At 48.4% G+C, this 72089-nt stretch overlaps 1 long non-coding RNA gene across 1 annotated transcript; it reads right to left on the reverse strand.

Moving 5' to 3' along the window:
- Window positions 1-19799: 19799 nt before the first annotated feature.
- Window positions 19800-45589, reverse strand: LOC137208561 (uncharacterized). Its single transcript, XR_010935663.1, has 3 exons — window positions 44950-45589; window positions 24697-24972; window positions 19800-20426 (listed from the first exon to the last, which is right to left on the reverse strand). It is a non-coding gene; the product is annotated as an uncharacterized lncRNA (long non-coding RNA).
- Between the last annotated feature and the right edge of the window lie 26500 nt (window positions 45590-72089).

The following is a 72089-nucleotide window of genomic DNA, read 5'->3' on the forward strand; positions in this document are numbered from 1 at the left end:
CTTTTAGTTGTTGCGTTACTTCGGGGAACATTGCAGGGGTAACAAATAAACCCTCAGGTTCCAGGGCCTTAACGCTGACATTTACATCCTGTTCAGGGAAGTGGGCAACTCCCCTCGGGTGCTGTTTTGAGAAGCTGGGCTTCTTCCAGCTATGGCTCTCCCATCCCCAGGACCTTGGAGACCTCTGCACGGAGGTAGAAGGTGAGGGAGGGGGTACATCTCACATTAGCCTGAAATCGCTTCCACTTATACTTCGTTGAGCTAGAGGCCTGGGAAAGGTAATCCCGGTGAGGTTTCTGTAGTAGGGATGGGAGAGCAGGGGAGCTTCTGGACACTTAGTTTCTCTATCACAATGACGGGGTAAACTTTCAACGCCTCAGTTTCCTCATCTGTAAAACAGAGACTATCTCCAAGAGCTCTTGTGAAGATCAGAGCTAATGTCTGTGATGGGACTAGTGTAGCACCTGACACAAGTCTTGGCCATGATTACAGCTAGTGGGAGTGGGGCCCTGTCTCATGGCGGGAGCAAGGGTGATCCAGTCTAGTCCCTGCCCGGATACTGAGAATGCTTTGTCCACGCCTGGGCTTCTGCCGAAGGTTTCATAATGATTATTACGCAATGTGCCTTCTGTATGATAATTATTATGTAAATGCAAGTATATGTCATCATGATTATTACGTAATATGGATTATGTATTGTGCTTATTATGTAAACACAAATGAACATCTCACTCTAACATATGTCTCGTGGACTAATATTCCTGGGGCACTGACACCAGCTTTAAAATATTTTCCCATTGTCTGCCACCATTTGAAAGGCTTTTGTCATCAGAGCAATAGGTCATTGCAAAAATTGCCAACACACAGACAGCTCTAACGTGGAGCTTCAAAGCCTCCTCTCCATCCTGAGTGTCCCTTCCCCCCTCCCAGCCCAATTTGGATAAGAAACCATCTTTAATGGTTTGGGTAAATCCTTTCAGAAATACTGTAGGTTTATTTACAAGCATGTAGAAATCCTTTCTTCTAACCCAAAAGCCAAATCATGCTGCAACTCTGCCCGAACTCATTCCCATTAACAGCCACGTGGTACTCCATCGTGGCCACAGTTTATTTAACCAGAGACGAGAGATTTAGCGGTAAGTAAAAAGACGTCAGACTCTTCTATTGTCTGTGTCAGCTGGCTAACTCCCCAAGTTTCCTCCCCATTAATTTGCAGTCCCCCCTACCCTTCTCCCCACCTCGCCCCTTTTTTCCAAAATCATAATCTCATATGGGTGTATCCAGAGTCGTCGTGCTTCCTACTGGGCAACCTTCACTGTCCCAGGAAATGGACAAGCTGGTTCCAGAGCTCCTGCTTATTTTGTCAGAGCTGAGGCCGTCGGGGAACAAGGTGTCAAAAGCCTGGAGGAACCCCTTCCCTGCACCTGTAGCCTCAGGCTCTTTCAAAATAGCAAAGCAGAACCTCCTACACTGTTGGTGGGAATGTAAATTGGTGCAGCCATTATGGAAAACAGTATGGAGGTTCCTCCAAAAACTGAAAATAGAGTTGCCACATGATCCAGCAATCCCACTCCTGTGCATATACCCAGAGAAAAACATGGTCCAAAAGGATACATGCACCCCAGTGTTCACTGCAGCACTACTTATAATAGCCAAGACATGGAAGCAACCTAAATGTCCATCGACAGATGAATGGATAAAGAAGATGTGGTATATATATATACACACACACACACACACATACATACATACAGTGGAATACTACTCAGCCATGAAAAAGAATGAAATAATGTCATTTGCAGCAACATGGATGGACCTAGAGATGATCATATTAAGCGAAGTACACCAGAGAAGGACAAATATCCTATGATATCACTTATATGTGGAATCTAAAAAAATGATACAAATGAACTTATTTACAAAACAGAAATAGACTCACAGATATAGAAAACAAAATTATGGTCGCCAAAGGGGATAGCGGGGGCCAGTGGCGGGGGTAGATAAATTGGGAGTTTGGGATCAACATATACACAACTACTATACATAAAATAGGTAAACAACGAAGACCTGCTGCATAGCACAGGGAGCTCCACTCAATATCTCGTAATAACCTATACTGGAAAAGATTCTGAAAAGAATGTATATATATAACTGAATCACTTTGCTGCACACTTGAAACTAACACAACAATTGTAAATTACTTCAATGTATACGTCAATGAAAAAAATAAAATTCTCATTGGAATAATTTGAAAAAAAAAAAAAGTAAAACAGTCTTTGTTTTACCTCCAGGGCACTGGGGACACTTGCTTCAAGTTCAGGGATTTGGGCCCAGAGATGGTAGATCAGGAAAGGAATTTCTGTCTATTGCTCAGTCCGTTTGAATGAAGACTTCCTAAGGTAGTGAGAAAACCAAGTAGTTCTTGCAACTTTGCTGAGGTCCCAGACGGGCAGTAAGGCCACGGGGAACTCCGAGATCTTGGTGGTTCTGCATTCTGTAAGGCTGTGAAAATGATTCTGTGCGCCATATGACTGGCCCAAGCCATGGGAACCCATCTGGCTTCAGCCCTAGAATAGTATTTTCCAAGTTTTAGCCATCTGTGGACCACCTTCTGATTTCCTTTTTTGCATCTTTGCATACCACCTTTACCAATTTATTTAGTATTTATGTATTTGAAGAATTGCACTTATAAATTTACAGTCGATTTTAGATCTACCTTAATCGTAAGGAACATCTCAGAGTTACAGATTGGTTAAGTTATATTTTTTCTAACACACATCACAATAAATACAACTCTTAAAAAATTATTCATCTGTGTACCACCTAAAATCATTGCCTATGCTGCCCCTTAGCAAATGCTGCCCTAGTAACTACCACATCTCTTCAAGGGAGACGTATCCCTTTGAACCATGTAAGAGATGGCCCTTTATAGATCTTTAGAACATGTAGGATTTATGTTGTAAGACAAAAACCTCTGTGTATTCTCCTGCACCAGCACAGGATGATATTTTTGGCCACAGTGATCCTCATGGAATGCTTTTCTCTTTTTTCTGGAAAGAAAATAAATGCCTCCATTCTCAATGACCACTGAGGATAAGTAGTCAAGAGTGAGGAAACACTAAAGGACCCTTGCTGTAGCAGATGTAGGGATCTTTTTGTTGCTTCACATGCACTGGGCCAGGCTCGCATTAGAGCTATTTTTAGACTTTTGGGTTGACTTGCTGAATTTGGCCTCCTTTTCAACAGATCATATTAATGATCTGCAGATGGGTCCATAATTGATTCCTTTCCATCACCATTATTTCACACGCAGGCAAATGTACTCAATGTCTCCTTGGTGAATAGTTACGTAGTTTCTAAAACCTCTGCTAGGTCTGGGAACAGGTTTTCTCTTTGGCTTGGACATCAGAGGATAGACTATTCTAGAAGGATTTACTGAAGTGCTTGGATGCACATTCAGCGTCCTTGGCAGTTACACTGAGAATTCGGAGATCTTGGTGGCCATGCATTCAGTTACGTGGAGGTGCTGATAGGTATTATCTTGGTGTTTGGAGTAAAGAGCTGCATTACTGGATGACATTTGGAAACGTTACCTCCACATATTAACATCTACTCACAAGCTCCATTATTCCAGGAGTAGCCAACCCTTTCCCCTCTCTTGGCCACATCTTGAAGGATAGCCATATGTCTGGGACGTCAAAGGCATTTTAATTTTACGTTCCACAGACTCTCCCTTAAGAGGCTCTCGTTTTCCCTTTGGCCCCCGTGTGAAACCTGGGACCAGTTTCCTCAGTGTGACAAGCACTAGTGGGAGTGGGGACTTAATATAAAACAACGGGAACATGAGTTTGCATACACAGCAATGCAAGGCACTGTCCATCCAGACCTCAGGGATCCACAGATGTTGCTGACATCCTTATAAAGAATTGCGGCCATCCTTACATGGCAGAGGAAGTGACCAAGTCAGCTGGGCATTACTCACTTACCTGATGCAGAGGATCAAGTGGAATGATGAAAAGAGAAGACAGAACTTTAGCCATGTTCATACTGCAAACAAACATCTGCCCATTTCCTGGTGAGTTACTCACTTACTCAAGTTGAGTAGATCTAAATCTTGCCAGTTAGACAGCTGGGATTTATCCATGTTCTCTCCAGCGTGCTGCATTATCCAGGGAGCCAACTTTTCCCTCTGCAGCAAGAGTCTCACTGTCACCCAGGATGCGTGTGGCCACATCCTTTCCACATCAGATGCTTTGTACCAGGACACAAGGCAATATATGTGTTTATCCAGATCAAAGTGTAATTTGAAAGCTGAAGTTTCTGCATAAAATACTGTAACTTCATTTTCAGGTCAGACCAGTTTTACTATTATTATCTGCCCTTTGGGTTATTTGAGCTTCTATTCATCAATAAGATTACAGAAAGTTAGCTTTTTAAAAAAAAATTAAGGTAGGGCTTCCCTGGTGGCACAGTGGTTGGGAGTCCGCCTGCCGATGCAGGGGACACGGGTTCGTGCCCCGGTCTGGGAGGATCCCACATGCCGCGGAGCGGCTGGGCCCGTGAGCCATGGCCGCTGAGCCTGCGCGTCCGGAGCCTGTGCTCCGCAACGGGAGAGGCCACAGCAGTGAGAGGCCCGTGTACCGCAAAAAAAAAAAAAAAAAAAAATGAAGGTATAATTGACATACAACATTATATTCGTTTCAGATATAATACATAACTTATTTGTTATGTATTTCATTCAAATATATAATGATTTGATACTAATATATATTGTGAAATGATCACCACGATAAGTCTAGTTAACGTCCGTCACCAGACATAGTTACAGATTTTTTTTCTTGGGATGAGAACTTTCGAGATCTACCCTCTCAGCAACTTCCGAATATTCAATATAGTGTTAGTAACTGTAGTTGCCACACTGTACATTACATCCCCAAGACTTACTTATTTTACAGCTGGGAGTTTGTATCTTTTCATTCCCTTCACCCAAGACTTACCTTTATGATTTCCATGTATGGAGTTCAACAACAATATCAAACTCAGGGAATTTTGACTTTTGGAGTTAAGAACTCATGTTCCCAAATACGTTCTGGGATATCCCTTCAGAAAGGACCGAACCTCAGCTGCCTTACAATTCACTTGATCTCTTACCACATCTCCAAACTGACAGATTGGACAAAGCCCGTTAGTAATGAATCTCGCTGGCTTTGAGTTGAATAGATACATGGGAAATGGTGTCTGAGGTTGTTCTGGTCTGGGGGACAGGTCATCCTTGCTGGGGGACAGTTCACTGCTCCTTGGGGATGGTGCAGATGACATGCACGGAAGAGCCAGCCACTCTCCCTGCTTCTTTCTTGTGGCTTCCAAGCCCACTTCTAATGGTCTTGACTATTATAGAACCTTTTACCTAAGGAAATGCAGGGTCCACACCAAGAAACAAACAGTGATTTTCATTCATCCTGAATTAAACTATTGGGGTGCCCAACACTTAAGTATCAAGTGACTTTTGGACAGATGGCTATCAGAAAACCCTGTTTGCTCATCTTAATTCACTCCAGGCACCACTATCTCTAAAGTCCTACAACAAGACTAGGAAGTCACTCAGGTTCTCATCAGCTCTAGATGATGACATTTAATAGGCTAATATTTTGTGGTTTAGTCTCGTTAGGGGATTTCCAATCTCTGCCGATAAAGGAATGTTTTCTTCTTCTGGCACATGATTTTGAGAGTTTACTGGCTTGAGAATGATAGTTAACCTGGGTTGGCACTAGTTAGGAGGAAAGAGGTGACGTGACAGTGGGGATGGAGTTTCATGACTGATTTATAAATGTTGAATGATACGCTCAATTCCTGTCAGTTATCCTTAAAAGGTTTTTTAAAGCTCACAATTGGCTTCCGTTTATTTGAAATGGAAAGGGCATCCCTCTTTCTTCCACACCCATCCTTCCTTCCATCAGCTGTTGGAATTGAGTTTCTTAACTAACAAGGTGACTTGATGGTCCCCCCTCCCATGACATCAAATTTTGATTAAAGAATGTCTCATGCTGACCAAAGGTCTCCACCCCTAGTTGAACCTCACTGTCTCGGCAGGCCATTTCCTTTGTCATATGGGGGATAAAGGAGCTTAAGAATGGAGGAGGGAAATGCCCAAGGCCTCAGGGTTTGTGGATGCTTCCCTGGAAGGGGCTTTGCAGATGAGGGTCAGCATTGGTGTGTCTGAATAACTAACACCATCCACCCATGTGAGCTCTTATTTTTTAAATATATCTAGATGGTTATAGTTAGCAAAAAGCACATTTATTTATTTGAAAGCATACCTAAATTCATTATATTCTTTGGTCATTATGTATTTTCTTAATCAAGAAATATTGAACATACAACCACTATTCTGCCATATTTGGGGGGTTTAGAAAGGGTCCCCAGATTAGAGAATACAGACATGCTAAGAAAGAGACCAGCCGAGGCCAATAAGGTGATGACCCTTTAAACATCAGGCCCGATGGAGCAGAGGCCTGCATCCCGGGTGGGGCTGCAGAGCAAAAGGACAGAAATAAGGATGAGCTTATATCTAATGACACCTGCAAACAGCCCACTCATCGAGGTCAGGGGCTTGGCATCATGTTTATGAAATTCCCACTTAATTTTTTGATTTTTTTTATTAAACCATTTTAAAATTGAAGTACAGTTAATTTACAATGTTGTGTTAGTTTCACATGTGCAGCAAAGTGATTCCATTATACATATATATACATATTCTTTTTCAGATTCTTTTCCATTATAGGTCATTAAAAGATACTGAATATAGTTCCCTGGGCTATACAGTAGGTCCTTGTTTATCTGTTTTATATACAGTAGTGTGTATCTGTTAATCCCAAACTCCTAATTTATCTCCGCATACCCCAACAGTATTTCCTTTGGTATTTGTAGATTTTTAAAATGAGTTTTTACCTAAATTCATTGTCATGTTGCGTACACCCAGTCTGAGTGTGGATGTTAGCCCAATAGAAATGGAGGCACTGACTTATTTAGTGCCCCTGGCTTTCTGGCGGGAAAAGAGTGATATTACCTAGTGCGATGGCAGGAAGGGACCCCCCCCCCAATGGCCCTTCTCTGGACCAGGGAGGAGGCCCTGTTGGGGTCTGGGCACCCCTACATGTTTCCCAGGGGGGTGAGGCCCTCACAGCACCCTCTCGCCTGTCACCTGGGACCCTCCCTCTCTGGCATGTAGTTTCATGTTCCATTTTCTCTGCTTTGTGCATCCAGGGCCGTGTCTGCCTGGATCCAGCACGGGACATATTTGTTGAATGAATAAATCAGTGCGTGGATGAATGCATGAATGGCTGGGTGTGACTTCGACTTTACAATTTAGAGATTGAAAACATTTGAAGGGGATTTCAAAAGTCCAGATCACTATTTATGAAATATGCCTTTCATTTCTTTCTTTCTTTTTCTTTTTTTTTTTTTTGCCCGCATGGATTTCTAGAAGGTCAGAGTGTTAAATGAAAAATCCTGTTTTTCCCCTTGATAATAGAGACAACACACGCTCATTGTAAAAAAATTAATTGCATAAAAGAAAAGGGAAAAGCTGACCGTCCTTCATAATCACACTGCCTAGGGCACGCGTTTCTACACTTTGTTAGGTGTGTCCCGTGCGGTCTCCACGGAGCCCTCAGACCTTCTCCGCCCTTCTCCGCCCTGCTGTGTGCCCAGGAGGCTGGCCCATCATGGCAGAACCCAGGCTCCTTTGCACTCCCCACCCTGGCATCCTGTTATATTCAGCCAGTAGGAGGCAGAGAACTCAGGACGCCGCTCCTTTCCTACGATTTCCCAGGGGTCTTCCGTCCTTGCTGATCTCACATTCTACTTCCGGCCCCTCCGGCGAGGGGCCCGGGACATGCCGTCCCCCTCCTCGTTCCTCCGGCACTTGGGGCCATAAGGACTTCCCAGCAGGGCTAGTCTGGGTGTCACCGTCCCGGCGGCTCACTTAAATCTGCCCACAGCTCTTGACGAGGTCCCTGCACTGAAGCTCACGGGATGCATCGTGCTTCCTGCCGGGACCCAGACTGAAACAATACGCACCTGTAGTTACGGAAATGGTACCGTACTATCCATTCTACCAGCTTTTTTGAAGTTAATACTCGCTTCGAGGAATCTTTTAATGCCGGTAGATATAATTACACTTCCTCGTGACTCTACTTGATAAGGTTTTCCATAGGGTTTAATGGAAACCCACAAAGATTTATTGCGCGCCTACCCTGTGCAAGATATAGTCCCTGCCTTTGAAGGGCGTACAGTGCTATGTGGGCTTTAAGACACATGTGGAAATAACTGGGCAGGAGATAAGAGGTGTCATAAAGGCGATAAGTAAGAGCTTTAAAAGTTCCAAGGAGACAGATTGTAGGGCATTAGAAAGACTTCCTGGAGGAAAGAGCATCTAGGATATGCCGGGGGTAAAGCCTTAAACCAAGGGGAGCTGGGAGCCTGGCAGACATCTCGGGCAGAGAGGATGGCAAGAGCCAGTGCCTTAAGCTGAGAACTTATGGGAGTTTCTTGAGCAGTGAAGAGTCTGGTAGAGCTGAGCAGAATGGAATGTTCTCGCAGGGCATTTTACTCATCTCCCCTTTAAAGCAGTTGCCTGGAATAATACCATTTTTCTGTCTCCCCTCTGGAATTCCTTGAGGCCAGGGATGGTTCCTTCACATCCTTTTATAAACATCACACGTAGCATAGGGGAGGGATTCCAATGAAAGTTTGTTGAGTGGATTTGAACGGACACCCTCTGATGGGAATGGAAATTCGCTGTCAGATCGTGGTGGGTCTTGAGGGCCAGGCTGAGTGGTTTGTGGGAAATTCTCTGGACCTGACTCCTTCTGTTCGTGTGCTCTCTCTCCTTTAGGTTTAAATGGAATCACAGATATAAAAATGCTTTGTGGACAGGACACGAGCTTCTGAGATGATGGGTCCCATTTTCTCATCTTCATTCTCCTAACCGTGGGTCAGGGTAGGAAGCCCAGCCCCTCCTCATGGCAATGAGTTGGGAAAAAAATCTCAGATGCTTCTGGCTTCCTGGCTCATGTTAACTGGGGAAACGGACGGCAACTGGTTCTGCAGAACCAGGTCGGTCTTTGAAACAGAGAGCAAAACAAGAGCTGAGTTTGGCTCTTCTCCCAATATTAAACGTTCAGAGAGTCGCTCTTTTCCTGCCACCCCGCGCCCTTCTCCTCTGGCCAGCCAGAGAGCCGCACCTTCTGCCCCAGAGCACTTCCTTTCTCACTCATCCTTCACATCCTGCCTGTTTTCTTCTGCTTGGTGGCTGAGGGCGTCGACTGCGGGGTAAGGGAATAGGACAGAGTTTGGGATACTTGTACAGCGCTTGTGTACTTCGTAACAACGTGTAGCTGATGGTGTTTTAGCAGCAACGCCACCAGTTAACAACACAGAGGCGAAATGGACACAGCTGGGCATGAACGTGAACTCCACCATGCACCGACCGTGGGTGACTTTGCTACTAGGCAGTTTAGAACATCTACCCTCATAGAGTTGTGCAAATGAGGGAGAGACAGGGCAAGTGGAAGCATATACCTTGGTACAGGGGCCATATTTTATCCTTTTTCTCCCTCCACGCAAGTACTCTATTTGTTTATTCCAAACTTCCGAAGGAAATACATGTATATTTCTTTGTGAGTGATTATCTATTCACATCACATGCAGTGCAAATTCTGGCAGAAGTGTGTAGCGCTTTTCATCCCCCATCCTAAAAAAAAGAAAAGAAAAAATAATTTTTTTAATCAAAAAGAAAGATGAACCTCTGGCTTCCATGTCTGAAGCCAGTTGTCCTGTTAGCTCATGAATCACGAAATGCACGATGTATACACAAATGACCCCCTGCCTGAAGTATACAGGACGCTTTTCAGAGAGGAGACGTGCTTCGAGGGAAACCCATTTGCACTGATGGGACCTCAGGGTGTCCTGTTACATTGGTCTTATAGGCATCCAGGCAAACCTGTTGACTGGTGAAAATACAGATTCTAAATACTGTTTACTCGGGGGTAATCTGTCATTCCTTTCCCAGCTCCAATAACCATAAACTCTTACAAAGTGCTTGATAAACACTCATTAGAGTATTACAAAAGTCCTTTGAGCACCACGTAATTATCTCCATTTGGCAGTTGAGTAAACTGAGTCACAAAAGTTGAAAGAGCTACTCAAAGCTGTGCCAGGAGCAAAGGCAGGGCTGGGCCAGAGCTCAGACTGCCTGGTTCCGGTCTGCTGAGCGGTTTCCCGGGATGTGCTGGGATGGCGCACGCCCAGGCTCCTGACCACCCAAGGTCCTGCAGTGCCGCTGGCTCCTGCCCCTCCCCGTTGGCAACTCTTTACTCAAGCCCATTGCCTGGGATCGGCTGAGGTCCCCTGAGCTCCCGAGACACCACTGTCCATGGGGCAAAAGGTTCCACTTTGAAAAGGCAGTCAGAACACGCACCCAACACCACCCAGACCCTTTCCTCCCCAGCAGCCTCTTCTCACCTGTGCTCTAATCCTGCTTCCCAGGACGCACAGACGGAGGGGCTTATAGAACAGTAAGATGTTGGTTTTCTGCTCTTCCATGTATTGATCGGCTGAAAGGGGCCAGCATTAGCTGGGTCTAGTGAACATTCACCGGTTTTTAGCTGCCTTGCGCTGGAACCCACTTTCTGATATTTGGGCTCCACCATCGACCCGGGAAACAGAAAACGCTGGCTACTTGCTCTCCTAGACCTCTGGCAGCAGGGTACCGGCACATGAACCAAGCCTGCCTGGGACCCTGAGTGGGAACTGGGGACAGCACAGGGGCTTCGTAGACTTCACTGGGGTGGGTGGGATGCGTGGAGGTCCAAGCCTCCAGAATCTGTCACCGGTGGTGCTGAGATGCCAACGGGACCTCCAGGGTCCTGAGGAGTCCCCTTTGTCACCAGATTGCCGCCATGTCTGACCTTGACCACCAGCTGACTCGCTGGTGTACTCTGCCTCCTGCTCATTTCTGGAAACTTCTGGATAGATTTGTGAGTTACCAGTGATCCTTCAATGAATTCCTTTCCTGATGAAGTTAACTAGAGTCGAGAGTTTTGTCTGTTTGTCTCTTAATGTGTACAAGACGGGGCGTGAGCGAGGTTTCCCTTTTTCTTTCTCCCTCATCGTATTATTGAAAGATGAATTCCAGGATCTGGGCTTTGACTACTGATAAAGCAGAGGCAGTAAGTATGCCGTGATATAGATGAGCTTAAAGGTCAGGAGTTCATTCTCCGACAGCCCCGATCCCACGTGAACACAGTCAGTTGGCACACTGCCATCATGTCCCACTGTGACCACTCTTCCCTTCATCCCCGTAAGCGGCATCGTCACTGGCGTTACTGTCCCAGGCCCTATTAATCATCACAGTCATGACCAAGACAGCATCCGCCTGTACTCACCTCCCGTCTCCCCTAGTCTCCTCTCAACAGGTTGTTCCCCATCCAAGGTCCCATCCAAGCTTGGATGTAGAGTTGGGGCAGCAGTGAGTGGAGAGGGAAGGTCACGACTGCCCCAGAGCCCTGCATGCTTTTGTCTTTCACACTATTTGGGGATGGTGGTGCTGTCCAGGGCATCTGGAAGTCTTGGAAAGCAGTGTTTTTACCTGTGGCAGTGCCAGTGGGCAAAATGCCTCCTATAAACACTTAGAGGAAGATAATATAACAAACCTAATATTTGTTGAGTGTTTATTATGCAAAACTTCCTAATATCCCTTTGAGGAAGGTGTTATTATTATCCCTAAATTAAATACGAGGCAGCTGAAGCGCAGAGAGGTTAAATGACTCTCCCAGGGTCACCCTGTTCCAGGTGGTGACGACCGTCTGGTGCTCGTTGCCAAGAGCTACGGTACCTTGTGTAGGTGCCTGGCTGCCAAAGCTAACTAACTCATCTCAACTCCATGGAAAGATTATAAAAAAATATAGCTTTCCAGGGTCCACACCCAGAGAGTTTAATTCAGTAAATCTTGGGAGGATGAGGGTGGAGGCTTGGAGACTGAGTTGCAAACAAGCATCCCAAATGATTCTGAGGGAGTCTGTCCATGGACAGGTATTTGGGAGCCATCGGCGGATACAAGTGCACAGACAGCCTCTCCCCTTTCGGTGCGCTTGGCAGAGAACGTCTCCTGACCACTGTGCTCTTTCCCGACTTGGCCCCGGAATCCTCCTCCGTGCAGGTCGTGACCATCAGCCATTTGGAGGTGGCATCAGGACAAAACCAATTTGTCCTCCGCAGCCCAGAGTATCCAGGAAGGGAACTGGAGAAGTCTTATGCCAGGCCACTAACGCAACAAAGGAGGAGAATGACGGGGTGTTTCTGTGCCTCGGGTTCCTTTCTACTGTGTCAGGGGGTGATGGTTCGAGAATTTTTATTTTTTAGCCCGAAGAGGGTGGATTCTTATCTCTAAATTGCTCTACTAGTTAAGGTAAAGCAAGCTATTTTAACATTTTATGACATTTTATAACATAACTGTCATTGAAACTGTTCCAAGTTCAATTTTTTTTTTTATTTTTTTTAGCCATCCATGTGATACCAGTTTCTGCCCCATGAACTGGAATAGCTTGCACATGTTAGGATGACTCTAAACACCAAATCAGTTGTGTTCGGTCCGTGGCAGGACATGGGGAAGGGGTTCTGTTCCACCCAGGCCTTCAGAATCCAGGCTGGTGGAGCCTCAGCCATCCTCAAGATGTGGCTTCCAAGATCAGTCACTTAGGTATTCACATCCAGGAGACTGACGGTAAAAGACAAAAGACAATGGAGAAATGCCCACTGGTCAGAAGTCACATTGGCCACAACCCAGTCACGTGGCTTTACTTAACTGCAAGGGAGGCTGGGAAATCCAGTCCAGCTTGCCCAGGAGGAACGGGATGCCGGGTTAGGTGAGCAGCTAGCCAGAGTTCCCCTGTGAGCCAGGAGGGGCTGTGGGCACCCCAGGAGGGAGCAATGGGGCACCACGGCATCCAGAGTGGGTGCAGCTTGGGCCAGTGGTATCTCATTTTGTAACTCCTGAGTCGTTCCCCTATTGGGCAATTAAAATACATTCAAGGGGACAATTTTCAAATTTTAAATAGTAAAATAACAAGAACAATGAGTACTGTAGAATTTTCTCCATCATCATCTTAACAATCTCATGTCTTTTTTTTTTTTTTGAGTTCTTTGTATTTATGATTTTAGAAATGCCTGTCTGGCTCATCTCACAGTTTTGTCCGTTAGTGTTCGTCCCCCAGCCTGCTTCCTTGATCTCTAAGGGATTGGACTTGTTCTTTTTTTTTTTTTTGGTTGCACCGCACAGCTTGCAGGACCTTCGTTCCCTGACCAGGGATTGAACCCAGGCCCTTGGCAGTAAAAGCGTGGCGTCCCGACCACTGAACTGCCAGGGATTTCCCCTTGATCTCTAAGGCAAATCTTACTGAATCTGTCTCTGGCCTTCTCCATATTCTGAGGTGAAGACTGGAGGGATGAATTAAAGTTTCTGGCCTCTGAGTAAAAATGGTGGCCTGGGTCCTTTGTCTCAGAAGTGAGCATCCCTGGTCATTAAAGGGAAGGCTGTGGGATCAGACCTCAGCACCTCACCCTCCAGCGGGGGTCCTTCCAGATGCATTCACCTCCTTACACCTCGTTGTCCCAATTTACACAGGAAGATAATAATACAAACCTCGCGGGACTGTGGTGAGAAGTAGGGGAGGCGGCACCCGATGTACAGGAAGCGTGAAAACTGATCTGTGCTGTTATTGTTATGTTTAACTCCAGAGGCCGTGAGCCACCCTCTGGATCTGTGTTGTGTGGGTAGAATTTACATCGATGGCTCAGAATCATTGACACTCAGAAAAAAGGTGTGGTCCGGGGTGCCCTCCCACCAGCCCACCACAGAACGCGCCCTTGAAACAAACCCTGCACGTTCTCCAGCCCTCGCCCAGCCGTGACTCAGTTTCCCCACCAATTAAAGGGGGCAACAAAGACAGTTCTAAGCTTTTGGGTAAGACACGTTGAGAACCTTGGAATAAAGATGGCAGTTAATATGAGTTCAAAGCATCACGTGATGATTTTATTGGCCCTTTTATTCCTGAGACCTTTCTGTTTGCTTGGCTTACAAACCCAAGCCAGAGCCATAAAATCACTTTTATGTGAGCGCCTTTCACACACATTGTGTACCAACTGCACCTTTCAGATAACGTGGAAGGTGCTCAGGAGGACGGGGTGGAGCCTTTCAGAACAAGGACACCAGCTGGATGGGAGCCATTACGACACACCGTCACCCAGGCTGTCGGTGGTCGAGCTTTTTAGCCGCCCACATGGCCAGCTTCCGCCCCATGGAGTGGATTAGCTGACACGTGTTTGATCTGTCAGTTAGGATGGCCCAAACACCAAAGCAATTGTGTTTCTCGACCCATTGTCCTTTCCTGTGGGGTCAGAGTCCATATCTCATCACTGCTCTTTCTAGAGTCCCGTGACCTGAAACCACAGGATTAAAAGATCTCAAGTTGGAAAAGACCCTAGAGGTTGGTCGGCGGGTGTAACTGTTCACCCAAGGTGGGAGTCCCTGTCATGGCATCCCAGGCAAGTGGCGGCACAGTCTTTGCTCGCAAACATGGGACCCACTCTCCCTGTGTTGGGAGACTTCCCATCTATGGTTGGATGGATCTGGTTGTAAAACGCCCTTCCTTAAGGCAAACAGACACGTTGGCTGTTCTCAGGTGAGTCCAGGATGGACTGGTTTCCCAGCTGGCCATGGAAGACACAGGAAAGGCTGAGAAAGATTTTAAGCCCCTGGGCAGGAACAAAAGCAGTGCAGGGTCCAAGGGGCAGTTCCAGCCAGGTTCTTCCTGTGCTCAGTTCCTGTACAATGCCTAGGGTTAATTTATAGGGATGGAATCTTCAGGGGCAGTGTCTTTGTTGCTGTTCTGATTCTGAGCCTCCCACTTTTAGTTTAGATAAGGAACGGCAGGCCCCCATGTTATGCAAGAACAAGGGAAGCCCCTTCAGCATCTGTCCACACTAGCAGGAGTCTAAAGTGAATGATCTCGTTCTCAAATCCACTGCGTCCATCACTTCTTCGGTTGCCATTCAACAAAAGCCCATTGTGTAAACAGCCCTGCTGGATTGAAGGGAATTTAGATCCTTCTGCTTGAGAAACTTACGAACTCCTTAGGGAGATGGGAAATTTTACCTGGACAGGATCCCTGTATACCTCACCCCCAGGAAGTCCCATCTCAGGATATTAGAGGAGAACAGTGGTTGTAGAGGTCTCTATTCTTCTTCTCTCCTTTAGTCTTTGGGTGTCATACACACATACACACACAAACCAGAACAACTTCCTTTTGCCTGGCAGCTCCCTCACCCCGCAGACAAAGAGAGTGAGGGGAGGTGTGAGCAGACGTTGGGGTGCAAGACAGGCAGCCTGACACTGAGGGGGGTCCAGCCAGGGAGAGTGGGTTCTGAGGTGAGATAGTGGCAAACCACCTGGGTCTGGCTTTGTAGGGAGCCCATGATAAACGCTCTGTAAGTTGCTATGGAACAAATGAATAAGTGAATGAGTGTGAATGTATCCGGAACCCGCCCAATGTCTATACATGGTCCCAAAGTCCAGTAATAACTCAACTCCATTCTCATCCTTCAGTGCAGAATGCTTTTGTCTAGGATGGTTCAGTGAAGGGGACTTTTAAAACCACACTATTTTAGAGACAACTCTTGCCATCTGTCAGCCCTGGGTGTAACATCAGACCCTTTTCCCGAAAGAGATTTTAGAGAGCAGAAGATTCTAGAACCAAGGTCTTGTGGGATTCTCTCTCTTATAATCTCTCAACAAAGATAGGCAGAGGAATTTATTATTATCCGTTTAAATCGATCCGTGTCCAAGAAAATCCAGCAGTGAGTGTGCTAATGTTTGGGTAGTTCCTTTTAACATGAGCCCAAAGCACTTGGGGAAAATGTTCTATTCATAGTGTCCAAGTGAGGCAAGTGGACGTCAAGAATTATTGTTCCATTTAACAGATGGAAAACCTGAGGCCCTCATTCACAGAGCAAGTCGAGAACACAGCTCAGCAGAGAAGCCATCTCTCTCTGCCCGGTACAAGTAGCTGAGTTACCATACGAGTGTCTGCTGTCACATGCTCTTGGGACATGCCTTCCTGAAGTCAGCTTTCCCTGGTCTGTGCCCCTCCAGGAGCCAGATGGAGGGGGTGGGTCCAAAGACACCTATACCATCGCCCATGTCTTTCTAAATGTCTGGGAGGGGAGGAGGGGCGGGTGTCCCTCCACTGGGCATTTGCTCCAACACTGCCCGGAACCTCTTGAGCATCCACGTTTATCACACACTCTTCATCTTTGCTGTCATCCTTGGGGCCACCAACTCATACCTCACCTTACCCAGTGAGTCCTGCACCCAGCTCACTCTTCCCACCCGGTCTCCTGGCTGACAGCAATTCCGCTCTGGCTCTGCATGAGACTTAGCCTTTAAAAAAATACACATGCTTGTGTGCTGCACGCAGACATGTTTTTGGTGGTGATGGTGGGGTAGCTGGGACTTGTCTGTGCAAGGCAAGGGTTTTGCCCCCTGCGTCCTCCTGTTTCCTGGCCCAGGCCTGCTGTGAAAGCACTCATGGGCACCAGGACCTGGTGCCACAACCTGGCTGCAAGAAACAGGCTAACGCTGCTTTTCTCCAGGGCAGCAAACAGACAGCCTCTCCTCCAGGAGAGGCCTCTCGGTGTGGGCCTCCTGGACGCCCTGGCTTTCTCTGATTGCGGGGTGCCTGGGCTCCTTTTCTTCTCCCCAAAGAGGCCCAAAGAAGAAGTCATACAGAGGACAAGCTAGGCTGTGAGAGGGGGGAGGAAAATAGCCAATAAAACCGGCTTTATTTATAATGTTCCCGTGTTTATTATTTTGTTATCCCTACTCTGTTTCCTCCGAGCAATGTAACAAGGAAAAGGATTTAAAAAAAAAAAAAATCCCCCTGCTGTAAGTATGCATGAACTTATGGCCTCACTCTGCTGCCTCGCCTCCTCTTTCCACACCAGGATCGCCTGTGAATTCCTCTCCCAAACTGAGTGTTTTCCATCCTAACTTTTATGGCATTTCCCTCAATTAATGGTTAACGTAGTCCTTTTCTCCCCCTGCCTGCACTATCAAAGAGTGCTTGGAATAACTATTAACTCTCTGGTTAACAGAAAGAAACATGTTAATCATCTACAAGCCCTTGGGTAGGAATATTATTCTTTGTAACCTTCTCCCAACGGCAGGAGAGCCCCTTGTTCGCCAGCAGCTGACCTTCAACCACACCTGGGTCTGGAAGCTTGCAAAACCCCGACGGGAATCGTGTTACAAGGGCTTATGAGTAAAGCCAAGTCATAAAGCCCTGAGCGGGGAATGACGCTGATGGTCCGCCGTCCAGGGAGGGCGCCTTTCAATCCAGCTACCCTCCTTCCAGGACCCTATGAAGAGACCACGCTGCACCTCTTTAAAAAAAATTGTTTTGCTCGTGAGGGCTAATCAGTTCCTTGTTGTACGTTCTTTGTTGCTGGGAGACTCGGCGTGGGTGTACAGGCTGTTCTTCCTTAGAGCCATAGTTCAGAAGTGCTTCTGACCCAAACACACACGTGTTGTAATCCTGCCCTCCCTTGCGTGGTGCTGGGGGGCAACTGGGAAGCGTAGATCCCCAAGCCAGACCCAGATGCTGGGAGGGTGGACCTCCTTCTGAAGTTAGGTAGGCGGTGCCTTTGCGGGGGGGGGTGGGGCGGGGAGAGGGGCAGGAAGGGGAACCGAGGGACGCTCTGGGCGCCCCCTCCTCAGCCCTAAGAGAAGGGCGGGAGCAGATGAGACCAGCTTAACAAGTGGAGCGTGATGTGTGCCCGAGGGGTAGAGAGCCATCTTGGAGAAAGCGCCCCCTTCATTCATTACAACGCCGGCATCTGTTGCAGAGAGGGGAGGCCAGGGGGAAAGGAAGGCTGCTCTCCACATCCTTGCTGAGTTAGGCTTGCTTTTCTCCTTGCGACACCCCGCCCCCTCTCCTTAAATAAGACCTGGGAGCAGGGGAGAGACCGTTCTGCCCAGAGAGGACGCAGGCACCGGCCGACTTCTTAAAAAAGACGGGGTCTTGGCCAGCGCGCGCTGTGGGCCACATGGTCCTGTGCGCTCCTGGTTACTGTCAGCGCTGCGCTCCCGGCCCCGCCGCCCAGGCCTCCTCCCCGGCCGGCCTCGAGGCTGCCCCCTGCGCCTGCCCCCGCGCTCGGATCCAAACATTTCCACATTAGGCGGCTTTGCCGCCGGCTTCCCCGCCTCCAGCAGTGACCTCCGCGCCGGGCTCCTCGCCAAGCCCCCCATCACAGGTGCACTCGCTGTTTTCTGGGTCACCCTTGTGATCGGGTGTCCAGGCACTTGGCAGAATTTAGCGAACGTTCCTCGGTGCTTTGTATCATCTTGACGCTGTTTGCACAGACACCCTTGGGGACGCGTGAGAGGAGCCGGTGCCTCTCATTCACGCGCTGGTTATAGCGCCCAGCGAGGCGTGCTGACCCCTCCAATGGGCTGGATGACCTGACCTCCCTGTGCATCCCTAGCCCTCTCCCTCTCAGCTGCTCTGACTTCTCTTTTGGACTCAATCGGAGCAGAGCAGAAGCGATGCATCCTTCTACACACACCCACAGCGAGAGAGCTGCGCAGCCATATATGGTAGCCACCGGCGTGTGTAGCTCTGGAGCGGTGGAAACAGGGCTGCTCCTAACTGAGATGTGCTGTGATTTTAAGTCACACACCGGATCTCGAGGACTTATGTGACAAGAGAACGTAACGTATCACACATGTCGACGTGATCAGATTTTGGAAAAAGTGGGTTAAATAAAATATGTTTTTAAAGTGAATTGTACCTGTTTCTTGTCACCTCTGTTAATGTGGTTACTAAAAAATGCCACACATAAGACCCGCATTATACTGGGGTTGGACTGCACTGCTCTCGACCATCCCGCTGTGGATGGTTCCTTCCGTGCTTAACTAATAGCCTGTATTTCCCTGACAGCTGGGTGGCTGCAGGCTCTGTACCTACTGCACCCTTCCTGTCTCCTCCTTCCTGCCTTCCTGCAGAACTTGTAGCCATAGTCCTGGATCCAGGCCTAGAGGCTCCTACCCAGGTGGCCTCTCGCTGGGGCGGCCGCCGGCTGCACGGCCATCCCTGCCTCTGTATTCTCAGTCTGCTCGGCTGTCACTAGGCCCTGCTCTCCTCCAGGGCAGCCTCTGTGCCCAGGGTCCCTGGCAAACCTCACGTGAACACACGTGTGGGTGTAACCCAGAGGTTGGTGAGCGGCCCTAAGGGGCGGAGTAGTCAAGAATCCGGCTGTATTTATTTTTCCATTCTGAGGAGGCAAAAACTGATTAGCCTAAGTCACAACACTTTGGTTGCAGTTCTTAGCGCTTGAAGGAAAGTGCCAACCAAGGCTGGCCTTCAGACCCGCTTGGAGCTCATTGTTTAGAAATTCTTATCTTATTAAGAATGCGAGCATTTTAAATCAAGTAAAAGTCAGGTATCACGATTTCATTTATTCTATGTGAAATGTTCATGGGAAGTCAAAATGTTATGAGGTGGAAATGTCACCTTCAGAGACTGCCCTGTCTAATATGGTACATGGGAAACTTGAAACGTGCCATATATGCAGCAGACCATGGACTTTGAAGACTTCATGTGGGAAAAAAAAGGTCTCACCAATAATGTTTATATTTAGCTGAAATTTTTTATATCTAATGATAAAATAATATTTTTGGTCAATTGAGTTATTACAGTGACTCTTACCTGTTTCTTTTTTTAAACGTGGCTACTGGAAATTAAAAATGACACCTGTGGCTCCCATGATATTTCTGTGGGACAGTGCAGCTTGAAGGGAATGATACTTTGTTTACTTTGAGACACTTACAGATGTAAGTGAGCATCTCGGCCAGGTTCATCACAGCTTAGGGGCCTGAGAACTTTGACTCTGAGACTTCCATCCATGCCACAAAACAGGCATCCAGTGTTTGTTTGAATTTTGTTTCCTCCAGCCAGATGTTGCCTGGAAGGACCCACCCTGATTTATCCTCTGCCGAAATGCCCCCCCCCCGCCCCCAGCCCTCTGGGAAACTCCCAGGTTCCGCAGAGACTTGCCAGGTAATAATGACAGGTGTGAAAAGACCCCCCTACTTTATGCACTTAGTCATAATTATTTACCTTTACCAGGCACCAGAGGTGTGATGGGAGATTAGTTGAACAGAGAGAAGCCTCGGCGAACGGATCACCTTGAAGTTGACCTGTCAGCCAGATTTCACAGCACCTGCTGTACCAGCCTCAGGGTACAGGAAAGACAGCTGCAAATTGTGTCTCCAGGCCACAGTCCAAATCCTTGCTGCTCTCTTCCAGGTTCTGAAAGACAGATTAGAGGCATCTGTAGAGCAGGGGAATTTTTTTTTTCCCGGGAAAGTTTTCCACCTGAATTAGCTTTCATGACACCTTCAAGCCGTCTCTAAGATTCTGGTCTTTTAACACCCTCCCCCAACCCCGTACATTCACACATATATATATGTAAACATTAAAATCCACATCAGAATGTGGATTTTTTTTTTTTTGAGTCCCCTGGAGTCATGGTCCATGAGTCATCTGCTCCCCTTCCCAGGCCCTCTGGAGCAGGGACCCCTAGATTGAAGGCAGTGGGAAAAATCCTGGTAAATCAGGTGTTTCTGCCCATTTGCATAAACTGGGCACCTTGCCTGCCCACCCCACATACTGCTGGGAAGGAGAGAAGACACATTTATTAAAGGGGAGGGAAAATTAGGGCCTTTTCATTAAGATTTTTGAGGTTGGATCAGCTGGCCGGGTGCATGACCAATTTTCTTGGCCCCTTGGAAGCAGCAAAGTGTTTGAAGAATAATGGAGCCCATAGTCCTATAAGTAAAAACCCATTTATCTTGGGAATTTTAAAAAAGTGCTGGCAATGGAAATTTTTCGATGAGATGCACTTCTTCTCGCCTGAGTGTCTTGAATGCCTGCTGGATTTGTCTCCCTGCTAAGATACTCGCACTTGCAAATCTGTGCTTTTCAAGGTGAGGAGATGAAAATAAAAAAGATTGTGAGATGTATTTTGGGGAGGGCCAAAAACAGGATGCAAATTGGAACCACAGCTTGTGGGACAAGGATGCTGGGTTCGGGGAGGATGTTTGCTTATTTGGTTTGAGAGCAAGCGTCCCATCCCGCCCACTGCTAGGAGCTCTGTACTTTGTTCACATCCCATGGAAACCAAGGTTCTCTTTGGGACTCAGCGGGACTGGGTTATTTTTCTCAGCTTAAATTGTTTTTGTATGGTTACCCTCAGTACTCCTTTCTGTTTTGGAATATTTTCATATTTTTATTGAAAAAAAAAATTCCCAGAACATCTTGATTTTGAAAAGGCACATTCAGCCAAATAAAGTGCCAAGAACATAAACAAAGTTGCCTCAATATTGCGGCATCACCAGCCAATGTTCCCGGTATGTGCAGAAAAGTTTGAGAACGAGAAAGGAAGGAAAAGGCTCAGTCCTTGCTCCCTAGAAGTGTTCAGACACCTCCCAGTTCCCTCTTTTGACCTCTTCATGACTTTCACTTCTGTGGCTTTGAAGAGAGAGAACTCAGGTTGGAGTAGAGGATGATGTTAGGTGTGCTGATAATGGAATGAGGCATTTTCAGGATGCGCCTGGGGAGGGCATGGAATGAATGGGGGATGGAGAGTTTGTCTCTGAGGGTTGGTCCAGCGACCTTGGGTGAGTGGAGGGTGCACGCATCCCTTTGTGGTCCCCCTACAGCCCACAGAGCTGTGTTGGTACCACCTCAGAGGAGGGACGCTGGGGGACATTCTAGGAAGTTCTTCATCAGCTTTGGAAGGTGCAGAGTCTGAAGTCATTGAGCATAATTTTGCATCTAGAGAATCTGAAAGATGTTGCACGTGGCATGGGCTCATGGCTTGGGCGCCATCTTGGAGTCCTCATTTGTCTGCATTTCCCACACCCATCCAGTCACCGAGCCTCATCACTCTCCCCTGAGTTGTCTCTATCTACTCTCCCTTTCCAGCCCCATCATTAAAACCCTTCAGCAGCCTCCCTTTGTACTTAGAGTAAAATCCAGACCTGGAGTAAAGCGCTGCGTGACCTGGCCCCAGCCCCTCCTCTCCAGCCCCATCTTGCTCCACTTCTCTATGCTCACACCACTCCTGCCACACTGTGTTCAGTTCCTTGAATACTGGCCAAACTTTCTGCTGCCTCAGGACCTTTGCACACACTCTTGCTGCTGCCAGGGACACTGTTTTCTGAATCTTTCCATGGCTCCTTCATTTCCTTGAGGTCTCAGCTGGAGTGTACCCTTCTTGCGGTGGCAGGGGACAGTTTCTACTCACCTCACCCTGGAGGGCTGGCAAAAAAAGCTCTGTACACACAGAGCCAGTTATAACCAAGTGGTTTGGGATTTCTGGGTGAAAGGAGCTCTATGGCTTCAAGATGTTCCTGTCAAACTCTCCAAGGTGGGAAACCTTACAGCAATACTGCTTGGCAATTCTTTTTTGGTGACCGTGCAGTTTTGTGTCCATTTGGGCGGAGGGCTCGGAAGAAGCGACCGAGCTGCCAGTGAGCGAGGGGCGTGCCAGGCAATGGGTGTGTGGCAGCCTTGGTCCAGCCTGGCCGGCAGCGCACACACACTCACAGTGGCTCCAGTCTTGTCCTAAAGCTCTGACTGGCCTCTGGTTTGTTATTGGAAGTTGCCCTGATGATTCCCTTTAAATAGATCCTAAGCAAACCTCACAATTTGTTTTTCTTGAAATAGTCCTGAGAGGTGCTTTCCAAGAAACAAGGGAAAAAATGAATTCACAGTGGTGACTTTGATTCTGGAGAAGGCTGTCTGAGCGGAGGGGAATCAGTGGTTCATTACCCACGGCAAAGCCTTTCCTTGTGGCCCAGTGTGTGCGACGGGGAAGACATGGGCCCCAGCCTGGGAAGGAGGCGTGGGATGTGGGCATGCTTTGCAGCTGCTCCTCCAGCATCCTTGGGTAGCCCTTCTGGGAGCCCCTGGGGTCGGGGCTGGGAGAGGGGGTGTATTCGTGTCCTAGGGCTGCTGCAGCAAAACACCATAAACTGGGTGGCTTAAAAAAACAGAACTGTATTCTCTCACGTTTCTAGAGGCTGGAAGTCTGAAATCAGTGTGTCACAGGACCGTGCTTCTTCCATAAGCTCTCGGGGAGGAGACTTCCTTGCCTCTTCCAGTTTCCACTGGTGGCCGGCAGTCCTGGGCATTACGTGGCTTGCAGCTGCGTCACTCCAATCTCTGTCTTCTTTGTCACATGACCTTCCTTCCTCTGTCTCTGTGTGCAAATGTCACTCTCCTTATGTGGACACAAGTCATTGGGTTTAGGGCCCATCCCATCCAGTAGAACCTTGTCTTACCTTGATTACATCTGCAGAGACCCTATTTCCAAATAGGGCCCCATTCCCAGGTACCGGGGTTTGGACATTGGCATATCTTTTGTGGGGGACACATTCAACCCACCATAGAAGGGGTCCCCTTGCTCCTAGGCAGGTGGTCACAGCACACGTACATGTCACAGACGTTCGGAGCTGATGAGAAAACATCACCTCCAGTTTGAGTAAGATGTGATTTCACAGTATAGAATGTGTACCTTGTAAAAACCTCTCGAGGTTTGCAGTAAGAGATTGCTGAAACTTAGGAAAACTTCTTCATTCAAAGATTTCCAAATATGTGTTACCTAGGTTACCACGACGGGCTAAATAATGGATCCTCAGAGATGTCCATGAATCCCCGGAACCTCTGAATGGTCCTTTACATGGTGAAAGGGAATTTGCTGATGTGATTAAGTTAAAGATTTTGAAGTGAGGAAATTACCCTGGATTATCCGAGTTGGTCCGGCGTCATCACAAGGGTCCTTATGAGAGGGAAGCAGGTGGGCCAGAGTCAGAGAAGGAGATGTGACCATAAGAGCAGAGGTCAGAAATGGAGGGATCTGAGGATGATACATTGCCGGCCTTGGAGATGGAGGAAGGGGCCAGGAGCCAGGTAATGTGGATGGCCTCCAGAAGCTGGGAGAAGCAAGGAGATAGATTCTTTCCTCTGTCTCTGTGTAGACAGAGACCCCAGAAAGAAACAGCCTTGCCGACACCCTCATCCTAGCCCCGTGAGACTGATTTTTCACTTCTGATGAATACATTTATCTTGTTTTAAGCCACTGGGTTTGTGGTAATTTGTAACAGCAGCCATAGAAAACTACCACAGGCACATAGCCCAGTTCAGTGTCTTGTATTAATTTAACAAGCTATCCATCTGTCTGCTGTTTCTACTGACTAACATCTAGAACAGTATGTTGCATGTGGAAGACACTTAGGAACTATTTGTTGGATGAATACATTGAGAGCTGATTATATTATATACTCAGTAGGATGCTAGACCCGGGATACATGACTGCCTTTATACCTGTGAGTACAGGGATGACGTGGATATTAAACAAATACTTGTACAAATAAAGTATACATAGATTGTGTGGTGAGAGCTATGACAGAGAGCACCGGGGAATGATGACAGAGAGAGCGAGGGGACCTAACTTAGATCCTGGGGGTCAGGCAAAGCCGCCTGGGTGCACAGTTGAAATGAGGACCGAACATACCATCTCTCGATTCCAGTTTCAAAGACAAACTTTCTCTGCACCAAGAGGTGACCTGATTGGAGCTCTCCTGGTGTCCATCATTTTTGTAATGCTGTGAGGTTGTTGTTTGTTCATGGAAGGACGGTGGAGTAGGCTAAGCCTGGCTCCGAGCTCGAGGGGGTGATACATTTCCATCTTCATTCTGGGGCTGATGCAGTGAGCGCCTCTTGATCCATTTCCTGGCCTCCCCACGTGACATTTGCTCTGCGGCTGATGTACGGTGGCCTCATCGGCACTCTGCAGGGACGGGAACCAAGTGAGGATGACGACGTTGGGAGGAGGGACCTCTGCCCCGTCCCCACCGCCTTCCTGGGTCTCAGGCCCTGATTGGGCTGTTGGAGCTGCAGGCACTTTCTGAAGTGGAGCTGGAGCCCAGGGGTAGATGAACTCTCATTGGGCACCTCTGCACCAGGGAAGGGGACAGAGCTGGGGAGATGACACCAAACAAGGCAGAATCCCTACATCCAAGCATTAGTGATGTGCCGGAGAGGTGAATGCAAACGCACAGAATACGAACCCTGGAGGGTTATTGTAGAAGCATGAAGTGAGACACAGCAAACTCTGCCCGAGCACCTCAGGGGGACACGGGGTGGGGGGGCGGGTCGGGGTCTGGAAGGAGGGCAGCAGCTACCATTTATTTTTTTTTTATTTTTTAATTTTTTGCAGTACGCGGGCCTCTCACTGCTGTGGCCTCTCCTGTTGCGGAGCACAGGCTCTGGACACGCAGGCTCAGCGGCCATGGCTCATGGGCCCAGCCGCTCCGCGGCATGTGGGATCCTCCCGGACTGGGGCACGAACCTGCGTCCCCTGCATCGGCAGGTGGACTCTCAACCACTGCGCCACCAGGGAAGCCCAACAGCTACCGTTTCTTGAGCGTTTCCTATGTGGTTAGAAGCTGGACACACAGGGACTTTCCTGGTGGTCCGGTGGTTAGGACTCCGTGCTTCCACGGTGGTGGTGGGGCACGTTTCAACCCCTCGTCGGGGAACCAAGATCCCACATGTCGTGCAGCCAAAGAAAAAAAGTACAAAAGAGAAGCTGGACACACAACATCCCTCCATCCTCAAAACAACATCATCCCATCACTATCATCACCCCCATCTTTTCAGATGCGTCTCAGAGGCGCAATCACTACTCATGCAATCTTAACAGCTGCTAAGATCTGCGCAGCATCTATTTACATTCACACCCAGGCTCTTCCCACGGCGTGGATGGTAGATTTGTGGGAAAGATAGTGATCGGGGCTCCTCCTCGGGCCCCCACACAACTCATCCACACCTAACATTTCCTGGAGGTGTGTTTCCTGGCTCAGAAGGGAGCCAAGCCCGGGCAGGCTCAGAACTGGCCCTGAGTGCAATTGGGTGCCTGGGATCACAGGACCTAGACTGTCCATTTTAGGCAACACCCAGCAGAGCTTCCAAGGTTAAGCCAGCCCCTGCTGACCACAGGGAGCTCACCCCCTTCCTCTGCTGTGAGGCCAGACACGTGCTCTCTGGATGTGCTCCTGGAACCCTGCATTGGGAGCAAAGCTACTCGAGCATGGCAGCAGGAGGCCTGGGGTGCCAGAAGATTCTGCGGGCTGCCACTTGCCACCTGCCAACCAGAAACCCCGAGCTCCCCTTCGCCTACCCTCCCAGTCCTGCCTTATCAAATGGGATCTCGTAGGAATGGCTGGCAGCTCAGCAACCGTGGAGAAAACACCTTAGTCAAACAAAGGCTCTCGGAGCTTGGGCGCAGAGGGCAGAGTTATTTAGCTCCTGGTTACCGCCTCAAGACAGCAGTTCATGCTCAAGCTTTGACAGGGGAGACAAACACCCTCCTCCTGAAGGCCCTCCCGCACCCTTCTGGTGAATCATTCCCCCCGGGGCACCCATTTGAGGGAAGACCTTGGCCCTAAGGGCAAACGGCAGCTGGGAGGTAAAGGGCTGGGGGTCTGCTTTGGAGCTAGGCTAAGGAATGTGGGCTGGGCGCCACCCCCAGCCTGGACTTCATCAGCCCGAAAAACCTTCCTCTACCACCAGGCAGGAGCTTCCCTGGCCTTTGTTTAAGCTCCCTTCGGTTCCTGGGCTGGTCCAGAGAGGCCCCTGTGGCCTCTCTCCTCACTGCCCTGCATCCCGTGGTGGACCAGCTTACGTCAGTACCAGACTGCAGTATGACGAAGCTGAGGCGGAGATACTCACCTCCGGGCCTCAGCAGGAATCCTCGGGAGTTTGTGTTACTGCGGCTGCTACACAGTTAGCAGAACTGGATGTGCCGAGGGCTCAGTTTCAGTCTTGCTTGTGATTGTCTGGAAACTTGGGCGTAATGTGTGTGTGAGGGTGTGGGATGGGAGGAAACGGGAGGTGCTGGGCAGGCAACAGATGGACCCCGGAACTTCCTAGAACTTACCACCCCCTCTGACATCAGTGGTCTACCCGCTCATCCCCTGTGAAGGACGACGAGTGCCGTGAGGAGAGAGGCCAGGGTCTTATTTTTCCTTGGATTCCCCAGCTCCTCCCACACCCCAAATATCCATAAATATTGTTGACCGCGCGGTGGGTGGCTTACAGTGAAGCTGTTGAACAGAGGGGTGATGGGGACTCCGCACTAGCTTGCGTCCCCTCCCACGGCACGGCGAGTAGAGGAGCGCCGATGACCTATCTGGAGGTCAGCCAGGTCAGCAGGGTGTGGAGATCTACTGGGTTAGATTTTCCGATTTTCCTCTGAAATAGCAATAATAATAGCAGCGAATTACCCCATGCCAGGCCCTGCACTGGCTTTCTGCACATGCGCTTTCTCTCTCTCTCTTTTTTTTTACTTTTAATTAATTAATTTGTTTTTGACACATGCTCTTTCTTTTTTAAATTTTTATTTATTTATTTATTTTTGGACATGCACTGTTTTTAAATTTTAATTTTTTGCCCGTGCTCTTTTTTCTTTTAATTTTTATTTATTTAGTTTTGCACATGCGCTTTCTTTTTTTAAAGATTTTGATTGATTTATTTATTGTCCGTGCTCTTTCTAATCCTTATAAAGACATTGCAGGGTAGGTACTGTTGAAGGATGGGGGAGAACTACCAGAGAGGGCAGGGTCCCAGCTGGAGGGAAGAGTGAATTCCAAGGCCCCAAAGCACGAGTGTGCCCAGTGTGTTCTAGGCATAGCAAGGTCAGTGCTGCAGGGTTGGGGAATCAGGAGGAGACGAGATGAAGTGACAGTAGTAGGTGTGTGGGGAACAGATCACAGTGTGCCCTGGAGGCTGTCCCGAGGATTTTGCTCTTCTCCGAGGGAGGTGCGAGCCACAGGGGTTTGGAGCGGCGAGGTGACCCAATCCAGTTTAGGTTTTAGCAGTGTCCTTCTGGCCGCTGGACTGAGGCCACACTGAGGGGACGAGGCTGGAGGCAAGGAGGCTGATTAGGAGGCTGTGGAAATAACTCGGGGGAGGGGGATGGTGGCTTGCATCGGGGCTGAAGCAGGGTCAGGCTCTGGGTATTCTGAACAGGGAGCCAGTGGGACCTCCTGACAGATGGGATCTAAGGTGTCAGAGAAAGAGCTGTCCTGAGCAACTGGGAGAATGAAGCTGCTGTTCCCTGAGCTGGGGTGATTGGGGAACCCGGGTCTGAGAGAGGAAATCAGGAGCTCTCTTTTGGACAGGGTACGCTGGAGATGCTAGTCAGACGTCAAGGCGGTTGGAGCTCTGAGTCTGGAGCTGAGGGGGGAGATCTGGGCTGGAGATAAGACTTTGGTATCATCAGTGGAAGAAAGGTATTTACAGTCAGGACCCTGGAGGAGATCTTCAAGGCAGGAGGGAAACCCTGCAGGTGCGTTGCAACCAGGAGAAGGAGGAGGTGAGGAAGGAGGTGGGGGGGGAGAGGGAGAGGGGCTGTTTCAGGAGGAAGGGGTGATCAGCTGGCTCACGTGGTGCCAGGAGGTCACGTAAGATGAGGACTGAGTTTCAGCCTGGCTCCGTGCGGGCTGAATCTCACAGTAGACCCGACATGCTGTGCACTGCTTGGTCCCTCAGAACTTGACGGATGATGGAGGCTAAAAACTGGGAAAAAAAAAAAAAAAAACACAAGCCCCAGCCCACAGTCTAGTTACTTAACATTGGGTTTCCCCTAAACCACCCCTGCGCTCCCCAGGCCCTGCAGGACTCCCTTTAAGTTCTTGAACTGACGGGCTTCCCGCCCCGAAGCAGGTGCCTTCCTGAGAGTGGAATGGAAAAGGAATTATTCCAGAGGCTGTTATATCATAATTGCCCTAGAGGACCTTCAAGGAAGACTTTTGCAAACCTCCCCCCTTTTTAAAGAAAACCATGACTCTCTAATCCTCTGTTTTATAATTTAGGGTTTACAGACAGTGCGTGGAGTTTACCTACCCTGGGATTTGACCTATATTAGAACATCACTGCACAGCCCAGCGCGTGGTACTGGAGGAGAAATCCCCAAATAAGGTGGCCTGAACAAGGGCGGGTTCGGTGGAAGTGACCACCGGAGAGGAGGGATTCTGGGCCAGCCTTGGCTCCGGATTGGCCACGTGATCTTAGGTACATCATGGACCACATTTTGCTCATCTGTTAAATGGGAATAACTGATTCCCACTACACTTACTCCACAGAGAAAGGACCCAGTTAATATATTGCAAAAGCATTTTGTAAAGTGGGAAACCCACGTAAATGCTGTTGAATGCTGAGCTCCGTGCCTGGAACGTAGTAGGGTGCAATCACTGGAAGCTATTCTCCACTATTCTTGTGCATTTTATGTGAAACTATGAAAAGCACGATAAATCTGAAACACGCTGGGGAGGGGTGATGGGTGGTGAGGGGTGGTGAGTCCATCCTACGAGTCTGGACTTGTCCACCCCTGGGAGACTTGCTATTGGTCCAGCTCCTATTCTACAGAGGAAGGGCTTAGGATGCCCACAAATGTCAATTTCTCCCTTGCTTACCAGCATAGCTCCAATTAAGGTGTGTGCTTCACTGGTCCTTTCATCAAGGATGCTAAGGTAATTCACTGCTGCTCCAGTGAAACAGAGCATCAACATTGCCGTCACCACCAGCATCACTGTGGCCATCAGGATGGTTGGCAAGGCAACGGGTTGGCACCACTAACGGGTAGCACCATTAGTCCTCTTATGCCTTTTCATGATGGACAGTTCTGGAACCAAAAGCATCCACCCTTGAGAAGCTCACTTCATCAGATCTGCCTCAGGCTGCACCCCCTTCACCCCTTTCCCACCTATAGTAGCGTGTGGGGTGATGCCTGCCTCCGAAAAAAATACAGATAACATTCCTAGGTGTTCCGAAGCTTTGTGTGAACGTCAGTGTTCCCTTTGTTTTTTGCTACTGCCCTTTAGGTCCTGTGCATTTGTAGATTTTTCCTTTTCTGCCCAGCTTTGGACCATTCATTTGCTTTTGTTCCGGGAGAGGTGTGTCCTGTTGCTACTCACCTCCCTGCTTAATTCGAGATGACTGCTTACCCGCCACATCCACGCTCACCTTCTTCCACGATAACTGAAAGTGGGCTGGGCACACGGCTGTCTAGTTAAAGACCCCACTTCCTAGGATCCCTTGCATCATGATAGGGTCATAGGATTAATTCCTGTAAATAGAGTTTGTGCTAAAGCAGCGTGTGCAACTTCTGGGCCTTTCAGGGGAGAGGTTTGTGCCTCTCATTCTTCTACCCACCACTTCCTTCCTGCTTGTTGGAATGCGTCCTAGTGGTGAACATCTTGGACTAAATGGATGAGGGCAACATCCTTGAGATGACAAAGCCACAAGATGGAAGGCGCCCGTGTCTTGGCATAAGAACTCTGGACTGCTTTACACTTACACAGATATGTGAGAGAGGCACGAGGTTCTAGCTTATTTAAACCCTATTATTTTGAGAGTTTGATGAACCTACCTTCTCTTTGACTGACGCAGTGGATTGTAGGTTCCCTGGGGACAGAAAGCATGGTTTGCTCACTGTTGGGTCACTGGGACTGGCACTAGGGCCTGGCATATAGTATATGCTCAATAAATAGTTGTTGAAAGTATGAAGGAGTTATTGTTCTATTCCAGCATCCTGAATTCTGCTTTCCAAAGACTGGGAGGCTCTTGGCCCATTGCTCACTTGGACGACAGTGGCCTCTCTCACAGGCCAAGTAGGGAACGTCCCCAGGAAATGAAAAGTCAGAGAAGAGCCCCCGTCCCGCTGAAGGACTCTTTGGGAGTGTGAACCTCTAATCAAGCTAGAAGGTGTCACCTTCCTTTCTGCTGAGGACTCATGTGACTCCTCACTCCCTGGGGTCCACATGACCTCTCAGCTCCATAGAGATGATGCCTCCTCCATGCGGGAGGCCCGTTTGGCAGTCAGAGAGTTCCAGCAGAGGTAGGAGGCCCACCAGGTACACCTTGAGCTGTGAGGATCAAAGCATCCACTAGGGCCTTATAGATTTTTCAAAGCTCTGACCTTCCCAGGGGACAGCAATCCAGAGTTTGAGAACCTCTCTCGGCCTGAGGTTCTTTTCGATCCGCTGATTGAGTGTGGTCGCTGATGGCCCGTTCTGCAGGATTTTCCTGCCGTGAGCCTTTACTTCCTACTGGGCCAGCCCATGAGCACCAGGCGTGTATCCCGATGCCCAGATTAGAGGAACCACGAGTAACCTCTTCAGCCTCTGCAGACTAGCCCAGCCTGTGGCGATAGTGCTTTCACCTCAGGGCCGTGCGATCCTGTCCCCTCTGCATGAATCCTGCCCCCCCAGTCCCACACTTAACCTGTCAGATCTTGCTTCCCTGTCACTTCCTTGCCCTATCAGGAGTGGATCTCCCTCCAAAGTGCTTTCAAGCATCCTTGCTACTGTTTCCTCTGTTAGACAGTGAGCTCCAGGGACCAGGTCTGTGTCCTGGTCACTTACCTTGGTGCCTGGCTTCTGGGAGTTTCTCACTAAATATTTCTTGAACAAAGGAGGAGACACACAAGTGTCTCTCTCGCCTAGTAGGACCTTAACGCGACCCTTGTTATGTGGCCCCAGCCCTTATTATTGGCGAAAAATACTTTTAGACTCTTGATGATCTCCTTGTTTGCTGGACCATCCCCTAATCCAGTCCTCTGATCTCTCTGACCCCCAGCACCACAGTGCAGCTTCTTGCCCTAAATTCACGCCCTCGTGGTTGTCACACTGCCAGGAGTCTCCACGCTGGCCAATCCCGTCACCTGGAGTCCTGACCCTTCTGTGCAGTTCCTGGCCCAGCCCGCCTACTCCTAGGTACATGTTGTTTCTATCTGAGGAATGCAAGAGGGGGCATGTTAATAAGGACGAGAGTAAGGCCAGCCTGTGATATTCCCAACAGACCTGAATCTCTAGGTGCGTAACACCGCCCTCCATCATACACAGATGACGGGTGACTTTTTTTTTAATTAAACTTTTCATTTTGAGATTATTGTAGATTCATATGCCGTTGTAAGAAATAATACAGAGAGATCTGTGTACCTTGTACTCAGCTTCCCTTATTGGTAACACCTACACAATTATCATACAATATCACAACCAGGATGTTGACACTGAGACAGTCAAGACAGAATGTTTCCATCATGAGCGTCTACGAATGTCTCTCATGTTGGTCTTTTATAGCCACACCTACTTACCTTTTTTTTTTTTTTTTTTTTTTTTTGCGGTACGCGGGCCTCTCACTGTTGTGGCCTCTCCTGTTGTGGAGCGCAGGCTCAGCGGCCATGGCTCACAGGCCCAGCCGCTCCGCGGCATGTGGGATCCTCCCAGACCGGGGCACGAACCCATGTCCCCTGCATCGGCAGGCGGACTCTCAACAACTGCACCACCAGGGAAGCCCCCTACTTCCATTTTTAAAAAAATTTTTTTATTGAAGTATAGTTGATTTACAGTGTTGTGTTAGTTTCAGGTGTATGGTAAAGAGATTCAGTTATATATATATATATATACACATTCTTTTTCAGATTCTTTTCCCATATAGGTTATTACAAAATACTGAGCAGAGTTCCCTGTGTTGTACAGTAGGTCCTTGCTGTTTATCTATTTTATGTAGAATAGTGTGTATCTATTAATCCCGAACTCCTAATTTATCCCTCCCCCTACTTTCCCCTTTGGTAACCACAGGTTTGTTTTCTATGTCTGTGGGTCTATTTCTGTTCTGTGTATAAGTTCCTTTGTATCATTTTTTCTTTTAGATTCCACATATAAGCGATACTCCTTTTACTCACACCCAGCCACCCCCCATCTTTAACTCCCGACAACTGCTAACCTGCCCTCCACATCTATGATTTTGTCATTTCAAGAATTTTATTAAAAGTGAGCCATATGGCGTGTAACCTTGACTTTTTCACTCAGCATAATTATCTGGAGATTCAACCAAGTTGCTCCATGTATCAACAGTTTGTTCCTTTTGATTGGGAGTTTGGGACTAGCAGATGCAAACTAGCATATATAGGATGGATAAACAATAAGGTCCTGCTGTATAACACAGGGGACTATATTCAATATCCCGTGATAAACCATAATGGGAAAGAGTATGAAAAAGAATATATATATGTATAACTGAGTCACTTTGCTGTGCAGCAGAAATGAGCACAGCACTGTAAACCAACTATACTTCAGTAAAATATATATAAAAAGATAGTTTTTCCTTTTTACTGCTGAGCAGTATGCCATGATGCAGACGGACCACAGTCTGTTAAACCAGTCACCTTGACGTCTGGACGTTTCCAGTCTGGGATGATTACAAATGAAGCTGCTATAAACATTCAAGTACAGGTTTTTGCGTGAAGATAAGTTTTCATTTCTCTGGGATAAATGCCCTTTCCTCATCCAGCTGAGCATTTGGGCTCTTTTTTCTTGCATGTCCAGTGAATGCAAAGTAATATTACTATTAGCTAAAGGAAAGCGTAATTGAGAAGGGCAATCTGTTGTCCCTAAATTGTATCGTCTGTTCCAAACTAAAGATGAGTGATATTTGTATTACCTTTTGTCTGTAGGTGTCCACACCTCTTCTCCCCCTCTTAAGGATAAACAAAAATCGACTGTGTGACCATCCTACATACATCACATCTATTAAGCTGTCTCCCTAGCAAGTTAGCTAAACTCTTGGGAACGAAGAGTCATGCCTCAGACATCATGGGCCCCATGACATCTCATTCATGGGACCCTTCCATATTTTCGTGTGTTTACACTCTAACATAAAGTAATAATGTAATAGTGCTGTCATCTGCAAAATTAAAGATCCTGGCACATTACGCGTGGGTCAGGCTTTGGGCTGTCTTTCTACAGGGTTGATGGATTTGCATGGATCTGGCCCTTCTATCTCATTCCGTCCTGCTGGGGACCAGTGGCTCATCTTTGAGGCAGATGGCCAGGGTTAAGGGTGGAATCTGAGGCCATGAGTTGGAGTGAAATTAACTGCTCCCTTCACATGGGGATTGAACCCCTGACCTTCACCTCATTCACATGGCACTCCAACACAGCAATTCCCAACCTCAATTTTATATCACCCCAGGGTGTTTCCACTTATCTCAAGAGGGAGCTGTGGAATTCCCCAAACAAAATAAATTTTAGTTCGCTTTCATTTAGACATTAAATATGGACTGTACAGGCAGTACTTTGCAGAAGTGCAGGAGAATGGCTGATGTTAAAAAATTAAGCCACCATGGTGCACTGGTACCCAAACACCCTGAAACACCTTCTCTAACCCACTGAGCCAGTCTGGGGAGGCAAGCGTCTATATGTTAGTAGCAGGCATGGACGGCTTGTAAATTATGGGGGGAAAACAGCCCACTCCTACCAAACGTCTGCCTTTCATAGGGACTGTTTCATGGGGTCGGCTGGGCGCACTCTAACTTTGCCTGGGCCTGATGGGCCCAGCTCAGCTCCCGTCCGGCCAGGCTCTCCTTTTTTCTTCCTAGAGTCTGTGATGTTTTGCACAGTCTTAGGAAGTTGCTGCAGGAACAATTTGTGATTTATTAAGATAATAAATTGGGCTTTGTTGTCGAGGCTTCTTCCTGGGTCAATACACAAGATTTATCACTCCCATGCCCGCGTGGGGAGCATGTGGCTCAAAGGGTTCCAGTGCCTCTGGCCACTGGCTCATTTTGGAGGCGAGCAGGTGCTTTGCCGGGCAGGCCGGCAGCCTAAGTGTAATGCAGGGGAAGGAACAGTGGGGATCAGTTATTTAATAAACATCTTCAAAACTCTTCATGGTAGTTTACTGATAACAGCCACAGGTATTTATTAAAGGATAATACTTACAGCTCCTTATACTGGGGGTGCGCTTTGTAACTTCTAAAAGACTTTCACATACATTATCTTATTTGTTTATCCTTTACACACCTGTCAAGAATTACTGTGCTTATATTGTTGATGTGCAAACAGATTCAGCAAAACAGAGTGACTTGCCCAAGGTCACACAGCTCGTAAATCTTGGATGTAAGACCAGCTCCCATGGCGTCTCATATCCTGTATCCCTTTCACTATATCACTCTCAGTTTATCATCAACATCCATTTGATTTTGGCAAGGAAGGGTCTAGTATCTCCATTTTGCAAGAAGAACAAATTGACACAAAGATGTACTTAAATTTTGGGGCTCTGCCTCTCTTTTTCTGATGGCATTATGTCCCTCTCTGTTGAAGGGCGAGGAATTCTTTTGCAGACTAATTTCTGCTCTCAGAGTCCAGAACCTCCACAGGCACTGTCACTACCGTGGTGGTCATTTGGCCCCAATGTGGCCTCTGCATCCAACAGGGGCTTATGCTGGCTACTTTTGGGCTGGGGGGAGGAAGCAATTGGACAGTTCCTTTGCATCTACTTAAAATTGCTCTTTCAACTTCATGATCTCAAGGCCCTGCTGGCAAAACACTCTCCTTCCCAGTCCTTCAAGGATGGGATTTTTGTTCTAGGTCTTTCTGAACAAAGTCTCATTCTGTGAAATTCTTCTAATCCAGTGAGCTGAGAGCACACTTTCCCAATTGGGCCCTTAGACACACTGCTCCCCCCCAAGTGATTAATTTCTCCAAGGCACATTCTCTTCCCCACCCAGAAGAGAGTTTGACCTCCTCTGAACATCTCTCCATTCATTGTTTAGACTTTGATTGGAACTTATGTTGTAGTAGGAAACTGTCATTTTAATTTATTTTTTAAAAAATAGATGTATTTATTTATTCATTTTTGGCTGCGTTGTGTCTTTGTCACTGCGTGCGAGCTTTCCCTAGTTGCGGTGAGCGGGGGCTACTGTTCACTGTGATGCACGTGCCCCTCGTTGCGGTGGCTTCTCTTGTTGCGGAGCACGGGCTCTAGGCGCGCGGGCTTCAGTAGTTGTGGCTCGCGGACTCTAGAGCACAGGCTCAGTAGTTGTGGCACACGGGCTTAGTTGCTCCACGGCATGTGGGATCTTCCCGGACCAGGGCTCGAACCCGTGTCCCCTGCATTGGCAGGCGGGATCTTATCCATTGCACCACCAGGGAAGTCCCCAAAACTGTCATTTTTAAACTGCCCAGTATCTACATCCTCTTCCTTGAAGGAATTCACTGTGGGGCACAGAGCAGCCTGGGCAAAAGCGTAGGACTGAGCTTGGCCCAACCTGAGTGAGTGCGAGATGACCCCACTAGGATGCCAGCTCCGTGAAGGCAGACGGTTTTGTCTTTTGGGTTCATGCCTGAATCTGCTGTTCTAGAACAGTGCCAGCCTCCTCCTAGATTATTTATTCAGTGAATAAGCTAACAATGCAAAGATGATGAGATTAGAACTGAGAGTGGCCAGCGTGGTGGGGAACAGCCCAGTAATCACAGCTGTGTCCATTGATGGCATAAGTTTGTCTCTCCTTCCTGGATCCCTTGGTTGAAGACCATTTACTAAGCCTGCTCCTTTAACCTCCCCAACAGTTCCATTTTCTGCTTAAGTTATCCAGAGTTGGTTTCTGAGGCATGCAACCTAGAAACCTGATGGATATTAATTGGATAGGGTTGATTAACCATGTATATACATTTTATCTAACTTAGACTGTAAACTTATGGACGGTACCATATCTCATTATCCTGTAGAACGGTGCTTTGCAAATAATGACAAGGCATGTTTGCAGATGGTGATGAAGATGCTCTAATATCATTTTCAAGGCCAGGCATCTGAGAGGTTGGGTGTTCAAGGACTGTCTTCTCTATGTGCACATGCGTGCACATTTACACACTCACACATGCGTGCATTCTCATTTCTGAGACACCATTTGCAAGAGGCCATTTGGGTAATGCAGCGGGCCCACTGAATCCGGAAGAAATTCAAGGCCATGGGCCAGCTACACCACGGAAGCCCCACACTCAGCCAGACGTTGTCATTGGCAAACCAAACCTGAAAGCTGTCACCAAATTCTGGTCCCTGGCAGTCCCGATGCAACAATGTGCTGAGAGACAAAAGAAGTAGAAACCCAAGTGGAGATCGCCAACGTGTCTTTTCGGGCAGCCAGCAGCTTGCACAGAGGGTCAGCACAGACACCGGCAGAGAAGAACATTCTCCCGGCAGGACTCCATCTCCAAATTAGGCACCACTTCAGAGAACCTCAGCCTCATACCTTATGGGATTTATTTTTTTCAAAGATCTAACATTTGTTCTTAGTTATTCTTAATAAATAACTAAGTGTAGCACCATTTATTCACTCACTCACTTATTCGTTCATTTTTTCCTTCGTTCAATGAAACCTTTGTCATCTATGTGCTGGGCCCTTTCTCTGGCCCCAGTTGATGACAAGAACTCTGGAAAGCAGGTAAACCCTTCTCACCTTTGCATACAAAAGACGAAGAAACCCAATTAGATAGAGCCATCTCCCCTGGCTCATTGATATCAGAACTTAGACTAAGACGCATATTCTAATTCTTTTCTTAAATTGAAATATAGTTGATTTACAATGTTGTTTTAGTTTCTGGTGTACAGCAAAGTGATTCAATTTTATATATATGTATTCTCTTTCATATTCTCTTCCATTATGGTTTATTGCAGGGTATTGCATATAGTTCCCTGTGTTATACAGTAGAACCTTGTTTATCTATTTTATATATAGTATTGTGTATATGTTTATCCCAAACTCCTAATTTACCTAATTTATCCCTCTTCCTCCTTCCCCCTTTGGTAACCATAAGTTTGTGTTCTATGTCTGTGAGTCTGTTTCTGTTTTGTAAATAAGTTTATTTGTATCATTTTTTTTTTTTAGATTCCACGTATAAGTGATATCATATGATGTTCGTCTTTCTCGGTCTGACGTAGTTCACTTAGTATGATGATCTCTAGGTCCATCCATGTTGTTGCAAATGGCATTATTTCGTTCTTTTTTATGGCTGAGTAGTATTCTATTGTGTACATAGGTACCACATCAGATATTCTAACTCTTAGTTCTGAGCAGTAGCTCCTGCACAAGTAATTATTGAGAAATACTGATTAGGAAAAGTACTCTTACCTGGCAGGTAATGTTATTTTAGTTTATAACTCTCAAGATACTACTATGGAAGTGTGCAGTGATTTTGCAGGGTGCCTTTGAGTTACCTCATGGTGTTACCAATCATTCCAAAATTCTCCCAAAAATGCATTTTAGTTTGAATTGCATAATATATCATTTAGCTGGATTTCCCCCAGGTAGGGGTATGAAGCTGCGGTAGAGGACATTGTCTCAGCATCATGGGCAGGCAGGTAGGGCCCACGGCTACAAATTTCCAGGCTCTGGGCCTGAACAAAGTAGAGGCTTGATAACTTGGGGTGGACAGAGCTTGGAACTACCATCAGGAGAGCTTATCCCATAGAAAAAGAGAAACTTGGGTAAAAAAGCAGGGGCTTATCCCAAGTGGGAAGAGTTACCAGAGACGCTACCAGGTTGAAGGATGGTTTTCCCAATTTGAATGACCATCAGAATCCCTTGGGGTTCTTTTTACAGCCATAGATTCCTAGGCCCCTCTCCTTAAAGATTTTACTCAGTGGATCTGGGTTGAGGCCAAGGAATCGGCATTTTTAGCCAGACCCCCAGCTATTTTTTTTCTAATCAGGAAAGATTTAGGTAAACTCTGGGTTTGAAGGTGTCGCCTCTCAAAGTGAAGAAGCAACTTGACAAAGCCAGGTCTCAGAGGGGGTGGGGGTCTGCCCCCAAAAGGCACAAACCACAACCAAGCCTTTTAGAAAATGGGAATTGACAAAAAGCAGCTGTAGTCCATATTGCACGATGACTTCCAGAAAGCAGCCGAGTCTGCAGATCCCTCTTCATAAGCAGGATGGGTGGTCTGTGTGCTCCAGGCCATCACAGCACCCACATTATTATCCAGGTGCCCCAGTGAGCCATTCCCCCGTCACCCGGAGTCTCAGGTAGGGTTTCCCTTGGACTCTCCCTGCTCGGGGACTGACAGTCTGCAAGGGCTGCTGCCTGCCCTGCATCCCTTTTTCATTAAAGTCCCAGCTCTACCGACCTCCTCTGGATCAAATGACTACATTTCCCTGTCTTGGGTCCTCCTGGGGACCTGCCTCTGGGTCTCCTGTGGGGAAGTCAGAGGCATGAGCTTGTCTGGGATGACAGAAGCTGCGTCTGTGTCCTCATCCTGACCACATGCCCCAGCAGCTAATCCCTCTGTAGGTGTGAGGACCACTAACTTCGAAAATTCCCAGGTTTGCTGCTGAACAGTGTGCCCAAGAAGGGGACTGGCTGCTTCTGCAAGCAGCCAAGCCCAGATAATCCCAGAAGTAAACAGTGAAATAGCTGAAATCCTTTAGAGTGAGAACAAAGCAGCTACCATTTATTCAGCCATCCTCTGCTTTCTTTTTTTTTTCCTTTGTAAATTTATTTATTTATTTTTGGCTGTCTGTTTATTTATTTTTGGCTGGGTCAGTTGCTGCGCGCAGGCTCTCTCTAGTCGCGGAGAGCGGGGGCTACTCTTCGTTGCGGTGCATGGGCTTCTCATTGCAGTGGCTCTTCTTGCTGCGGAGCATGGGCTCTAGGCACGCGGGCTTCAGTAGTTGTGGCTTGCAGGCTCAGTAGCTGTGACTCGCTTAGTTGCTCCGTGGCATGTGAGATCTTCCCGGACCAGGGCTCGAACCCGTGTCCCCTGCATTGGCAGGTGGATTCTTTACCACTGCGCCACCAGGGAAGTCCGTCTCTGCTGTCCTTTTCACATACATTATTTCATTTGTATCTCAGAGCAATCCTTTGAGGTGGTTGTTATTATACCCATTTTATAGATGAGGACAAACTCAGCATAGTTAAGTAACTTGCCACTGTCACACAGCTAGCTAGTAAATAAACTTTTTAAGATTGAAGTAGAATGGACATAAAGAAAGCTGTAGTGTGCTACTTAATGGATTATCACAAATGTGAACCCACCTGTGTAACCATCATCCAACACAGGAGTTAGAATATTACCAGCATCGGAGAAATCCCTCCACGCCTTCTCCAATAGCCACCTCTTCCCCGATGGCAACCATTTTGGTCACCAAAGATTAGACTGCGTGTCTATTGATTTTGTAAAAATGGAATTGTACATCATGCATTCTTTTTATCTGGCTTCCCCCACCCCCAGCTCAGTATTATGTCTGTAAAGTTGATCTAATGTTGTTAAGGATGCAAGTCGTTTTCTCATTTTTAATGCCGTAAAAATTTCCTTAGTATACATCTACCACGATTTATTTATACATTCATCTGCTGCTGGTCATTGGGTAGATTTTAATTTGGGCCTATTACAAATAAGGCTGCTTGGAACATTCTTGTATACGTATGTTGGTGTATACATTTCTGTGTGGTGTAGACCAAGGAATGGAATTGCTGGGTCATAGTGTGTGTGTGCGCATATGGTCAGCTTTAGTAGATCCTGATAGTTTTGCAACGTGGCTGTACCAGTTCGTACTCCTAACAAATATTGGGTTGGCCAAAAAGTTCATTTGAGTTTTTCCCTAACATCTTTCCAGGAAAACCTGAACGAACTTTTTGGCCAACCCCTAACAGCTATGAGATTTTTTTGGCGGGGGGGTGGGGGGATCTGCATTCTCACCAACACTTGATATTGTTGGTCTTTTTATTTTTGCCATTCTGATGAGTGCATCCCTGATGACTAATATAATTGAATACATTTTCAAATGTTATTGGTCATTACTGGCCTGTTTGGGTCTTTTCCCCATTTTTCTATTGGGTTGTGTGTCTTTCTTGGTGATACGTAGGAGTTTTTTGTGTTTTCTGGATATGAGTTCTTTGTCAGTCATATGAATTACAATTATCTTGTTCTCTGTGGCTGCCCTTCTCACTCTTAATTTTTTTGATGAAAAGAAGATCCAAATTTTAATGTAGTCTAATTTATTGATGTTTTCTTTTTTAGAGTCTGCTTTTTGTTTCTGTTGTATAAAAATAGGGACTACATGAATACATATGTAGGAAATACACAACAGTTTGTGGAAAAACTGTCAGAATTAATAAGTAAATCAAGCAAGGTTGACTTCTTTTATTGAACAACTTTGTTTTATTTACTTATTAATTCTGACAGTTTTTCTACAAACTATTTTTTATTTTCTACGTATGTAATCATGTAGTCTATAAATGATGTCAATTTTATTTTTTTTCTTTCCAATTCTTAAAATTTTATTTCTTTGCCTTGCTTTATTGCAAAGGCTAGGACCCCCAGTTCAATAATGAATAGAAATGAAGACAGGGATCCTCCTTCTTTTGTTCTCAATACTGGGAAAAGGTATCAATATTTGAACATTAAGTATGATATTTACTAGAGATATTTTTGTAGCTTCTCCATCTTATTAAGTTATCACCTTTCTATTCCTAGTTTCTTAAGAGAGTTCTTGTTTCCTTTTATTGTCACTGAGATTAATTTTAGCAAATGATTTTTTCAGAATCTATTGAGTTGATCAATGATTTTCTTCCTTATTCTGTTACTATAGTAAATTATATTAATTGATTTTTGAACATTGAGACAATCTTGCATTCCTGAAATAAAACCTATCTTGGTTGTGATGTATTATCTTTTTCATACACTGTTAAAGCCAATTTGATAATATTTTGTTTAGTATTAGCATTCATGTTCAGGAGAAAGAAATGACCTGTCATTTTCTTTCCCAGTCAGACTTTGATATTAAGTCTTTGATATTGCTCTCAAAAATGAGTTGAGAGGTCACTTGTTTTCTATTCTTTGAAAGAGTTTGTGTAAGATGAATGTCATTTTGTCCATAAGTATTTGGAAGAATTCACTGGTGAAGCCATCTGGTCCTGGAGTTTTCTTTGTAGAAAGATTTTGTTATTATGGATTTCATTTATTTAAAAGATATAAGACTATAAATTGGTTCAGAACAGCCTCTTATTTAATAGCTGTAGGCTATAGTGTGATGTCTTCTTTTTCATTCCTGATATTGATTATTTGTTCCTCATCCTTTTTTAAAGAAATTAGTCTTGTCAGGAGCTTATCAATTTCGTTAGTCTTTTTAAAAGACAATTTTTGGCTTTGTTGTTTTTCTTTGTTGCATTAGTGTTTTCTACTTCATTCATTCCTGCTGTTGACTATTTCCATCCTTGTATTATCTTAGGGTTTAATTTGTTGTTCTTTTAGTAAAATCTTAAGATAGGAACTTGATTCATTGTTTCTTCAAACTTTCATTTTCTCCAGTGATGCATTTAAGGCTACAAATTTCTCTTAAGTGTGCTTTGGGTGCATCCCATAAGTTTTGATGTTTTAGTTTTACAGTAAGTCCCCTACATATGAACGAGTTCCATTCTGAGAGCATGTTCATAAGTCCAACAAAGTTAGCCTAGGTACCCAACTAACACAATCGGCTATATGGTACTGTACTGTAATAGATTTATAATACTTTTCACACAAATAATACATAACAAACAAACAAACACAAAAAATAAAGAAAACATTTGTAATCTTATAGTACAGTACCTTGAAAGGTACAGTAGTACAGTACAACAGCTGGCACACTGGGGCATGTTCACATCTTTGAAAGTTAGCAACTTGAAGGTTCGTATGTAGGGGACTTACTGTATTATCTTTTCATTAAAATATTTTCTAATTTCCATCGTGATTTCTACGTTGATTCATGGGTTATTTAGAAATGTATTGCTTTGTTGTACATCCCGTTGATCTAATCAAGGACTGAGCTCTTTAAAGAAGATTCGGACTTTCTGCAGGCTGACCTCTTTCTGGATCATGCTTTCTTGGGGACTTTCAACTGAAAGTCTGAGATATTTCACTTGGCCCTCCCCCCTTGCTGGACCCTGAATTCCTTTTTTGTGACCCCAGCCCCATAGACTCCTAGAAGCTCTGCTCAACTTCTCAGCCACTGCTTGGGAACTGACAAATGCTGAGGAGAAAAGCAGCTGGGACTCCTCTCTCAGCTCATGCTTTCTTTCTGAGATTTTTAGCTCCTTAGTTTCTCACTGCCCTGGTGATTTTTTGATGGCTTCAACTAGATTGAAAAAATACATCTTGTCGATGTTTGCCAGTGTTTTCGGCAGGAGGGTATTCTGTGACAAGTCAGCCTGCCGTTACCACCAGGGAAGATGCCCTAGAGGCAGGATTTGGGTGCAGGTCCCTGCGCGCCCAGACCCAGAGCTGAAGCTGCCTCCTGGCAGGTGGAGCGGCTGGGGGAGGGGAAACGCGGAGTTCAAAGGCAACGTTAAGCCATCCTTGCTGCTCTCCTTGACCTTCCTCATTATTATTGATCTAGTCCTTTGGATTAAGCATTGCCATTTATCTAACCTCAGTTTTAAAATGTGCTAAACACAAATTTTCTAATGTCTTAATAGAATTCATCTTTCTTGGTTACTCACTTTCTAATGTTTGTTCACAGGGCCTCTGGGGCCCCTGCTACCTCTTTCCCAAGTTCATCCTTTCCTGGTCTGAAACCAGTATAGGAGGGAAACAGAAGTAGAATCAGATTGTCCTGGAACTCTTTACCTCCCTCAGTAGACTTGGCTGGCCCCTGCATGGGATCTTCTGCACAGGTTCCCAAGGAGCTGTTCTTAAGACTCTCCCACAGCGGTTTCTTTTCTGTGGATGTGAGTGCCATGACCAGCTACATCCCCGTTTCTCTTTGGCTGCCAGGAAGCCCAGAGTGTAGAGTGAAATTTACGGTTCAATGCTAGCAACTACATCAATGCACTGACACTGAATGTGACTTTTCCTCCCTGGCTGGACTTCCCCTTCTTATTTCTTTCTTCCCCTTGCTCTGAATTTTCTTTATTTCTCTATATTTATCCTGTGATTGTTTCTTCCTGTGTGCCTTTATATGAAACTTGAGTCACGTCAGTTCTGCCAACCTCTTCTGTCAAACTTGGAGTTTTTATTTGTGTTTTAAAATGTTCAAGTCTGGAGGCATTTGATAGACAGTAGAATGGATCTTGGAGAAACAAAGATATGGACAGTATTGCAATTTCTAGAATTTATGGTAAAATTGAATTTTCGTGACTCTTTGCCATATGTATTTTAAGAGTTTTCATAACTCTATATCTCTTGATTTATGGGAAAGACACTTTTCAAAATTAAAATTAATAAACAGTGTTCTCTGATTAACCAGGAGTAAAGGTAGATGGATGAATCTGTCCATCCTGTCCACCAAGCATGAAAACTTGAAGATCAATTTTTCAAGTGCATGGACAAATTAAAGAATTTACAGGGACTTCCCTGGTGGTCCAGTGGTTAAGACTCCATGCTTCCAATGCAGGGAGCATGGGTTCGATCCCTGGTTGGGGAACTAAGATCCCACATGCCTTGCGGCCAAAAAACTAAAACACAAAACAGAAACAATACTGTAACGAATTCAATAAAGACTTTAAATATGGTCCACGTCAAAAAGAAAAATCTTAAAAAACAAAAAAGCATTTACACATCAAAACCAGAAACTATAATGTTACTACTCATTTTTGCAATAGACCAGTATGGAAATGCTATGTGTTTTTCCTGTTTTCCAAAAAGTATATTCATGTAACTAAAATGTAATTAATGTAATTATAGGTACTAATCCATTACATTTGTTCGGTACTAGAATATTTACTGTATTTTTAAATTTTTCTGATTGGCATAACCATCTGCAGAAAGGTCAGAAAAAGACTCTCCACTTTTCTTTTCTAACCATTATCATTGTTGCTGCACTTACGATTATTAATAAAAATAATGTTGTCATATAGGAGCAGGGGCGATGCAGTGTCTTGCCTGGGGGTCAGTCCATGAGGCCTGCCACTGGGCACCCGGTAAGGGCTGAAGAAATAGCTGCTAACCTGTGTTCTGGCGTCCTGATGCTCCGTCTCTGCATCCTGTGTCCTGCATTCTGCTTTCTCAAGGATAAGGCAGTTCTCTGCACATGGTTCCTCAGGCTGAGGCTTTAAAATTTCATCTGCCTTGGCCTGTGTTATCGAGTTCAGTGTCCCAGCAAGTCCACCCAGGGCCTGGCCAGGGCAGGCTCTGTGTAAGATGCTTTCTGTGCGTCATCTCCCAGCCACGGAGCTCCACTCAGCTGCCCGGGCCGCACGCTCAGCCCAACCCCTTCTTACCGTGTGGTCTTAAAGCAGGTCACTTCACGTCTCGGTGCCTCTCTCGGTCAAACCCAGGTAATAATGTTGCCCAAATACAGAAAGGGTTTTCTTTACGCCCCGTGAGCTCCTCAGATGGAGCGCCACGGCAAGGCCCCGTGCGGCCTTGGGATGGGGTGTTGCCGCCATGTGATTAGGTAACTTGAGGCGCTGCTTGTTACGCTTTGCCTGGACTCAGTGCGAGGCTGCCACAGAGCTCCGGGAACTCTCGGTGACACCGAAACCCTGCCGTAAGCTGGGATTGCCTTACACTTCCATAAAGCGCACCAGAAAAGAGCAGCAGTGTTGACTAACCCAGTCCTCAGTTAACACTCTCATTTGACTTCCTCTGCTGGGTACAAGACGGGTAAGTAAGACATGACCCAGTTACAGGTGACAGGAGCAAAACCAACACTCACAGCCCACTGAACTGGGGGGAGGGCAGCTTTCCCTGCGAAAGGTAGCAGCTCCCCGGGAGGAATCAGGCCAGACTGGGCAGGGCTGGGCCTTTCGCTGTGCAGAGAGGGGCAAAAACCAATAGCCCTCGTGTGCTGAGTTCCTGCTAGGTGCCGAGAGCTATGCTAGGTATGTCTTTCTCCTCTGAAGCCTCCAGACAGCTGGATTAAATCCTATCCATATTCTAAAGACCAAAACAAACAAAAAACCATCCACTCAACGTTATACATTTTTCATCATGATGGAAGCTTACCCATTTGGGGCCATAATCCCAAGCCTGAAATTTTGGCCTGGGGCTTCCTCTCTGATCCTGAGGCTTTAGGACCACACAGCATGGGTCTGCAGACTGCAGAGGGGAGGCTTCCTTTTCTCATTCTGATGCAGACCTCCAGAAGTGGCCCTACAGCCACAGGCAGCCTCTCTCCTCCCACGGTCTTGGCTAGGTCTCCTTGAGCCTGACAAACTTTTACCCAGAGCCCTCTGATCCGGGTTTGACTAATGAAATCCAAACCCCAGTGGGTTCACTCATCTGGCTGCTGTGTTGCAGGCCGTCAAAGGCAGAGTCTTGGTTGTGTTTTCTTTTGAGCTGCTTATAAAGTTGAGGTGGGGGGAAGGGTTGGGGGAAGGGGTCGCAAGGGACCCTGGAATCAGAGAAGATGCAGGAGATTATCTTCTTGGCTTGGGGGCCTCTGGGCACCTTAAGGCAAGTATGGTGTGCTTGGAGAGAGGGGACAGATTGCTGAAGGATGGCCCTTGGGGAGACAAGAGGGAGGGTCCCTGGGACGGGCTGCTAGTGTCACAGCCCCTGTGGCCCTCTGGAGGCAGGGGCTCCCAGAGATTCCAGGTAAGAAGACATCTCTGCTGCCTGGTGAGGAATTTATTGTGTTAAGTGCTGGGAAACATGCTTAGTTGAACTGACACTCTGCTGCTGAGCGTGTGTGTGTGTGTGTGCGTGCGTGCGTGTGTGTGCGTGTGTGTGTGTGTGTGCGTGTGTGAGCTGTTGTTATGGAAACCATGGAGAGAAGAGAAGCAGAACGCTTTAGATGGGAGCTGTGTTCCCCTGGAGTCTGTGTGCTCCGTGCTGATTGGCTGGGCCCTCCAGAAGAGGTTGCATATTATTCGGGAAGCTGTTGTTGCCCAGAGAGCCCTGGGCTGACTTGCCCCCTCGGGAGCTGATGTTTAGGGAAGAGTGGAAGCAGCTGGTTTATGGAAGCATCAAACAGCGTGAGCTGTGGAATCCTCCAGATCCCAAATGTGTCTGGCCAAGCACCCTTTCTTCTAGATTTCAAACTCCTCTGCGTTTCAAAAGCAATTTCGTTTAAATGGCTTATTCCTCTTACTCCTAACCCTTGGGAAGCTACAACTTGCAGGCAATAAAGAGGGCTCCCCGAGATCCATTCAGTAAGTGTGTTGTGAGCCAGACACGGGGCTGACACTTGCACGCCATCGGGGGTGTGGTAGACCAGAAGTCAGATGTCTGATTCCCTGCAAAGAAACACAATATGCAGGTGCGGGGCTCTGCAATCCACTGGCCTAGGTCTCGAGGCAGCTGATTTTGCAACTTTCCATTTCTTACTGAGCCAGCATTGTTTGTTACTTGGGATACATCATTGACATGCGGGGCCTGGGAAGTGTGTCAGTTTATCTTAACAACGAAGCCATGGGGCCCTCTTCCGTAAATCCTTCTTGAACGGATGCTTGCATGAATGAATGAATGAATGAATGGGCTCGTTGTGTTGGTCACGAGCAAATTCAGTAGTTTCCCGCCACCCGGCCACTTCCATAAGGCGCCTCTGGAGATTCCTTGCAAAGAACATGGTACTGGACGTATGCTTATAACGTTTCCCTCTGTCATCCTGTGTCTTGTCCAGACTCTAGGAGCTCTGTGAGTGAGGGAGGGGGAAGAAAACACTCAGAGAAAAAACCCACTGTAGGAAGATTCTGCTGCCTCCAGACATTAGGAAAACCGCTGGTCTAATTCATTCGCCATGGTGACTGTTTCATCCGCAGGACTGGCGCTGCCTGTATAGCTCGGTCTGTGAAGGCTCCCTTTCAAGTAGACCGGCTGCTTGGCGTTCCCGACTGACAATGTGGAGGGCAGATGTGGTATCCTCTTGGAACACACTTGTTGGCGAGCCACGAAATCCAAAGGCAAACCCCACAAAATCTTACCAACGTCTCCTCGTTTTCAGATTTCCAGATCTGAGTACCCATCTGGTTCCTCCGTTAGGATCCTAAGACATCTGGGGACCAGCTATGGAAGGGACTTGCTGATGTTGAGGGCCTGTTAGATGCTTGCGCTGTGCTAAGCCCTTTCCCATATGTTATCTCAGAGAACGCTGCCAGAGTGGCATTACTGTTCCCATTACACAAATGAGAAAACAGAAGCTCAGAGAGGCTGAGTTACTTGCCCAAGGTCACATGGATGGGACGTGGTAGCTTCTGAATTTGGATCAAGACAGTGACACCCTCAAGGGATGGTTTGGGAGGGCACACCTCTCCCTCCCGCCCTCACCAAATAAACACACAATCTAAGTAAAAGGAGCACGCAGCGGACAGAATCAAAGTCTGATATATGTTGCCCTGCCTGCCACCTCCCTTTCGATGGGATTGCTCCCCAAGCCCTGCCTACCCTGACATGCTGGAGTCCACACTGAAGCTAGATTTGTCTGCCTCCAAAGCCATCTTCTTGCCAGCACAACCAGGATGCCTGTTCTCTTAGATTCCTACCAAGAAGACCTTTATTTTCTGGAAAGCCTTACCCAGAAGAGCCAATCAATCAGTGGAGGATTCTCCTAATGGAGCCCGGTTCCAGCATTTCACCAGCCCGCCCGAAGTCACCAGCACGTTAAATGCCCTACCCCTTCCAGGGTACCTGATTCATTGCATCCCGCGGGTAACTATCACTGGCGTGAGGAGGCACCGGGCTAATGGTGTGGATTGGAGTCTCAGTTTACTCTGAAACATCCACTGGCCAAGGTCCAGTTCATTTTAGGTTCCAACTAATTTCTTTTCAGCCTCTAAACGTAGAGACCAGAGGTGTTTAATGTGGCCGTCCTGACACAGGCCACTCCAACCCATCCTGGATGTGTGAAGTGGACCCACGGTTGAGGTCAGCCACGGTCTTATATTCCAGAGGGAAATTAGTTTTCAGAGATTAAATGTTCACAAGCCAACATCTTGTCACGGCCCAGCTGGAAGATACAGAAACAAGCTAAGATTCCAGGATTTCAGAATCGTAAACAGGTATAAATATTTCTACCATCTCCTCTCCTTCCTTCAAGAAGGTTCTACCTAATACTGCTAATAACAGACGTTCGTAGCTCTCTTTATAAATTGCACAACATACGTACACACGGAACTCTGCTTGGACCCGCAAGTATTATTGTTCCATTTTATAGATGGGGAATGGAGGCATCAGGAGGATGAGGGCCAGTAAGTCATGGACATGACAGGCTCAGATCTGCAGATGTCACACCCAGCACTCTTTCCATCTGCTCCGAAGTTATTTCTTTCGCTACCCAGGTTCTCCCTAAAGGGACAAAGAGTGGATGTGATTTTTTGAGGAGCCTTGTTAGTTCCACAGGCCTGGAAATTTGCCTCTGCCTGAGCAGACCTGGTGCTTCAGAGTTTAGCTTGATGCTCAGACACCACACCCCTGATCCAGGAATGGGCGTAGCCTCCAGAGAAGAGGTGGCTTCTTCTGGGGACTCATATGCCAGGTCATCTGAAGATGCCTGGTCGCCATTATGCAGTGGGGTGGAGCAGGGTTGGAGAAGAGAGAGCCGCTGCCTGGGCTGAGCGATGATCTCTGTCAGCATCATTTAAGGATGCAATTAGCAGTATCCTCAAGCATCCATCGGTCCAACGGGAGTCCAAGAAGGTGGCAGCGTGTGAGGTGACATTCGGGCAAGCGGAAAGTCTTCCAGGCCAGATGGCTTTCTGCCGAGGCTGTCTTGGGACGGCAGCTGTGGGCTACCTGGAGCATCCTCCCAGGACCGTGAGGCATATCAGTGCGGCCAGGGAACTTCCCGAGACGCCCCGTGGGCTGCTCTCAGTGTGGACCCGCTCCTGGCAGGGGCCTCTCCAGGGCTGGTGGCTGGGACTCCCAGGACAGCCGCTGAATCAGGCTGCGTGCTGGCTGGAGCAGGGTTCGTCCCCTCTCTGCCTGCTGCTGGTGCCCAGGCAGAGACAGGGTGCACTCTGCCATCCTGGGGGTTGGCTGCAGGGAGTCACCTGTAGGCCAGGTAAGCGGTGGTCCCAGGTGCAGACGCTACCTGGCACCCCAAGTATATGGGAGGCCCCTGATTCCTGCACTTCTCGATGCTTGGGCAGAGGCCCCTGGAGGCCCCCTCCTCGGCCTACCTTTCACCCCAGGAGCTCTGCTCCTGAGACAGGCAGCCCTTCCTCCTTCCAACCCATGGGGTACTCTTCTGAATTCAAAGCCCTTTCACTGCCAGTGCTCCACGTACAATGGGTGCTCAAGTGCTCAGCAAATAAGTGACCCAGTAACTCAGGTCACAGCCGTACAATTCTGTGGGATGGGTATGATTATCCGCGTTTTTCTGAGGAGGGTGACACGCTTCCGGTCGGCAGCCTGCACGTGGCAGAGATGGGAATCAAACTAAGATTTCTGCTTTTTCATCAGATTGCTCCCCCTTCCCCGCCCTGCCCGTGTAGGAGGCATCAGCTCAAATGCCCGTTGGCTCCACAAGGACCCAGATGCATTCCTGGCCACCTTGCCCCTGACATGCCTCAAGTCCAAAGACACACGGCAGATCCTGAGGGCCTCGTGAAACAGCCGCGGGGAATGGCTGCGATTCCAGGGAACCCGCCCGCTGTGTTCCGTGTGGGTAGAGGCTGGCTCAGCTCACTGGGGCCGGGCCAGAGGTCACCTGCGGGAGGGAGGGGCGACAGGCTGCCGCACTGGCCGCAGGCTGGTGGAGGCCCACGGATGAGATCTGGGCAGTGCCCCCGGGCGTCTCCTAGAACTGCTCCAGCGGCCTCAGGCCGGCTCTGAGGAAGTGCCCTCGTCTTCAGAGTGGGGTTCTGGACCAGCATCCCTTCCTTGCTCCTCGCCGGCCCTTCCCCCTGGTTCTCCCAGAGCAGCTCAGCCCCGAGCACACGGCATCCTCTGGGGAGGCAGCCCCACCCAGCCCGGCCTTCCTGTCCTCCCGAGACCCCATATGCATCGGGGTCCCCTACACGCTTGCACATGGCGTTGGTCAAGTGTGCTTCTTCCTGGCGCGGTTTCCTCTTCTGTTTGCAGTTGGAAGCCCTGACCACGCACGTGACTGCCACAGCCCACTACAAGGGGCACTTCCTTGCACAGTGGGGCTGGGGACAGGGTTTGGGGGTAGCTGTGCTTTTCCAGCACTTGCGAGATTCATTCTGGTGGAGTAAGAACGTCTTGCCAGGTCCTCTCCGACCCGGAGAGAAGGTCTTTCCTGGGAGGGAAGCCAGCTTAGAAACCTGGCCTGTCTCATTCACCTGTCTTTCCCCTCTGCCAAAAGGAGGCTCTGGGCATCTTTAGATCCTCTTTCTTTGCTTTGCAAGGTGTGTCCTGTCATTATCCAGCTTGGTGTCCAGATCCAGAACACAGTCCCTGGAGTCAGAAGTGTTCCCATCATGGGTCAGACTAAGTGGTCAAAGCCCAGCAGCATCGCTTACGACATTTGTCACCTCGGGTGTGTTCTTTAACCTGCCTTGGTTTCCTCATTGTAAAATGAGAGTAAGGACAGCACTTAGCTCTTCAGGTTGTTACGAGGATTAAACGAGTTCACGCACGTGAAGCTCTGAAAACACAGCCTTGCGCCGCTTGCTCTCACTGCTGTCCGCTTGGCTTTTCTTTCAATTGGTGTCCACTGTGCATGACCGTCGGACATTTGAGGGAGGTCGTCGGATCCCCACGAGCCAGGCAGGCTGATTCACCTGCGGTGTGTGTGTATGGTGCCTCTTCTTCTTTCCGGAACTGACATCCCCCAGGTTTGTCCTCTCGGAGCGCATGCAGCATCTTCACCCCCTACCCCCAGGAGAGAGGCATTTAGCAAACAGAAGGGAATTCCCGAGACCCTCGAAGCCACAAAGCCGCATGTGGCTTGTACTCGCAGGAGAGGGTGTGGTCACTTACTGTTTGTCACAGGGCCAAGTCGTGGGTCCCTGCAGCCATCCCGTTTGCTGCCCAGGTGGAAGGTCAGCATGCCTAGCACCCTGCGAGGAAAGTTTCCCTGGGGAGACCCGGAGCTCCCTGGCGTTCCCGCCTTTTAGGCACCCTGTGTGGCCACTGCGGGTGAGTCAGTCCCCGGAGCCCACCACTCAGCTGTCCCTGGCCACTCGTGCGGGCCAGGGTGGGCATCCTGTAGAGAACAACCAAACCTGCCCGTGTGCCAGGCCGGTGCTGGGGAAAGCCAGGTGACTTGAATGACGTCAGGCAGCGAGGCAATTGAAAGGTATCAAGAGCGACACCGTGGACACAGCCATCTGGGGCTCAGCTATAAAATGTGGGCCGGGTTATATGCCGTCGGCATCGCGTTCAAGCAAAGAGGTTGGAAAGCTGCAGCCCTGGCACGTGTCCCTCCCCCGACGCCTGCGTGGCAGTGGCTGCCTCTTGGAGGGTCACCAGCGCCGACCGTCTCTGCACGACGCAGGCGCCTCCCCTCTGGGCACTCCGGCCCCGGCTGTGAACGCGGAGCCCTCAGGTGTGCTCGCTGCTGATCCAGGGGTGTGAGAGGCGCAGGGGAGGGACAGGCTTCGGGCGACACGGGTGCCGCAGCTGCAGCTGTACCGTCTGTCGGGGCCGTGTGCTCGGGACACCTGTGCTGAACCGAGGCCGCGTCGTGCCTGCTGCTGGGCCAGGCAGACCTCTCTCATCCAAGTTCACGCAGGTCGTCCCTTCGCCCTCTGGCCTCATGGCGATTGTGTGAGAAGCGTGAGAGGTCACACAGGGTCCTGGCCTGTAAATGACCTCTTAAGAAGGCCATCTTGATGAGGACACCAATGCCAGGAGTAATGACATGGAAGGTGACAGTGATAGCAACGACCGTGATCAAGGGCCCCCAGAGCACCAGCGGTCACGAGCTTCACAGCACCACGGTCTCATCCCAGCATCCCCGCAATGCCCAGGCCCAGCCGCTCACCTTCCCTCTGCAGTCGAGGAAACTGAGGCTCAGCTAAACTGACCATCTTGTCAGAGCCGTGAAGTGAGCGTCTGAGTTCTGATTCCAACCCAGGCTTGTCTGAGGCCTCAGCTCCACCGTGACGGGGGTGGGGGGTCCTCCTTTCTCCCCCGGTGCTCAGGGTTCTGATGGCAATCACATTGCCAGGTGACTCGCACGAAGATGGCTCTTCTAGCTATTTAACGGGGGAACAGGCTCCATCGCCTGGCATCTCATGTCTCAGGAGCTGGAATTAAAGGTTCCCTTCACTTTGGCACTGGGCCGCTTCCCCGTTCCTGCCGGCTTTCCTCCTTAGAGAAGAACCATCTTTCACCCCCCATAGCTGCTGTTTTTCAAACATCAGTTTTAATTTGGGGCACCCTCTCTCTGAGAGATTGCAAAAATTAAATCGTTTTTAAGCAACCGAACAACACTTGTGGGGTTTGTAACAAACTTGTGAAATTTGCGGAACTTGGCGGTGGAGGTTCTCTTGGCCGATTTCCCTGGGGCCCTGAGGACCTTCACATTGGCTCTCAATTCTCTCTGGTTTAGGGTCGATCTTGCCAACTGGGGCCCGGCCGTTGCATCTTGGACCAAATTCTGAAAATATTGAGGGGCTGGGGGCAACCCCCAGTCTGGGTGTCCAGTTCTGACTTTCCTCCGTCATTGTGGGCAGGTCAAGAAGACATTGGTGGGCAGGGGCCCCTCCACAGAGGGGGGTCACAGGGCCAGGCTGAGGAGGGGACACAAAGGAGTAGGCAACCTCCCCGTGTGGACGTGCACGCTCTCCCGTCCAATCAGATGACTCCAGGGTCCCCTGAAGGGTGGGACCACATTCTAATTTATGCCAGTTTCCTCTCCTCTGCAGAAGGCCCTCTCCACTCAGGGAAAAAAGCAGCAAGACAGTTTCCATGCATCAGCTGTCACCAGCTTGTCTTGTCACGGTCGAAGCCGAGCAGGCCAGGCTGCCTGTGTTTCTGGCTCCTCCAAATTCTTAGCTGGAAATGCAGCTTCATGTGGTCAGGACACAGACGGTGTGAGGCCAGCAGGATGAACTGAACTTTATAACTCACCCTTGCCTCCTGGGCAGGGCCTCTGACATAACAGGGAGCCCGCTCTCTCCGCAGGAGGACTTATGGGAACAAGGGGCTAGGTGGGCTTGTCCTGGGGGATTTAGAAGGTGATACCCCTTTATTTATCTAGAGTACCTGGAATCTGGGTGCTAACCCTGTCTCCACCCTTTACCGGCCGTGGACATTGGATGGTCTCCTCATGTGTACAGCGGGGCAAACATTAACATCACAGAACTGTCATGAAGATTAAATACACATGATATGCTTAGAACCATGCCTGGCAGATAGTATATGTGTATTATATCAATTACATTATTATGAATGAGAAACTGTCTCATGCTCGGTGAGACTCACAAAGGGTACTACAGACCGCCCTCCCAGAATCGTGGCCCCCAAAGATGTCCCCAGCCGCATCCCCAGAACCTGGGAAGGTGTTAGGTCACATGGTGAAGGAGAATGAAGGTTGCGGAGGGAATTACGTATGCCCATCAGCTGACTTGAAGACACGGAGCCTATCCTGGATTCTCCAAGAAGACCCAGTGTAATTACAGGAATCCTCGAAAGTGGAAGATGGTGTGGGGGAGAAGAGGAGAGTCAGAGGAGATGTGAAAGATGGGGAGAAAGGTACCACGAGATACCTCTAAAAGCTGGAAGGGGATGGACACATAGGCTCTCCCGGAGCTTCCAGAAGGTCCGCAGCCCTGCTGTCCCTCGGTCTTAGTGTAATGAGACCTGTGGCAGACTTCTATAGAATGGTGAGTGATAACCGTGTGTTACTCAAGCCACCAAGTTCGTGGTCATTTAGTTATAGCAGCGGTAGGAGACTAATCCACGTAGTTGTGCCTTGTGTGTCCCGTGGGCTGCCTCTGTGAGTGTCCCAGACGCCCTCCACCACCACCCCAGTCCTCCCACAAAGCCGTTCTGAGGAGGGTGCACGTCGTGATACACCCCTCCAAGAATCCGTGATGCTCTGTGTAATCTGACCTCTTCTGGAGCTGCTTGGGGCCACTCAGGGATTTTCTTCCACCCACAAAACCTTTAGGTTCCATTAGGACAAGGAGGCAGCTGGCATTTGTGACAAGAGAAGTCCTGCGTCACAGTTGGGGTGCTTCTGTGGCTCACACGGCTCCCAAGCGGTTCAGGGGTCGTACCACGTTCTTGGACTAAAGATGCGGAAGGCCGGGCATGCGTTTCCCAAACGACTCCACGTCTTTAAGAAAACTGTCAGCAACGACAAAAACATGAGCGCAACATGGATTCTCGCATGAATCCACTGCCTCTCCATATCATCAGAGGCCGATGTTCTGGAAGGACTTCCTCCTTCCACAGAGGAAGCTGAGGTCTCCCACTGGCGCTGGATGACGAGGCCAGTTGGGCTGCCCCCGGCCCCGCCGGGCGGCATCTTCAGAAGCTCCCTGGACCTGCTTTCCCAAACAAGTTGAGGATTTATAACTTCTTTCATGGCAACATCTGGCCCATTTCCACCAAGTCCTTCTTTTTTTAAAAAAATCTTTCATCCAGAGTCATTTGGGTTCGATTCTGTGTCTTTATTTCTTTTTCCCCCTCCTTGTTCTTCTTTGGCCTTTGGAGACAGTGGAAGGGAAGAGTCAGGCCACTCCCACAGCTAGCGACTTGGGTTAGGAGTCACGCTGGCGGGGACCCGACTTCTTCATTTCTTCTTTGGCCACAGAGCCGCCCCTACCAACCGCCGGGCCCCCGTTGTTGTTGTTGCTGATTTTTTTTTTTTTGAAGTTCTTGTTGGTTTTGTAAATTCGCTAGCTCTGTGCTTTTTCGACTTGGCTTCCTAGCCCACAAGCAAAACCAGGGCAAAGAGAACAAAGAGAGGCTGGCAGGAGACGGGGCCACGCTTAGCCAGGCCACTGTGCTCGTCACGGGAGGGGTGCCGGCCAAGATGCAGCTGAAAACTTCTCCTGGCCTCGGGCTTTAAAATACCCACACTTCCTGCTCCTCAGAGAGGGTATGCACAGAACGCGAGTGACTCACCAGCGGTGGGTTTCAGATGTGTCTGTCATAAGGAGGTCGCATCAAAAGCCCATCCTGTTTCAGATGTTATTTTTTCTGCTCTCAGCTATGCAGCGCTAGAAAAGCTGAAGGCCTAGAACCAGTGCTTGTTTGGAGTGCAGAAAGTGAAGGGCAAAGTCATTGCGCCGCAGCAAGCAAAAACCCAACCCTTAAGGAGAAAAAAACAACAAAAAAAACCAACAACCAACATGTACACAGTGTGGAGATTGTGTTTCAAAGCCTTGTTTTCGAAAACTTTAATTGTATTTCAACTCAAGCCAAACTGTCAAAACATGGGAAGGGGATGTGCCTGCTTTGAAAACGCGTTAGCCGGCTTATGGAAAAGCCCGTAATTGATATCCAAGACGAAACCAGAGCTGGGGCGGGTGGAGGCAGGAGGACGGCAGTTCAGAACAGCTCTGATGTACTTCCCTATCGACCACGTGCAATTTCACAGATCTCGGTTCCTGAAGTGGGGAATTGGAGAGGAGAACAAAGGGGGAGCACAAAGCGCTCCGTGAACGGAGAGGGTTTAAATTATCAGGCCCGGTGCATCGTGAATTGTCATTTACATAAGGGGGAAACCTGGTGGAGAGCCTCTCAACCTCCATCGCAGTTTATAAGTAACAGCAGGCTGCACGTTCTTCTTCTTTTTTTTTTTTTTTGCGGTACGCGGGCCTCTCACTGTTGTGGCCTCTCCCGTTGCGGAGCACAGGCTCCGGACGCGCAGGCTCAGCGGCCATGGCTCACGGGCCCAGCCGCTCCACAGCATGTGGGATCTTCCCAGACCGGGGCACGAACCCGTGTCCCCTGCATCGGCAGGCGGACTCCCAACCACTGCGCCACCAGGGAAGCCCCACGTTCTTCTTTGTGAGAACCTTCTTCCTCCTTTTCTGCTCTGCCCTCAGGGCTGAGGCTCTCCTGGGGGTCTCCCTCCTCTCCCGGCAGACCACTCCCATCTGCCTGGTTTTCAGGCCACTTCTCTCCTTCCGGACTCCACTCGGCCACTTCCTCCAGTAGATGACCCTGAGGGTTGAGACTTTGCCCTACTATTCTGCCTCTCCTTCATGGATCTTCTAGAACTTTCTAGTTTCCAGTGCAGAGATTCTGAATCTTCTCCTTATGATGTCTGAGAGTTCTCTATGTTTGTAAACCGTTCTCAAATAAAATTAAACTTGAGCTAAATGATTAAGACTGTAGGCCGTCTGACACATATTGGAGTAGGGCCAGAGCCGGCATCAAAGCAGACCACGGCAGGAGTGGAGGTACCAAAAGGGCTGGGAATTAATGACCAACGACTTGTGCCCCCCAAAATTGGCCCATGGTTTTCTTCCTCCTTCTTTGGTCAGGCCACTGGCCTCTGGGCAGACCAGGTTCATCTGCAGGCCCTGTGGCCTGGGACCGTCTCTGTCATCTTCCCCTTGAATGCTGACGTTTCCAAACAAGCCTAGGCACCTATAACGTGGATGCCTTTAGGTGTGAGAAGTCTCTCTTCTTTATCCTGGTGACGCAAGACAGCCATCCCTCTCCTCCGCCTGGTTTTGCTGACCTCTCCCAAGTGGAAAACATTCCATACGGCCCACTCTTGGGGAGAGTGGACTTTTCGGGTTTGTGGTCTGGGACTCTCTGTGGACCTCAGAAAAGAGTTGCCGGATTAAAAAACAAAGCAATACTGGACGTCCAGTTACCTGTGAATTTCAGATCAACAAAGAATCGTTTTTGTAATGCAACTATGTCGTACATGTTATAGTTTTAAAAGTATGTCCCGTGCAACATTTGCGACAGACTTACAGTAAAAGTTGTGCGCCGTGTGTGTGAGGTTCCCATTTAACTGGGTGCCCTGTATTCTTGTTTGCTCACTCAGGCAGCCTTCTGGAGCCCTTTCTAAGTGGACACGGGCTCCACAAGCCATGAGAGGGAGCCGGTTCTAATCCGGATCAGAGGCTGGTAGGGCTGTGTTCTCCCCACAGGGGCTCAGGATGTACAAGAAGAGCTGATGGTATTAGGAGGAGACAACTGACACCAGGCCCGTAGGCCACGTCTGGACAGTAGGGTCATCCCTTCGACAACCTCCAAACGACTGCAGAGCTAGCAGAAGCCACCACCACGCAGCTCACATAATGATAGCTTTCTCCTTTCTCATTCCAGACAGTTTGGATTCTTTTTTTAAAAAAGTTGCTTTTGGGAAGCAGCAGGGGGTGCAGGGAAAGGCAGAAGCTGGCCGCCAACGGAAAACAGGAAAGGAGCGCCTCTAATTAAAAGCAGGCAGCTCCCCGCTCCATCTGCAGCGCTAGGAACCCAGCTGATGAGGGAGGCTCTTCCCTCACTGCTGCCACTGCGGGCAGGCGGCCTGGACAGACCCGACGGGGCAGCACTCAGGGCGGCTCGAAGAGGAGGGCCAGTGTGTAGTCAAGCCCTCTCGCCACAAGACGTCTGCACCCTCAGACCCCTCCCAGGTTCCAGGTTCCTTCCTCCCCCACCAAAAGCTCACACTGGGCTCCGGGCCGGGTGCTCAGATACACAGAGTTTTGCATGAGCTTGGAGCCACTCAGAACCATCTTCCATTTCTTGCATCACAGACAGGAAAGTCCCCTTTCAGTCTCCAAGAAATGCTCTCAGGACCAGGCGTCTACTCTTGAGCACCACTGCCAAGATCCTTGTGCGACTGTATATACATTAGAACACAGCCATGCTGTATACAGGTCAGCAGGATCATGTTTATTCTATAGATCCCAGAGAAGGCTCAGAGATGGTGAACGATTGGCTCACGGTCACACAGCAAGTCACTTATTCCTATAATATATGAGTGTTAAGCGCAGTGGAGGTGTTAGAGAATCAAAGCTGAAAAAGATATTGTTCCTGGTAAAATTGTAAGGAAGGCAGATACCTCTGGACCCAATAGGAATATAGCGGGGAAAGGTACAGGATAACGGTGTGAGGTACAGGATAGCGGCACGAGAGACGAATAATCACACCAGGAGGAGGGAGAGAGTCATTTTGCGGGGGTTGAGGGGAGGGCGGGGGGTACAGGAGTGTGGTCAGACATCGAGCTAGGGTTACAGGCCAAAGTGCGGGTTTCTGGTTCTGAGGCTAAGTGTCCGGGTCGTGCTGTGAGATATCAGGCCAATCGTGGTGATCAGAGGCCCAGCTGGCCTGGGGCATGTGGTGTAGGCAGAGAAGCAGAGGATTAGCTGTCAGGAGAGCTGAGCCTAGTGTGGCTCCTGACATTAGCAAATTGTGGGCAGGTCATCTTACCTCTCAGGGCCCTCTCCTGGGTTTCTCATCGGAAACCTCTCATTTGGGGGGCTGGATTGGATGATTTCTAAGATCTCTTTTAGCGCTAACATTCCAGCATTCACTGTGAAGCCCTCGACCCTGTCCATCACATTGACTCAACCGGGCTCAGCGTGGTCCATGGCGATGATGGTTCACTGAGTCAGGTGATATTTACTGAGCACCTACTACGTGCTGGGCTGCGGTAGTGTCGAAGCACCGCTGACACAGGCTATAGCCATCAAGCTTCAGAAAGCACTCCTCTTCGGGCTCAGGTCTTGTTGGTCTCTGCACGCTAGCTCACCATCACTTCTGCTCACCGGGTGAGCACAAAGGGATCGCTGGGAGGTTGCAGACGTGAAGCCTCAGCCAGCTCTCACTTTGATCTTAGCAGAGTTGCATTCGGCAGCTCTGCTGCTCTCTGCTCCTGTTCTGGGCGAGGGAACGGACCTTTAAACAGATCAGTGTAAGCAGGACCCTGCTGAAGAGACGTTTCCAAAGCTTGTGGTCAGGGACCCAGGGCAACACCAGCAGGGCCAGACGGCGATTCACTGCGGGTGGGCGGGTGGAAGTACCTGGAAGCACCCAGAAGCGGTCATTTCAAGGGGCGTGCTTGGGAAAATCTGGGGGTCAGGAAAGAGTGGTTGAAATCGGCATTCCTCTGCTGATATATGGTGCAAGAGACTCAAAGGAGAACTTAGGCCTTTAGGGAAAGGCATTAATTAGACCCGGGGCCCAGGGAAGGAGCAGGGGGTGGCAGGGACACCAGTGGCAACGATGAGGCTGTACCTTCCAGTAGGGGCGGGGCTGGGAATTTCACTTCCTTCTCTGGTGCATTAAAATGCTAGATCATCGCTCAATTCCTCATGGTTAGGAGAGACAGCTAGGAGACTGTGCGTCCCGTTAGCCCAGACAGTCCGGTCCCCACTGTGGTCCAGAATAACTGTGAAGAGTTCCCCCTTTTATTCTCAAAAGCACACTTGTTTGAACAATATATTATAGGGTCACTCTTGAGCTGAACCCAATGACTATTTTGAAAGCTCAAGTGACTAGCTTAGGGGAGATGAGGGTCTGAAAGAATAATGCCCAGTTTCCGGCCCCATTCAATGCAGCAGTTTCTTTCCAAGAAGCTCAAAGTGCTTCTCGGTTAGGACAATTTGTCATCAGGTCTTGCTGCTTCCCGTTGCCAGGTTCATACTAATGTTCTGGACCTTAGAACAAAGATTTTTCAAACCCAAAATAACCCGGGAGCACTTTGGAAGCTGTTTCTGATTTTGCTTCTCCAGCCACTGCCCCCTCCACCCCTCCTTAAGCATCTGTCCATTCCATTCCTTATCTGGTGATCTTAGTGCTCTGAAGAATACCATTAGGGAGGTGCTGCCCAGAATCACTGCATTCACAGGGAGGTCAGGGGGCCCTCGGGAGGTAGCCTGACCTGGTGAAGAGGACACGGACCCTAGAGCTCCAGTCCTGCTACATTGGCTGGGTGACTGAAAGCCTAGGTGTCTCATGTGTCAAATGGGCATAAGGTTGGTGAGAGGACTAAACAAAGAAAAGAATGACTAACGGTAAAACTTAAGATATGGCGATATGTTAGTTAGTGGCTGGGGCTGTTTGTGGGCCTGAGACCTTCCTAAAGCACTGAAAGTCATCTCTGTGTGCACTTTCCACACTGCTGATGAGGGTGGCTATGATTCTGTAAGTTAAAAGTCACTGCTGTGTGTACATATATACAGTGGAATATTACTCAGCCATAAGAAAGAATGAAATAATGCCATTTGCATTGCATGGACCTAGAGATTGTCATACTGAAGGAAGTAAGTCAGACAAAGACAAATATCATATGATATCATTTATATGTGGCATCTAAAAAAAGGGGACAAATGAACTTATCTACAAAACGGAAATAGAGTTACGGATGTAGAAAACAAACTTATGGTTACCAGGGAGTAGGGGTGGGAGAGATAAATTGGGAGATCGGGATTCACAGATACACACGACTATATATAAAACAGGTAACTAGTAAGGACCTGCTGTATAGCACAGGGAACTCTACTCAATACTCTGTAATAACCTGTATGGGAAAAGAATCTAAAGAAGAGTGGATATGTATATATATACACATATTTATGTATATACACATATATATATGTATAACCTATTTACTTTGCTGTGTAGCAGAAACTAACACAGCATTGTAAATCAACTATATGCCAATAAAAATATTTTTAAAAGTCACTGGTCACAGGATCTGGGAATCCCAGAGCCCTGAACCTGCCCATGTGTCAAGTGAGTGGATTTCAGCACTTTTCTCCTTTCCTGTGTCCACAGAAGTGAACTGGCCTGGAGACAGGAATGTGTTGATGCTAATGGGAAGCCCTTTGGTGAGGCGGAAAGGTGCTATCCCGTGCACCCAGGGAAGCCACCCAGAAGCCACCAAAGCCTCTCCCTGCCCTCATGGAGCTTACACTCTGGAAGGAGAGATAGAGAATCAGGTAATGTGCTGAATGTGTGAAGAGGAGTGAAGCCAAATTAGAAGACTGGGAGACTGGGCTGCTACTTTTGATGGGATCATTGGGGGAGCCTCTCAGAGGGGGAGGCATCGGAATAAGCCATGTGATGAGTTGTGGGAAGCGTCTTCCAAGGTCAAGGCCCCGAGGCACCAGCCAATCAGTGCCTGAGGAAGAGCCAAGGCCAGATGTGCAGGTGGGACAACAGTGGTGGGACGGGAGGCCAGGAGATGGGCTGTCTCCTATGCCAGAGTAAGGACTTGCTGGGGGCTTTTGTGGGTTTTTTCTAATTATGATGAGAAGCCTTCAGAAGTTTTGGTCAGAGGAGTGATGCAATCTGACTGACATCTAAAATGGATCCCTCTAGCAGCTGGATGGAGACTGGATGGTGGAAGGACAAGAGTGAAGGCGTCTTAGGACGTTATTGCAGCAGTTGGGGTGAAAGCAGTGGTGGGCTGGGCCCAGTGATAGCAGCAGAGGTGGCGAGAAGGGATTTGGTTCTGGCTCTATTGTGAGAATAGAGCTTATAGGGATTTGTTGCTGGGTTGGATGTGGAGAGTGAAAAAAAGCGGGGAGTCACTAATGATGCCAAGTGTTTCAGCCCTGGCCATGTGGCAATTCCATTTATGGAGGTGGGGAGCATTGCGGGGGGGTTAGGATTGAGGGAAAATCAAGACTCTGCTTTTGAATATTTTGCCTTTGAGCTGCTACCTAGGTACCATGTGGAGATGTTGAGTAGCGCTTGTATATATTTTATGACAGGTGTTCTATTTAAAATATTCATCAGCTCCTCAAAAAACTAAACATAGAATGACCATATGATCCAGCAGTTCTGCTTCTGGGCATGTACCCAGAAGAATTGAAAGCAGGGTCTCAAACAGATGTCTGTACACCCGTGTTCATGGCAGCACTCTTCACCGTAGCCAAGGGGTGGAAGCAACACAAGTGTCCATTGGTGGATGAGTAGATACACAAAATGTGATATATCCGTACCATGGACTATCATTGAGCCTTAGAAAGGAAGGGAATCCCGACACCTGCTACAACAAGGATGAACCTTGAGGACATTATGCCACGTGAAACAGGGTCACAAAAGGACCCATATTGTATGATTCCACTTATATGGGGTACCTAGAGGAGTCAAATTTAGAGACAGAAGGTAGGATGGGAGGTCGGGAGAGAGGGGAATGAGGGGTTAATTTTTAGTGGGCACAGAGCTTCAGATTGGGAGGATGAGAAAGATCTGGAAAGGGCTGATGATGGTGGCACAACAACGTGAATGTACTTAATGCCAGTTTGAAATGGTTAAAAGGGTAAATGTTACATACATTTTACCACAATAAAAAGTCACCAACCACCGTGGCAGGGGTGCTGGCCAGTCACATGGGCGCTTGTCGTAAAGGACAAGGTCAACTGTAGCAAGTGCACCACGAACGCTAGCCCTGGATAGCGAGTATATGACTCAATGCAGTGGCCCAGGTCCCTGTGCCACCCTGAAGTTAGAGCCAGGACACCGGTCACACCACCTGGGGAGAGCAGAGGGGGTGCTAAGAGGTAAAGGAGGCACTCTGACCTCCCCACGACCAACACTCAAACACATGGAGCTCTAAAAATGAAGCAGCTGGACGCCATTCCCCTCCAAGTGGACACGTCCTGACCAAGTGCATCGATTCACACTCTGCGGGCTGCCCCTGCAGCTCGACACGCAAACATCCTTCCTTCCATCGTCTTTGCTGTCTGCATACACTTAGTTGCCAGGTTGGCCGTCTCTCCCCTCGGTCCCCACCATGCCAGTCCCAAGGCCACCACCCCATGGAGGCTCTTTATTTCTTCCTGGAATGAAGCCACTGTGTCCTCTTGCCTCCTGGCCTGGGGAGACCAGCAGCAAGGGCGCTGGTGGAGGTGGGGTCAGTCAGAGCCACACTGCTGAGAGTCAGTACCCAGGGAGGACCGTGATGGGCTGTGGAGCGCAGTTCTGGAGATCTCAACCCCACAGGTAAAGCTGGGTTGAGGACAGATCCCAGGGTTTACAGGGTCAGGGCAGGAAGAGGCATCGGCACTGCCCCAGGGCTACTGAGTCAGGGAGTGTGTGTTTCTGTCCCAGAGAATTCTAAAATGCAGGACGTGGCAGCTGATGCCTCTGAGCTGGTCTCCCTCCCTCCCATCCACACATCCCAGATTCATTTTTCCGAAGCTTGGCTCTGAGAGGGGCCGTCCGCGCGTTGAGCCTTGGGCAGATCTTCAAAGCTTCTCACTGTACAGTTGACATTGAGGTGTCTCACCCCAGCGTTTGCAACCCTCTGTATTTTGCACTTGGCCTGCCTTTCAGATCAACATCCTCTCCACACTTCAGGCCCACAACTGTTCCCCCAGATGAACTTCTGCTCACCGCAGAGTCCTGAGTGTTGCACATCTCTGCTGGAGCTTTGCTTTCAGCTGGAATGCTTGATTTCCTTTAGCCCTTTGGTCGGCAGTTGCCAAATCCTGTTCTCAGAGGTGCCTTTACCAGGAGGTTAATAAAGTTTAACCTCAGGGCCCCTCACTTGCACCATCCCTCCCTCGGACCGGGAGACGCCGTAACAATCAGTTCACATGGGCATGTACTTTGTAAAATTTGCAGCAGCAAGATAAGTAGGTTAGGACTTTTGTCTCTTTCCAACCCAACTTCGCCTCTACACGCCTCACTAGTTTCTCGTGGTGTTGAAGTGGCTTTGAGCATTTTTGGGATCTGGCTAAGGGAAGATTACACTGGGGGGATATTGAATTTGGACTGAGTGGGGTGTTTATGCAGTGTGCCGTCTCTTCAGTATATACCAAGTGATTCCTAGCTGTTCTGGCGTAGAAGTTGTTTCCCTCTCGGTACCCGTGCTGGCTTGTAGGGCATTGACATGTGAAGGTACAGCACCTGGGGTCACATGACCATATGAATCCTGTGGCCTCTGGGTCCAGAACCAGGTCCGTGGGGGAGCAGAAGCAGAGTTTGCAATGTGTGGAGCCAGAATCTGATCTGTGGAGGGTTCTTTCAGTCATCGGAGAAAGTTCTGTTTTCATTGACACCTAAACAAAACGGAAGTCCTCTCCTGTTAGGAAAATGCCCTGTAATGCAGCAAAGTACCATTGTGAATGCACAGAGGTGAGTTACGGAGGCCAGGAGGGCCTCAGGGAGCCTGTGGCTGGCTGTGGAGCCCTTAGAGGATTGTGGTGGTGCGGTTGTGAGCGTGCAGGTCTCCGAGTTGGAACACACCTTCCACATTTTGTACATATATGTATGTGTCTGTGCTATGCAACCTATAGGTACCTATGTTTGCCCCATGTATAAGTGAGGATCTGTATCCCTAATGGATGTATAATGAATTACGTTCCACAACACTGAAGGAACGTGTTGTAGAAACATGGGAACCAAAGGAAGCCGGATGGTTCGATTGGCACAGAAGCTGTAGAATTTGGGATTCTTGGTTCAAATCCCTCGGCAGGCGGGGTTCAGGTACCATTCTGTCATCCCTCGGTGTCAGGAAGGGGCTAACAAGTGAGGGCAAGAGGGAGGCCCTCTTGTTGACTGCCCACACAGGACAGCCCTCCACCTGCCCCAGGTGAGCAGCGAGGGTAGAAGACTGGGGTGAGGTTTGCTCAGAGCTCTGTGAGCAGGTCCTGGGCCGGGGCACACTGAACAGAGCGAGAAGCAGGCAGCACCCCAGTACACTCGAAGGCAGATCTACTGACGTGTTCAAGAGCATCTCACCCCCCTGAGGGCTAAAGTAAGTCAGGAAGCCCCAGGAAGTGGGTGGGGCCATGGGAGCAGGGACACAGTCCCGCTAGGGCTCCAGCACCTCAGGCCTCTCCCAGGAGGTAGGGGAAGACTGGAATGATCTTAGCTTTTGAAACTGTCAATCTGCCCAAGTGTGGGTTTGGCTGACGGGCTGGAAAATTCCTAGGGTTACAATTCAAGTGAGAATAATAGCGCTGGAATCAGGAGTATAGCTTTTTACTTAAATTATGTTCCCAGATCTCTGTGAAGTCAATCCAAAACATAATTAATACTGGGTTTTTGTTGTTGTTGTTGTTGTTTTACTAGGGAGCATAAGTTTTCCTTGTAAGGATACACACAGACACACACGCACACACACACACAACACACACACACACGAGTGCACTCATGATACAATATATACACATGTATTTACCATGAAGAAGTAATTGGAGAGATGGAAGACATCCCCAAGTTGCTGGTAAATGTCAAGTGAAGGAAGCTGGTGACTGTGTTCCAGTATGGGGAGCCTCTGAGCAGCCCTCATGACAGTGCCCTGGCCTGGGGAACGTGCAGGGACCCCAGCCCCATATCGCCACTGCCTTAGCCTTATGAGCCCAGCACACCTCCTCCCTCCCCTGTCCTGCAAATTAGAAGTCAAGTTCCAGTCCCGTAATGCCATTCACTCTCTCTCTGTCTCTCTTTCGCCCTTACTCATCCTCCCAGACCTGCACCCCACCTTCCACCTGGTTTTGAAAAACGGGTACGCAGCATTTACACCTGCTTCTCCTTTGGGAGGAAGGAAGGGACGTGGGAGAGAAGTGTCTTAAGATCTGGGATGCTCACAGAATAAGAGCAGAGCTTCAAAAGACTGACATGGATGAGGCCGGAAGAGAGAGAACACTTGGGGGGCTGAGCAGCTGGGGCATCGCAATCTCTGGGGGCCCTGGAGAGCGAAAGGGAGTTTGCTTTGGGGGGGTGATCGCCTTTCACGGGCAGTGGCCGCTCTCTCCGTGCTACTGCGTGCAGCCCTGGGCACAGAGCTGGCCGCGGTTGTGTTTCTGGTTATGCTAACGCATGGCACTCTGGACGGGACTCAGGGTGAACCTCAGGAAGCAGGACGCCGGGGCCCAGTGACCCTGGAGTGCCATCCGGGGCCTTCGTGTCCTGGAGCAGTCTCTCCCTGGTTCTGAGATTCCCCCTCTGAGCCTGGACACACTTCTTCTCTTCAGCCTCGGTAGATCTGAACCCAAAGTGGGTCCCCTGCCCCCAGCCCGACTCCTTAGCCATCCAAGCAAGAGCTGAAAAGCCGTGATGGGGAACATTCCCACAGGAGAACACGGAATTATGGTTAGATGTGCTCTTTGGAATATGGTTTGCAAAGCGCTTACATCCCTGCCGTTGGAGTGCCCCCAAACCAGCTGGAAGGGAGTACGAGCTCAGTCCCTCATCAGAAAGAACCGTCTTACTAGTTCAAAGGATGACCCAAAAAAAACAAGCAAAACCACCACCATCCCTATAGAGCCCTTCTCCTCAAATCATCTTTCAGCCAGAACCCTCCCCAGCTGGGTGCCTGGAAGTCCCTCACCTGGTCCACTCCCAGGTCTCAGCCTCTTTCTGCTTCTTGTGGTTGACGTGGCAAGTCCCCTTCTCCTGGGTCATCCCAGTCTCCAGAGACCGGCCAAGCACCAGGGCAGTCACCGTTGTGATATGGAACTTGCTGCCACCAATGACAAGGCTGAGAAGGTCCAGGGGAGGGGGGCTGAGGGCCCGCCCATCTCCCAAGGATGCAGCCGGGGTGAGTGAACTGTGCCATCCAGCCCAGAAGGACCCTTTCCAGGGATGCAGACTGCGACTTTGTGGCAGCTCCTGGCACGGCTGCATTAATTCATCGCCCTTCCCAGTGGTGCCTGAAGAAGATGGAGCCTCAGAGGTTCCCTTCCAATCCAAAATATAAAATTATTTTAGAAGATAGTTCAAATATTCTACCTGTTTACAGCACATATGTTCCATCAGCGGCCACACTGAGTTTAGCACCCAGATCACAAGATTCGTTAGTTGCAAAAGAAAGGTGGTCACGGTTAATCCCTCCACGCGTGACTCACACATGGCGGGAGTGATTGGGGGATCCTGGGGGTGAAAAAATTGCCATTATGGTCCAATGCCAAAAGAAGGAAAGGAAAACATAAAGCGAGGAGAGAAGGAAAGAAAATGACTGGAATGAGGTCACCAGCATCTTCTGATCACCTGCTCCGTGCTAGTGCGTGTCGCTCATTTTTGTACCATATTTAATTCACACAGCCTCTCTCGGGAGTGGAACTACTCTGCTCATTTTACAAACCAGATGAGGAAATAGATGCAGAAGGGGTCGTGTCTCCAGGTCACCCAGCAGAGCCCTGTCCCTCAGGACTAGCAGAGGGGAGGAAGGAAGGAGGCAGACAGGAAAGATGGAAGGAAGAGGACAGCCTAGAGGCATTTGCTGGAAACCTGTCGGAGAAGCGATCGTGCTCCAACCTGGGGACCGTCATCAGATCCACATACCGTCTAGAGAGGATGCTGCTTGTGGGCGGGGCCGCATGTGAGGGGCGGTCCTGCTGAATGTTTTGATGTTGCGGACCTTCACCCACAGCACCAACCTTCTGTTTGCTGTGCATTTCCTGCTGCTTTGTCTCCCAGGTTCCCTCTGCCATGGAAGACGCTTTTCTGCTAATTCTGTCTAGGACTGAATGCAAGAGAGGTTTAGAACCTTCCGGAAAACGATCTTTTTGTGTACAAATGGAGAGAGTAGGAGAAGAAGCTTTGGAATCAGACAGACTCGGGTCCTGGCCCTGCTGCTGACTGTGTGACTTTGGGCAAGTTACTTAACTTCTCCAAGCCTCAGTTTTCTCAATCACAAAATGGGGAGAATAATAGTGTCTCCCTCCCAGGGCTGTTTTAAGGACAAAATGAGGTCATGTATGTCAAACGTTTAGCACCAAATTTGGCATATATTAAACACTCAATGTCCATTGACTTGTATTATTTTTAGTATGTCCCAATGAAACGGCCCTGATCTAAGGAGTGTCCCATCGATAAAAGTTTCTACAAAAGCAGCCCGGGTTTGGGATTATTTGGTCAGATGCACCATGGTCTGCTGACTTGGGTGTGAGGCCCTGTCCTTGGCCCGTTTCCACAGAAGATGTCTGGGGAGTGGCGGTGGTGAGGGGGTAAGAGCGGGTTTGGGGGAAGCAGGGGGGCGGCCCCAAGGGGAAGCTGTATTTAGGTGGCATCACCTGGTGGTGCTGAGGACACAAATGGACGGTAGGCAGCCTCACTTGGAGCTCCGCTTTTCCTACAAATGGTGCTTTGCCCCCCTGCCCAAGATGGTGCCTCAGATCCTACAGAGATACTTTTGGTTTGGATCTCAAACTCTTTGGGGGCTTCAGAAAGGTCTGGAAAGAGTAAATGCCTTAAGCCATTGCCACCTCCATCAGAGAGCTGACATGTAGCTGCCCAACCCCCAGCCCCCCGCCCCGTCCTACACAGCATTTTACGTGGCAGTTGGCGGGAGGAAAGGGTTGAAGAGAGAGTCTGCAAAAGGGACTATTTAACCGATAGGGGCACACATTCTGCCCGTTTGATAACTTTTCCAAGAGTGACCCCACAGGCCAAGCGTGAGGGTCTCCCCTACCCCCTCCATAGGCCTTAGTGTGTTCTTCCTGTTGGTAGTTCCGATAGAGAGAAATTATTTTCTACTCAGTGGCTTTGGGGTAGAGAGAGAAAGTGTATGTGGTGTGAAGGATGTGAAAATGGAGGCCCTGAAGTTGTGGGTCATGTTTTGTGGTTAATTCCCTCCCCATGTATAAATAGTGAGCAAATGTTTATAAACAGGAACTCTTCGTTTCGGTGATGAAAGCTCTGCTCCGGCCCACTCTGCTTGCGTACGCATGAGCATGCGCACACACACACACACACACGCACACACACACGCACGCGCACACACACACACGCACGTGCGCACACACACACACGCACGCACACACACACGCACGCGCACACACACACACACACACACCTTATTTTTCTCTCTCATACACACAGCTGCGTGGAGCACGGAGCTGGAAAGGTGTTGAGAATCAGGAATCAGGCTCCCCTTCCTACCCGCGCCAAACTTTCTCTCACTAACACCCATCTACCTGGATAACACGCTTGAGAACTGAGCGGAATGGGCAGCCCAGAGCTGAGGCAGAAAATCCCACGGGAAGCACAGGGAAATGAAGATTTCTGGAAGAAAGGGGTGGATGGACCGGGAGGTTGAGCTGGGGCAATACCTCCTGGGTGCAGTGGCCCATCCCCACCCTGGGTTTGAGTCCCCTGGGCTGGGGGGGGACACTGGGTTGCTCTCACCTGGGCAGCGTCAACATTGAATTGGGGGACACCAAGTGGGTTCAAAGTTGGATTTGAGAACTTTTTATTTCTCCTCTACAGAGAGAGAAACCGCTGCTGAGCGCCTTTCTTGCCGTTTTCTCCAGGCGCCCTCAGCTTTCCTTACTTTACTTTGTCCTTCCCCGCTTTCTCTGCAGGAGGACAACCTTCCAAACCCCAAATATACGGTACTTTTGTTCCAGCTCCAATAGGTCCTTTCCAGAGCAAGGATCCCTAACCTAGAACAGCAACCCTTTGAAACAATGTTAGTGGTTCTGAGTGGGCTGCATGCGTTTTGTAGGGCCCCTACTTTCATTTCTGTTCGGAGTGAAAAAGGCTTATTTCACAAGGCAGCACTATTTTTGTAAAATAGGATAACTTCCAAATTATTTTTGTAAGTATAATTGATTTACAATACTATATTAGTTTCAGGCATACAACATAGTGATTTGATATTCTCATATATTATGAGATGATCATCGCTGTCAGTCTAGTTACCATCTGTCATCATACAAGCTTATTACAGTGTTAGTGACTGTATTCCCTATGCTGTACATTACATCCCTGGGATTTATTTATTTTATAACTGGAAGTTTGTATCACTGAATCCCCTTCACCTATTTTGCCCATCCCCCCCCCCCACTCTCTTCACCTGTTCATTCAGCTGAATGATGGACACTTAGATTGCTTTTGTATCGTGGCTTCTGTAGATAAAGTTGCTATGAACATTGGGGTGCGTATTTCTTTTCAAATTAGTGCTTTCATTTTCTTCAGATAAATACCCACAAGTGGAATTCTGGATTGTATGATAGTTCTATCTTTAGTTTTTTGAGGAACCTCCGTACTGTTCTCCATAGTGCCTGCACCAATTTACATTCCCACCAACAGTGCACAAGGGTTCCCTTTTCCACACATCCTCACCAACACTTGTTATTTCTTGTCGTTTTTGAAATAGCATTCTGACAAGTGTGAGGTGATATCTTATCATGGTTTTGATTTGCATTTCCCTGATGATTAGTGATGTTGAGCATCTTTTCATGTGCTTATTGGCCATCTGTATGTCTTCTTTGGAAAAATGTCAGTTCTGGTCCTCTGCCCATTTTTAATCAGATTTTTTTTTTATATTGAGTTGTATGAATTCTTTATCTATTTTGGATATTAACCCCTTAATGGACATATCACTTGCAAATATCTTCTCCCATTCAGTAGGCTGATTTTTCGCTTTATTGTTGGTTTCCTTCACTGTGCAAAAGCCTTTTAGTTTGATGTAGCCCCATTTATTTATTTTTGCTTTCGTTGCCCTTGCCTGAAAAGACAGATCCACAAATATATTGCTAAGACTGATGTTGAAGAGTGTACTGCCTATGTTTCCTTCTAGGAGTTTCATAGTTTCAGATCTTACAAGTCTTTAATCCACGTAGAGTTTATTTTTGTTTATGGTGTAAGAAAGTGGTCTAGCTTTATTATTTCACATGTAGTGCCTAGTTTTCCCAACACCATTTATTGAAGAGACTGTCTTTTCCCCACTGTATATTCTTGCCTCCTTTGCTGTAGGTTAATTGACCATATAAGTGTGGGTTTATTTCTGGGCTCTCTATTCTGTTCCATTGATCTATGTGTCTGTTTTTGTGTCAGTAGCATACTGTTTTGATTACTATAGCTTTGTCCTATACTTTGAAACCAGGGAGTGTGATTCCTCCAGCTTTGTTCTTCTTTCTCAAGATTGTTTTGGCTATTGGTGTCTTTTGTGGATCCATACAAACTTTAGGATTATTTGTTCTTGTTCTGTGAAAAATGCCATTGGTTCTTTTTATAAGGAATACACTGAATCTGTAGATTGCCTAGGGGAGTATGATCATTTTAACAATATTCATTCTTCTGATCCCTGAGCCTGAGATATCTGCTCATCTGTTTGTGTTCTCTTCAATTTTTTTCATCAAGATCAGCGTTCAGGTCTTCCGTCTCCTTGGTCAAATATATTCCTAGATATTTTATTCCTTTTGATGCAATTGTAAATGAGATTGTTTACTTAATTTCTCTTTCTGATACTTCAGAGTCCCCTCTGAGGTCTATAGCTGGTTGTCTGCGCCTCGTGGATTTTGGGCGAGTATTGGGAGGTAAACTCAGAAGCCATAGGGAATTGGGGGCGAGTATTTAAGAAGCAGGGAGAGGCCTACCCTTCATTTAGGAGAGGCACTCTGGGGATGGGTTC

The sequence above is a fragment of the Pseudorca crassidens genome, chromosome 16 (assembly GCF_039906515.1).
Source record: "Pseudorca crassidens isolate mPseCra1 chromosome 16, mPseCra1.hap1, whole genome shotgun sequence".
NCBI classification, from domain to species: Eukaryota; Metazoa; Chordata; class Mammalia; order Artiodactyla; family Delphinidae; genus Pseudorca; species Pseudorca crassidens.